Below are 72,089 nucleotides of genomic sequence, written 5' to 3' on the forward strand. Positions count from 1 at the left end.
GGGAGGAAATACTGAGGAACTAGAATAGTAGTTCTCAACCTTCCTAATGCCGCGACACATTAATACAGTTACTCATGTTGTGGTGAGCCCCCGACCATAAAATTATTTTCGTTGCTTTTTCATAACTGTAAATTTGGTACTGTTATGAATCGGGTGACCCTGTGAAAGGGTCGTTCGACCCCCAAAGGAGTCGCGAACCACATATTGAGAATTGCTGAACTAGATGATAGTTATGTGTTTCATCAGTGCTATACTACACCTTGTATAGCATAATATTTTCTTTCTTTTTTAAAACTAATTTTATTGGGGGGCTGTATAACACTTATCACAATCCATAAATATACCCACTGTCTCAAGCACATTTGTTCATATGTTGTCATCATTGTTTTCAATGCATTTTCTTCCTACTTGAGCCCTTGGTATCAGCTCCTCATTTTCCCCCTCACTCCTTCTCCCTCCCTCATGAACACTTCATCATTTTCAAATTATTATTATTTTTTCATGTTGTGCACTGTCTGATGTCTCCCCCCACTCTCTTGTCTGTTGTCCATCCCCTGGGAGGGGGTTATATGTAGGTCATTGTGATCAGTTCCCTCTTTATCCCCCTACCCTCCCCTTCCCCTCCTGGTATGGCTACTCTCAATATAGGTCCTTAGGAGTTTATCTGTCCTGGATCCCCTGTGTTTCCAGCTCTTATCTGTACCCAAGTACATGCTCTGGTTTAGCCAGACTTGGAAGGTAGAATTAGGGTCATGATAGTGGGGGGAGGAGGCATTAAAGACCCAGAGGAAAGTTGTATGTTCATTGGTGCTGCACTGCACCCTGACCGTCCATCTCAATTTTGACAACTTCCAATTTTCCCAGATTCATATTTTGTTCATTTGAATTTCTGATTATTGGTAGATTTTTGCAACTGTTTATTCTCATTTTGAATTCTGTACCCACAGTCAATGAAGTTACTAAAAACTATATCTCTGTATCCACATGATTATGGATCACTGTAATTTGAGAAGGTAGCTCTTCCTGTCATATTTTGATTGCCTTATGACCTGAAGATATCAATTTCTATCACTATTTCTGACAATATCCTGCTTCATTTCATTAGGCCTTCAGTATCTGCCAGTGTTTTCATGCTATTTATAAGGTTTTCAGTGGCTAATTTCTCTAAAGTAGACAACCAATTCCTCTTGGTAGCATGTTATTAGTCTGGAAGCTCTGCTGAAACTTGTTCACTTTTGGGTTACTTGCTGGCATGTGAAATACCAGTGACACAACTTCCAGCATCACAGCAACACAGGAGCCACCGCAGTACACACACTGACAGACTAGTAGCAATCTACAGAAGCTGCAGGAAAGAAATAGACTTCATTTTATAGGCAAGTGTTCTGCAGAATACCTCATTAATGTTTTATAACAGGAATTTGTCATTTCTGTGCTTTGCTGCTTCTGACACAAACCATGGTCTGTTCAGTTGTTAATATGCAGGTGAAAGTTGTTCAGCGACAAAGTAAGATAAAAGAATAAATAATTTGTTAAGCCATGTTGTTACTGAATATATTAAACGCGGACTGTCAAAAACTGAGTTCATCACGGTTAGAAGAAATATAGCAAAATTCTCTTTAGAGCAAGAGGCTTTGATCTTTGCTCAGTGTAGGCTTCAGAATTTTTTGGTAAGTAACTCTCTTACCGCCATCTAGACAATTCTGCCTCATAGCAGCCTCATAGGAAAGGCTAGACCTGCCTATGTGGGTCTCTGAAGCTGTGGCTCTTTTGGGAGTAGAAAATCTCATCTTGCTGGGCTTTAGAAAAATGAAGCTTTAGGCAGGCAATGGAAGGTGGGAGGTTTTGAACCACTGACCTTGTAGTTAGCAGTTCAATGTTGTGCTATCCTTGTCTGGAAATGAACCCTCAATGTCTCTGAAAAATACCTCTGTCATATGTGTTGTAATATTAATTTTTCTTTTTTGCATCCCAGATAATAGTAGTTGTTTTTCCTGTAGGATAAGTCTTCTATATTTTCTATCCTTTCAGGTTTTTGTTTTACCACTTGGTTTGCAAAGATTTTTTTCTTCATTCTTTTAAATATTAAAAAAATTTTTTTCATTTTTTATAAGCAGGGAAAATGTTTAAGAAGTAACAATGCTACAATATTGAAAAAGAACTTGAGAGTTTGGCTATCTGAAGGGTATTTTACTCTGATATTGTAGGACCTTCTACTTGAGAATGTAGAATTGTGTAGAGAAAATAAACATTTTTTAAATTCAGTGCTTAATTACAGAAAACGACATAGATTTCTACTTTGTTAAAATTGTGTGTATTACAGGGTAGTCCATTTAATATTTGCTACAAAACAGTCAAACTTATTGGCAGGACTGAAAGATGAGAAGTTGATCAGTGAAGGCGCCCAGATGGCTGGGGAGGAGTGGTTACGGATTGAGTTGCGAGCTGCAGAGTAACCACGTTGAAACCACCCACCACTCCAGGAGAGAAAGTTTGCAGAAGGCCATGGATGACAGGAGATGCGCAAAATCCGTTTTCAGGGTTTCAGTGGATTCAGTCTGGGTGAGCGCCCTCTGGGGGTTACCGTAGCTGAGACAGGCGAACAGCTTGGCTCTCTGTTTTCTTGTCTATTGAGGGCCTTTCTCTGTTTTATTTGGTCATCTCTGTTGGGTTTTTTAAAAAATTGTCTTTGTTATGAATATTTTTCTCTATAGGGAATTCAGGATAGGTGAATCTACAAAGACAGCAACTAGATTAACAAATTCCTTGGGGAACTGAAGGATAGGTTTTGGGTAAAGAGTCAACAGTGAGTACAAGTAAGAAGAAAATGTTCTAACCTTAATTTTGGTGGTTTGCACATGTCTTCCTTTTTAAAAATTAAAATATCACTTTACTGGAGGATCTTACAGTTCTTATAACAATCCATACATCAATTCTATCAAGCATATTTGTACATATGTTGCCATCATTCTTTTCTAGACATTTACTTTCTGTTGAGCCCTTGGTTTCAGCTACTCTTTTTTCCCTCCCTATCCCTGCCAATCTCATGACCCCTTGATAAATTACAAATTATTATTATTTTCATATCTTACACCGAGGTAGTGGACAGACTTCAGGCCTCTGCTCATTCCCTCCCTCAATACAAGCACACTTTATTCTAACAATCTAGCATTCTCTGATGCTCACCCTCCTGGCACAATTGCTGAAGACAAAATGTGTGAAGAAAACGGATGGTGCCTGGCTATCAAAAGATATAGCATCTGGGGTTTTAAAGTCTTTTTAATATAGCTGAATTATTTAATTGTATGATGTGTCAATTATAACTCAAAAACTGTTTTTTAATAGAATGTTGCTTAAATAAATATTTTTGAAACTAGGAGACATCAACAATATTTTTGAAACTAGGAGACGTCAACAGCTGTGGCTTTGAGATCTTCTGGAACACGATGATTTAATATGCTCAGTTTACTGACAACTATGCCTAGTAACTAATGCTCTCAGGGGAAATATAAATAATAATTAGATGTACTTTCACTTTAGCACCTTTTATAAATTACCTTTAAGGTTTTTTTAATGTTTTTAAAATATGAGGCTTTGAAATTATAAGACACAGCGTATATTTGGATAGTATGGACAAAAACATTTCATTATGCAATTTACTTCCTTTAATATAGTGGGCTCCTAAGCTTAGTAACAATTTACCTATGTTGAATGCATATAACTTCCAACAAAGGAAACAGCAAAAGGTATTATTTTACTGATTTCCATTTGCAAAAACATAAAACTCAGCCAGAAGGTATATGAAATACGCAGATTTTATAAAGCAGACTGCATCTATATCTGAAATGTTGTTACAGAGACGTTCTAACACTCAGTGGCATATTATAGTACATTAAACACAAAGATTAAAAATGTTTCCTACATCTGCATATTATGTTACTATAGCTCACTTGGGGACATTTTGAAATTTACAGTGAGATAGTATTGTTTTATCCTGAAGATAGAAAGCAAAGTGAAAACTCTTAGTGGTTAATGGTTGGGTTGCCTAGCGGGCTACCTGATGAGCTGTTAACCACAAGGTGAGTGCTTGCAACCTGCTAGCCTCTCCCTGGAGGAATGATGAGCCTGTCTATCCCTACAAGGATTTAAAGTCCCAGAAACTCCAATGGGGGCAATTCTCCTGTCTTACTGTGTCACTGTGCATTTGAATGAACTGGATAGCAGTTTACATGCACCTGCCTGTTTACAAGGTTTTTGCTTATTTTGGTTTTTTTTTTTTTTGAGTAATGATTAAATTTTTTTATTTATGTATTTTATAAATAATTTTATTGGGGGCTTATACAATTCTTATCACAATCCATACATACATCCATTGTGTCAAGCACATTTGGACATGTGTTACCATCATTATTCTCAAAACATTTGTTTTCTACTTAAGCCCTTGGTTTCAGCTCCTCAATTCTCCCCTCCCTCCTTGCTCCCCTCACTCAAGAACCCTGGATAATTTATAAGTTATTATTGTTTTGTCATGTCTTACACTGCCTGGCATCTACCTTCACCCACTTTTCTGTGGTCTGTCCCCAAGGGAGGGGGTTATATGTAGATCACTGTGATCAGTTCCCCCTTTCTACCCCACCTTACCCTTACCCTCCTGGTAGCTCTACTCTCATTATTGGTCCTGAGGGGTTTATCTGTCCTGGATTCCCTGCATTTCCAACTTTGATCTGCACCAGTGTACATCCTCTGTTCTAGCCGGATTTGCAAAGTAGAATTAGGATCATGATAGTGGAGGGTAGGAAGCACAAAGAACTAAAAGGAAGTTGTATGTTTCATCATTGCTACACTGCACCCTGACTGGCTCATCTCCTCCTGGCGATCCTTCTGTAAGAGGCTGTCCAGTTGCCTACAGATGGGCTTTGTGTCTCTACTCCACACTCCACATCATTCACAATATGATTTTTTTTATGCCTTATACATGATCCCATTGACACCTTGTGATTACACAGGCTGGTGTGCTTCTTCCATGTGGGCTTTGTTGCTCATCAGCTACATGGCTGCTTTTTGTACATGTTTTTATAGAATATGATGGTTGGACTGTTTGGTGAAGAAATTATAAGGCATTGAAGTACATGCAACAGATGACCCATCTGATAAAGATACGTTTCAACTCCCTAACTTTCACTTAAATAATTTTCTTAATTGTCACTGGATAGGAATGATCAAACTATATGTTTTAAATGGTCACCTACTTCCAGTTCACTGTCCCCCTATTTCAGAGGGTGAATATGAGGGTAAGAATGCTGTCTCTATTTCCGTAAGTGACTCTTATTTCCACAAACATTGAGTATTTGGGGGTAAACGCATTACTCTATTTTAGAAAAGATACATGCAACAACAGAACAAAATACTGCCCAGTGCTGTACTCTGCTCAAAATGTTCTTCGTTTGAGGCCATTGTTCAGCAATGATAACGATTCATCTCATTGAGAGTCTTCCTGGTTTTCATGATACCACTTCAGTGGAAGCATGATGTCCTTCTCATATCGAAAGTATTGAAGACGAGCTCTCACCATCCTTGTTTCTTAGGAGCACTCGGGTCAGTCGTATTTCTTCCACATTTCTTTGTCTTTGGGGCCATATGTGGTACTTTCAATATCTTTTTCCAGCATCATAATTCAAATGCATCAATTTGGCTTTGGTCTTCCTTATTCAATGTCCAACTGTCAACTTCTGGGCTTGTTTGTACTAAGTTATAATCCCCACTAAGGCTGCAATCATTGCACTTCATCAACAAGTGCTTCAAGTCCTCCTCGCTTACAGCAAGGCTGTGTCATATGCATACTGAAGGTTGTTAATAAACCTTCTTCCTGTCCCGATGCCGCACTTTTGCTCATATAAGCCAGCTTCTCTGATGATTTGCTCAGCATACAGATTGTACAAATTTGATGCTTGAATACAACCCCGACACACACGTTTCTTGAATTAAAGCCATGTGGCATTCCCTTGTTCTTTTCACACAATTACCTCTTGATCCATGTTCAAGTTCCTCATGAGCACAGTGACGTCTTCTGGAATTCCCATTCTTATCAAGGTTGTCCACAGTTTGCTATAGTCCACAGAGTTGAATGTCATCGCATAGTCAATGAAACAAGTGAACTTCATTCTGATATTCTTTGCTTTGAGCCAAGATTCATCTGACGTTACCAATGATATCCATTGTTCCATGTCCTCTTCTGAATCTGGCTTGCACTTCTGGCTGCTCCCTGTCAATGTGCTGACAACCATTGTTGATTGATCTTACGTAAAATGTTAGATGTGTGATATCAACGATAATGTTCTATAGTTTGAGCATTCTGTTAGGTCACCTTTCTTTGGAATGGGCACAAATATGGATCTCTTGGCCAGGCAGCTGTCTTCCAAATTTCCTGACACAGATGAGTGAATGCTTCTAATGATTCTCGAGTTCTCTGAAACATTTCAGTGGAGATTCCTTCAATTCCAGGAGACATGTTTTTGGCTAATGCATTCAGTTCAGGTGGAACTTCTTCAGTACCATGGGTTCTTGCTCATATAATACTACCTGAAGTGGTGAGATGTTGACTAGTTATTTTGGGTACAATGAGTCTGAATTCTGTCCATCTTCTTTTGATGCTGCCTGCATCATTCCATATTTTGCCTATAGAACCTTTCAAAATTGCTATGTGAGGCATGAATATTTTCTTGAATTCTTTCCATTTCATGTATGCTGAGCAAGTTCTTCCCTCTTGGTTTTCTGATTCTAGGCCCTTGCATATTTAGTTATATTATCTGATTTTGTCTTTTCGAGCTGTGCTTTGAGGTTTTCTATTCAGCTGTTTGACTTCATCATGTCTTCCATTTGCTTTAACTAATCTACAATTAATATCAAGTTTCTGAGTCTTTTCTAACATCCACTTTGATCTTTTCTTTCTCTCCTGTCTTATTAATGTACTTTCGCTTTCTTCACTAGTGATGGTCCTGATGTCTTCCATCAGTTCATCAGATCTTCTGTCATTGGTGTTCAATGTGTCAAATCTATTTTTGACATGATCTGAAAATTCAGGTGGGATAGACTCAAGTTCCTATTTTGGCTCCCATGGACTTCTCGTCATCTTCTTTGGCTTTATCCTGAACTTTCATAGGAGCAAATGCTGGTGTATTCCACAGTCTGCTCCTGGCCTGGTTTTGGCTACTGATATTGGGCTTCTCCATCATGTCTTCCTGCAATTGCAGTCAATTTGATTTCTGTGTATCCCATCTGGGGAAGTCCATGCACAGTTACCTCGTATGCTGTTGAAAGAAAAGGTATTTGCTTTGAACAGGTCATTGGTCTTGCAGAACTCTCATACAATCACCAGCTTCATAATTTCCAACTACTGTTCCTTCCTCTCTCTGCTTTCCAATCACCAACAGCTAAGCATCTTGATTGCCTGTCTGATCAATTTCCCACTGAAGTCATTGGTAGAATTTTTCTATTTTTCATCATTACCTTTTGTTACTAGTGCATAAAGTTGAATAATATTTATATTGACTGGACTTCTTGAAATCAGATAAATATAATCTTTTCACAGAAGGCATTGTACTCCCAATTGATTAAGCAAGTTCTTTTCTGAAAGTAAGAGGAGCCCTGGAGGGGTAGTTATTACTCATTGGGCTGTGATTTTCGGGGTTGGCAGTTTGAAACCACTAGCAGCAACATGAGAGAAACACTGAGTTTTCTACTTCTGTAAACAGTTACAGTCTCAGAAACCAACAGGGGGGTCACTACTTGTCAGCATTGACTCAATGGCAGATAGTTTGGGTTTGGGGTTTCTGACCTTTACTATTATGCCACTACTCTTGATTGTGTTATTCCTGGCATAGTAAATCTTATGATTTTCTGATTTAAAATTGCCAATTCCAGTTAATTTCTGTTCACCAATGCCTAGGATACCAATCACCATGCATTCCATTTTGCTTTTGATCATTTTCAATTTTCCCAAATTCATACTTCACACATTCCAAATTCCAGACATTAGAAGATTCCGCAGGTATTTCCCCATACCTTGAGTCCTGCTTCATCAACAAATGAAGACCCCGAAGAATCTACTCCCACGGGCTTTCCAGGACTCATGTCCAGGTGGCTCCCCTCCAAGAAATCATCTTTTCTTCATTCATGTGTATCGTGCCCTTGGACTTGGGCAGCCCATATGCCAGCAGTATTTCTGTCAATGTTTGTTTCCTTTGTCTGTCAGCTGGTCCTACTGTGGTGGCTTGTATGTTGCTGTGATGCTGGAAGCTATGTCACTGGTATTTCAAATGCCTGCAGGCCACCCAGGTTTCAGCTGAGCTTCCAGACTAAGAACAGACAAGGAGGGATGACTTGGCTCCCCACTTCAGAGGAAGAAACCGTTGAAATAGGATGCATAGCTTTGAAGCCTTGATGTAGCCAACAAAATATGGAAACATCTTCTTGGTATCCTCAGCCTTCAGCCAAGATCCACTAAACATTAGCAATGATACCCCTTACTCCGCCTTCTCTTCGGAATCCAGACTGAACCTCTGAGAGCTCCCTAACTCTAGCTCTTGTACATTTCACTATAATATTTGTGTTAAAAGGGATCCTAACCCGTGTCTCTTAGTGACACTATAGGACAGGGTAACTGTTAGGGCCTGAGGTGTCTCGGTGATATCCCTCAGCAGCAAGACAAGGAATGTTCGGGTCAGAAAATTCTGGAGAGCAGCATCAGAGTTTTTACAATGACAAGGCTTTAAATATATCCCGAGTACAATATATTACCAGTTTATGCATTAGCATGTGATTATTTAAAGAGATTTCATTTTCATTAATTAATAGTATTTAACACAGTATTGAATCATAGCGACCACTCAATCTATGTTACTCAAATTGTTATTCAGTTTGGCATGTTCTCACGGTTTGGAGGGAATTTTTCGCCACAATTATTGTCATCTCCTACAGACAAGAGATCCGAAGGCAAACGCATTGCCATGGAGTTCATGCTGACTGATAACAGCAACATCAGCAGATCTAAACCACCAGCTGCTCCACCAGGTGGAAGGTGGGATTTTCGACACCCTTACAGAGGAGCAGACTCAGAAACTCACGAGAGCAATTGTACACTGTAGTCTAGAGCTGCTATGTGATCAAAGCTAGGGTTCCTTTTATCACAAGAATGATAAATGTGTTTGACCTTCACACCTAAACTATGCTTCCAAGTTCCAGAGACTTTGTGAGGACAATTACACTCGGAGTAATGCAGGAAAGGTATTATATCACAAAAACTATGGGACTTTTTCCCAAACATAATACTTAAAAATTGTCATTTATCCTAATGTATACCACTTATTTTTTTATCTTAGTGCATCATATCTTTAGTGCACTAATTAGTCTTATTTTTTCTCCTTATACATTCTCAATTGTAAAATTGACTAGACTGAAAACTCCATGCAGTCAGGAAATTGAGTTTGCTCTTTTATTCATTGAAGTATTTCAGAGAATAACAACAAACACATTTTTATAACTACAAAATAAGTTAAATAACTATTAACTTCAAGGGAAGATTAATTACTCAAATTTAAGCTGCAAAAAAAACCCTAAAATTGCATGTCATTCTACATATTAAACTATCTTTGCGTTTTAAGGGAATCATTTTTACATAATTCTTGAAACAAAAATTGTCCTTATATATCAATTTGTAGCCTATTTTATTCTGAAATAAATTTTCATTCTATAAAATGGAATGAATGCCCTACATAACCTGGAACAAATAGAAAATCAGTGAAGGAAAGATTAAAATATAATGAGTTAGTAATTTACTTGTATAGTATTGTCCTTGTCCATTATATATGTTTCAGAAATTAGATTATACGCTGCTTTATGGTGTGATAAAGTGAAATGACTTACTATGGTTCTTGTATCTGTGTATTCGTAATTGCCACTAACTTACTGGGTCAGACCCTGGAAATCAATTGTGTGAAGCACGGAGAGAGGGGATTGGTATTGAGGTGAGCCTTATGGGAAGCAAGAAAAGTGAGGACTCCCTGACCATTAAGGACGAAGGACCACTAGAAGAGCAGTGTGAGATCCCTGCCAGCGGTGACAGAGGCAGCAGAGGCACCTGAGCTGACAACAGAGTCCGTGAGACAGCACAGGGACACAGTGCAAAGACCGTGAGAGAGCCAAGGAACCTCACCAAGACCCTAAAAGTTGAGCAGGCAGAGGCCAACGGGTCAAGTGACTGAGAGATTAAAGCTAGAGAGAGGCATATTACTTCTGGCGTAGCTGAGAAGAGGCTGCTATAGATGAAGGACTCTCCTAGATGCTACCAGACCCTCCCTTGTAGTAACCTGTTAATGTTCAAAATAAACCTAACAATTGTTCCTATTGCCTGCTAGATCTGTGTCGTCATTGAAGACCCAGGTAGAGTTTCACAGGAGGAAAAGATGGGGTCAGGATTGGATCGGGAAAAGAAGATTGGGAGGTGGAGGCATGTCTGGATGAGCTCAAACACGGCTACCAGGGCACTTTCCTCATATTGGAAGAAGTATCTTTTCACTTTTTTAATGAATTATTGTGCCTTTTGATAGTCAGATAATTAATATAACATCTTATGAAGAAATATTTAGGTTTAGTGCAGTCAAGCTAGTTCGCTAGTTAATTGCTGTGTGGATTATTTGAAAATAGAATGATAAAAATGCTACAGCTGTCTTTAGTGAAAATCAGGAGAATGCTGTAGTAAAGAACCAGAACTCTAAAAACACAGAATTTAGTCTGCATTCCCAGTTATGCAACTTACTGTAGGAATCGGCTTTCAGGGAGTTTATTTCCACAGTCTAGATTCAGTTTCCTCGAGACGAAGTGATATTAAGAGTGCATACTTAGTGGATTTGTTGCAAAAAGTACCTGACACTTAAAAAATATATAAAGCATCATTTTGTATATTTCAGAGACTTAACACATATGTTCAGATATCCACATGCAGTTTAGGTTTTCATAATTTACAAATAAAGGGTTCTAAGGATGAGGTTTAATAACATTTTTAAAATCGGTCGCAGAGAGGAAGCATTCAACACATGGAAATTTTAAAATCTTGTAGAAAATGCTAAAACGTGAAACAATGACCGAACGAATGAAGAATAAGCAAGAGCAGAAGGTAGAAATGTGGAGAAGAATGACATCAATGTAGAGGAGAAGGAAAGAACAGATGAGAAGAGGGGAGCAGAGGGGACAGGTTTAGGATCACACTTCAAAGAGCTGGAAAAATGGCGATCTAGTATTGAAATTTTCATGTGGTTGACTTTACATTTCTTTCACCTTCATCACCCTTGGCACATCTGTTGCTCAGTACTTCAGTGAAGGGCATTCTTCTGCCATTGTGACCCTTAAGGAAGCGCATGGTGACAAAAGGGCCCGGCATCATGAGAGATCATGAAATTATCATCACAAGGCAGAATTAAAATGTAGAGCCACATGCTAAATATGAATGTTTTAAAATTCTAATTATGCAGGGAATAACTTATTCATTAAAATCAATAAGCATACTCGATGAAGACAGGCTTGCATTTGACTAAGACAAAATACATTTAGCTTAAAAAGTTACTTTAGCATCTTAAAAGTACTTCATCAAGTTGAAAAAAATAGTGGATAAGCTCTTTAATTCAAGCTTTATTTTGAGGAATGAGGTTCTATTAGCTCATTGAATAACAATATTAGCTATTGAATAACAAATTATTAGCTCTTGAGTGTTCATTGAGTAGCACATAATAGGTAGAATGCAACAATTCAAGTAATTGTCTTGGAAACCTTGTCATCAGAACTGAACAAAAGATCCTTGGATCATTTAGCTATAGTCCTGTAATTATGATATTGTTTACATATGCAAAATTAAATACCTAAATTGTAGGGGCCCATTATTGGTTTAAGATTTAGATGACTTGTTTCTTTCAAGTTGGTTTTCCTCTAATTACTTCATATCCTTGGGCTCAAAAAACAAAATAAATAAAAACAAATGCACTGCCATCAAGTTGATACCAACTCATTCCTAACCTATAAAACAGGGTAGAACTGCCTCTGTGTATTTCTGAGACTATAACTCTGTATGGAAGTAAAAAGTATTTACTGGTTTTGAACTGCTGGCCTTGTGGCTAGCAGGCCAACACAAAACCATTATTCCACCAGGGCATTCTTGGCCTAAAAACTTGAATTTTTCAGAGTCAGATTATCCCAAGAGTAAGCTGATAATTTGCTTCAATTTCATCATTTTCCAGACCATCTTCTCTGTGGTGCCACCTGGGGAGGGCTCTATGGATATCAAGTCCAGAGGATCCCTTCTTTTGTGCCTCATTCCCTCAAAGCCTTCTAGGTAACAATCTCTCATCTAGTTCTTTTCTGCCTTTGAATCCAGGATTCCTGTGGATGCATAGGTCTTGTTAGTCTCGCCCACAGCCCCGTTCATATTGCAATGTAGAGGTACGAGAAACTCAATGGGGTGTTATGAAGTAGTCACATTCAGAGTGACCCTATCTATGGGACAGGATTAGATCTGCTCCTCTGGTAGGAGAAAGCCTCATCTTTCTCCCACAGCACTGCTGGCAATTCCGAACTGCTGAGCTTGGGGTTAGCAGCCCAACACTTAACCCACTCAGGCACAAGGGCTGGAAAGGAAACAGGGCATATTCTGGGCATTTAAAGCATCCCACTATATTGCAGTCATTCTTCTGGATGCTATGAATATAAAGAATATGGCAAAACTATAAGCAGGCATGTAAGCAAAGAAGGCTAAGATAAATGTTATTTGGAACTATACAGATATACGTGAGACTTAGCACTGAGGATTTTAAAGTTATCAGGGGGACCAAACCACTAACGGACATATCCCTGGTTTATAACAACAAGAACATTTTACCCAAGATAGTCATTTTTAGCAAACCACAAAAATATGATTTACACAAAATTGTGTCTTTCCACAACCAAAATTTCAGATGCATTTTTTCCGAAAGGATAACAAATCAATCAATAAATTCACTTATTCACAGACTAACAGTGGTCACTGTCTGTCAAGACTGCCATAGCTCCAAGGTGAACCGGGGAGGGCCCTTTCTAATTGGGGCTTTTCCTTCTCAAAACCTGCCTCCGTGTGCATCATTGTTCTGGATCTGCTCTGTATTTAACTAGCTCAGCTGTTTATCTACAAGTTTTCCTTTATTTATTGAATTTTTTAAATTAACCAATTTATTGGGTGGCTCTTAAGAATCTTACAACAATCCATAATTCAATAGCATTAAGCATACTTATTTTGTATTTTTAAAATCATTTTTGGGAGCTCAGACAACTCTTATCACAATTCATACATACATCTATTATATCAAGAAGATTTGTACAGAGATTATGCATTGGGCTGCTAACCCTAAGGTCATTAGTTTGAAATCACCAGCTGCACTGGGTGGGAGAAGACAAGGCTTTCTATTCTCATTAAGAGTTACAGTCTTGGAAACCCACTGGGGCAGTTCTACCCTGTCCTGTAGGGTTACTCTGAGTCAGCATCGACTCAACACTGTATCAGCAGCTGACCAGGGAGCAAACTCTTCAAGGCCACGGCTCCCCAGCTTCCTCCAGGAGGTCCTATGTGTGGAGGAGGGAGAACACCTGGAGCCAGTAGGGCAGGGGGTGGGCAGTGCATGGGTGGGGAAGAATATTTGTACATATGTTACCATCAGTGTTTTCAAAGCATTTTCTTTCTACTTGAGCCCTTGATATCAGCTCCTCATTTTTCTCCCTCCCTCCCTCATGAACCCTTGATAATTTATAAATTTTTTTTCATGTCTTGCACTGTCCAATGTTTCCCTTTACCCCTTGTCTGTTGTCCATCCCCCTGGGATGGGGTTATAGATAGGTCATTGTAATTGGTTCCCCCTTTCTCCCCCTCACCTTCCCCTTACCTTCCTGGTATGGATACTCTCAATTTTAGTCCCGAGGAATTTATCTGTTCTGTATTTCCTGTGTTTCCAGCTCTTATCTATACCCATGTAGATGCTCTGGTCTAGCCAGATTTGTAAGATAGTATTAGGGTCATGAAAGTTGGGGGGAATGAAGCATTAAAGAACCAGAGGAAAGCTGTATGTTTCATCTGTGCTACACTGCACCTTGACTGCCCGGCTTCTCCCCATGACCCTTCTATAAGGGGATGTCCAATTGCTTACAGATTGGCTTTGGGCCTCCCCTCCGACCTCCCTACACCCTCATCCGCAATCTGATATTTTTCTCTGGGTCGTTGATGCCTGATACCTGATCCATCAACACCTTGTGATCACACAGGCTGGGGTGCTTCTTCCAAACACATTTGCATGTATGTTGCCATCAACATCAAAATTTCCAAAACAAGTTCTTTCTATTTGAACATTTGGTATCATCTCCTCTTCCCCACCCCTCCCTCCGCCACCCTCCCACTCTTGTGAATCCTTGATCAATTATATATTTTTATTGTTATTGCATGTCTTACACTGTCAATTGTCTCCATTGACCCGCCTTTCTGTTATTCATCCCCCTGGGGAAGGGGAGGTCATATACTCCAACCTAGTGATGGGTTCCCCCTTTCTCTCCCTCCTGTGATGGGTTCCCCCTTTCTCTCCCTCCTGTGCCCATCCTTCCCTAACCCTCATGATAATCTATACCCATTACTGTTCCTGAGAGTTTTGTCTGTCCTGAATTCCATGTGTTGAGAGCTCTTATCTGTACCAATGTGTACACTCCAGTCTAGCCGGATTTATAAGGTAGAACTGAGTTATGGTAGTGGGGGTAGGGGGTGGGGGAGGAAGCATTCAGCAACTAGAGGAATGATGTGTGTTTCATCAGTGCAAGAGTGAGCCCTGGTTGAATTGTCCCTTCCTTGTAACCCCTCCATGAAGGGGATGTCCCCCAAAAATGGTTTTTAAATTAGGGTAATGAGGGAACAGGACAATGTTACTTTAAAACTACTTTTACATCAAAAGGAAACAAGTTAGTTTAAAAAGAAACAAGTTTAACTTTGAAAAAGTTTCTAAGTCTATTTAATATGTATGTTCATGCCGGGCATGAGGCTTGAACACATGGTTGTTTATATATTTTATATTTGACATTCCTATCATGTAAGACCACATTAGAACTCTTTCTGATGATCTGGTTTGCCGGAACAGCTGAGGAGCATACCAACAAATCTACTACACAAGACTTGTTGAGCATAGGGTTTAAAGGCAAAGATGTAATTCTGATGACTAAAGTTTGCCTGACACAAGTCGGGGGGTGGGCTTTCAATAGCCTCATGTGCACAGATAATGAAAAAGGAAGAGCAAAGAAGAAGCAATGCCTTTGAATTATGTATGGCATTAGAAAGAATATTAACTATTCCTTGGTTTCATTAGAATAAGTACAGCCAGAATGTTCCTTCAGAGAAAGGCCGAAGATACCTCATCTTAAGAACTCTGGATAGTTTGCCATGAGGGACCGGTTCTTGGAGAAGTGCATAAGGCTTAATAAAGTAGAGTCAGTGCAAAAGAGAAGACTCTTAATGAGATTAATTGAAAAAGTATCTGTGACAGTGGGATAGATCATAATTATTTTGATGATAGTACAGGTCTGTCTCATTTTGTAGTATAAGGAAAAATTTTCAAATTTGTTCTAAAAATCATAGAAATCACATTTTTAAAAAGTATAAAAATATGAAGCTTTAGAAAGCAAATGTTTTGAGAATGATGATGGCAACAGATGTACAAATGTGCTTGACACAATGGATGTATCTATGGATTGTGATTAAGAATTGTATGAGCCCCAATAAAATTATTATTAAAAATATGAAGCTATTGTTTCTTAATACATCTTCCTTATAAATCTTGATATTTCTGAAAACAGGTTCTCCATCTCCTTAACCCTTCCTGGAAGAATTCTGTAGTTATGAATTTATATCACTTCAAAACAGAAATTTAGGCATCCTCAAATCGTATTTGTTTTATTGACCTTTGCATGTAGAGGACAAAAGGAAATCTAAAATGTAGGGCCAGTAAAATAAGAGAGATGGAAAAAGATTTCCCAATTCAATTATCACAGGACAATCCTGACTACCCTAGAAGAACAGGCAGGTGCATTGTTGTGATTCGGTGTGACTGGGAATTTTAAAAGTGATTGCAACGGAAACTTCCAAAAATATTGTGTTAGCTTGGGTTGATTAGAGAAACAAATCCAGAGACACTCACATGTGTATAAGAAAGAGCTTTATATAAAAGAGCAAATAAATATTGAGAAAATATCCAAGATCCAGTCCAAAAATCTGATATTAGCCCATATGTCTGATACTAGTCCATAAATTCTTCTTTAGACTCATGCAGTCATGCAATGATACCGAATGCAGGAAGATCACAAGGCAGTAGGTGGAAAGACTTGTAGCTCCTATGGCAGTGAAAGCATCTCAGTGATGGTGTGGGTGCCTCCACGTGGCATTCCCAGCTCCAGGGCTCCAGCTCCATCAGTGTGTCTCCATATGGCTTGTCAGCCAGAATGTCGAAGCAGAGAGAGTGCATGACTCACCTCCAAGGAGGAAGACAGGAGTTCCCTGACTCCTCAGGAGAAGGCCAGGCCCACATAGAGGTTTCATTGGCAATGACCTGATGGACAGGCTAGACTCCACCCCTTCACAAGTTGACAGGAGATTATGTACCTGCCACATTATTTTGGCTTTTTTCTCATTAGTGTAATTTTCTATAACTTAAACTTCTCAATAAGCCCCTGTGGTCTTTCTGCATTATTTGAACAAATTCTATCCTATCAAATAACTTTTGGGGGGGATACCAAAGAATAGTATCATAACCTTCTGATCTGGCCTGTCTGCCTCGAGCATAACTGGCCCATAGATCCCCTTGAAGACCACAGGTCTGTTTTTTCCCCTTGAAGGTATTCTGGTAAGCCTAAGACAAGTATTTTACTTAGAGAACTTGTTTGCAACTGCCCACTGATCTGAGAGCAATGTTTACACATGCTTTGTTCGGAATCAGCCAATGTATATATAAACCAGTGTTTGTATAAACTGGAATTGTAGTAGAAATACTGTCCAGTGTGTCTTAGTACATGGGGACATTATGAGCTCACATGGACTCAAGGCCAACTGAACAGAGTATTTTCGAAGTGCCTTAAAAAGTTTGTGGAAAATAAAATGAAACAATTATAGAATTTTTCTATAAACTTTTTGTAGCCCTTCTATGTATTCACATATACATAATACTGGACTTTGAAAGTTCCTGGGGACAATGGAATAAAAAGACACTAGAAATTTTCTTTTTTTAAACGTTTTAAGGGCTCATACAACTCCTATCACAGTCCATACATATACATACATCAATTGTATAAAGCACATCTGTACATTCTTTGCCCTAATCATTTTCTTTTTTTTCTTTCTTTTTTTTTCCCTTTTCTTCTTTTACATTTTATTAGGGACTCATACAACTCTTATCACAATCCATACATATACATACATCAATTGTATAAAGCACATCCATACATTCCCCGCCCCAATCATTCTCAAAGCATTTGCTCTCCACTTAAACCCTTTGCATCAGGTCCTCTTTTTTTCCCCCTCCCTCCCCACTCCCCCCTCCCTCCTGTGCCCTTTGTAATTTATACATCGTTATTTTGTCATATCTTGCTCTATCCGGAGTCTCCCTTCCCCCCCTTCTCTGCCGTCCCTCTCCCAGGGAGGAGGTCACATGTGGATTCCTGTAATCAGTTCCCCCTTTCCAACCCACTCACCCTACACTCTCCCAGCATCACCCCTCACACCCTTGGTCCTGAAGGTATCATCCACCCTGGATTCCCTGTGCCTCCAGCCCTCATATGTACCAGTGTACAACCTCTGCCCTATCCAGCCCTGCAAGGTAGAATTCGGATCATGGTAGTTGGGGGGAGGAAGCATCCAGGATCTGGGGGAAAGCTGTGCTCTTCGTTGGTACTACCTTGCACCCTGACTGACCCATCTCCTCTCCTAAACCCCTCTATGAGGGGATCTCCAGTGGCCAACACTTGGGTCTTGGGTCTCCACTCTGCACTTCCCCCTTCATTCAATGTGGTATATATATATATGTATATGTATATGCATATGTATGTACACACACATATTCTTTTTTTTTTTTTGCATGATGCCTTATACCTGGTCCCTTTGGCACCTCGTGATCGCACTGGCTGGTGTGCTTCTTCCATGTGGGCTTTTTTGCTTCTGAGCTAGATGGCCGCTTGTTCAACTTCAAGCCTTTAAGACCCCAGACACTATCTCTTTTGGTAGCCGGGCACCATCAGCTTTCTTCGCCACATTTGCTTATGTACCCATTTGTCTTCAGCGATCCTATCATGGAGGTGTGCAGCCAATGATATGATGATATTTTGTTCTTTGATGCCTGATAACTGATCCCTTTGGGATCACTCGCTCACTCAGGCTGGTGTGTTCTTCCATGTGGGCTTTGTTGCTTCTGAGCTAGATGGCCGCTTGTTTATCTTCAAGCCTTTAAGACCCCAGTCACTATCTCTTTTGATAGCCGGGCACCATCAGCTTTCTTCACCACATTTACTTGTTCACCCACTTTGGCTTCAGCAGTTGTGTCGGGAGAGTGAGCATCATAGAGTACCAATTTAATAAACGAAAGTATTCATGCATTGAGGGAGTGCTTGAGTAGAGGCCCAAGGTCCTTCCGCCACCTTAATATTAAACCTATAAATGTAGACAATTAGATCTATTTCCCCATCCTCATATATATGTTTGCATGTACACGTCTTTGTCTAGACCTCCATAAATACCCCTTGACTCCCAGCTCCTTTCTCCCTCTCCCTTGACTTTCCTCCTGCCCCACCACCATGCTCCGACCCCACCTGGGCTACAGCTATACCTCTTCTCTACGCAACCTTACCCTTGATCGTTCCCCATCAGGCCTGTCTCTCCCCCCTCACTACCATTTTGGGTCCCATGTTGTTCCCTTGTCCCTGTGTTTATTAACACCACTCCCTTACCCTCCTCCCCCTCCCCCACCCAGATCTGTCTGTCCCCCCGGAACTGTCTGTCCTATTGTTTTTCCTCCAGATAGTTCATCCAGCCTGTCCTATTCAGACAGACCTGTGGGGACACTAACATGCACGAAAACAAGACAGAGGAAAACAAAGCAACAGTATAGAACCAGACAATAAAACAACAAAAACAAACCACTTACAAAGAACAAAACAAAACACTTCACAAAACAAAGGCTTGTAGTTCGTTCAAGGATCGTTTGCTGGCCCTTAGGAGCGTTTTCCAGTCCAGTCTGTTGGGGCACCACGCCCTGGCCCCAAAGTCCACTTTCAGCATTCCCTGGGGACCTTGCCACTCCATTCCCTTGCTGTTCCTCTGCACTCCCCCAGTGCTTTGCCTCCGTGTGGTGGGATCAGGTCAGGTGTAATTCCCACACTGTGTCTCCAGTGCTGTCCCCTGTATCGCCCTTAGTCACTGAGGGGCATCATGTCTCATAGTAGGGCCAGCCATGTTGTTCTCTCTGTGGACTGGCTGCTCTACTCAGGAACATCATCCTCACAGCCTTTTGGGCCAGGCTGTGTTCTACTGTCTCCTCCTGCCCCTACATCTGCTCGCGTGTGCTCTGATCAGATATGTCCATGTCATCCTTTGAATCAATGTCATCCTTTGAAACAAATTCTTTTCAGGGGAGGGGCAGGAATCCACTTAATTTTTGGTGCTGGGCCCTACTCCACGCCGGGATATTGCATTCACACCTTGTGGCACTGGGTTGAAGTCTGGTTCCACTTTCCCTGTGGAGATATAAACAATACCCTCCCCTTGGGTGGATTGACACTAGAAATTTTCATGAGCTATTTAATTTCCCTCACCTAATTATCCCTAATGTTGTTGTTGTTGTCAAGTTGGTGCAAGTTCATTTGTTCACTGAAATAAGCAAAACCCAGGCCGGTGCCATCCTCACAGTGGTATGTCTCAGGCCGTAGTTGAAGCCACTGTGTCTGTCCATCTCGATGATGACCTTCCACTTCTCACTGCCCTTCTGTTTTCGCGAGCACAATGCCCACCCCAGACACCAGTTACTCCAGATAACAAGTTCAAAGTAGTTGAGACGAAGTCTCACAATCCAGATTTTAATGAGCGTTTTGGACTGTACTCGTGCCTTCAGTTTGTTGTACTGTGGTAACTTGCATGTTTTGGGTTTTTTAATTTTTTGTTGAACAATATGTCATTTGAATTTCAAATATTAGCAGCGTCACCCAAGGTGCATGTGTTTCAAAAGAGATTCAAGAGGAAAATCAGACTACCAAGAAGATCTAGGCTAGGCAGTCCACTTCTGAGAAATTGGCTACTGAAGACCTGAATAGCAGCAGAACATATATATATATAATAACTTGACCAAAATACACATAAACTGGTGATTAACTTAACTTCGCAAAATATGAAACACCCAGAAGACACGTTAGTATTGTTAAGCACCAGGGGGCTGTCTCTGACTCATCATTACCCTCGGTACAACAGGATGAAACAGAGCATGTGCTTACACTAGCTTCATGATTATTCTTATATCTGAGACTATTTTTGCAGCCACCGTGTCAATCCATCTTATATAAGGCCTTCCTATCTTCACTGTCCTCCATGTAACAAACCATATGTTCTTCTCCAGGGAGTGGCCTCTTCTGATAAAAGAGGAGGACAACGCATGTGAGATGAAATCTCACTATTTCTGCCATTTAGGATCATTCTGGCTGTATTTCTTGCAAGACTGACTTGATTGTTCCTGGTGACAGTATAGGTTACTTTCAACATCCTTCACAAAAACATGTATCAAATGCAGTGATTCCTCTTCAGTCTTGCTATTCAACTTTCAACTTCTTTTTTATTATCATTTTAGTGGGGGCTCTTCTAGCTCTTATAACAATCCATACATCCATTGTGTCAGGCACATTTGTACATATGTTGCCATCATCTTTTTCAAAACATTTTTTTCTGCTCCAACCCTTGGTATCAGCTCCTCATTTTTCTCCTCCCTCCCTCAACTTCCCTCCTTCATAAATTATTTTCATATCTTACACCAACCACTTCCTCCCTTCATCCACCTTTCTGTTGTTCATCCCCCTGTGGTAGAGGCGTGGGGGTGAGGGGGATGTTATACATTGATCATTGTGTTCAGTTCCCCCTTCCTCCCTCACCACCTCCCCATACCCTCATTGTATCACTACTCCCATTATTGTTCCGGGGGTGGGGGGGGGGAGGTGCTATCTGTCCTGGCTTCCATGCATTGAGAGCTCTAATCTGTACCAGAGTACATGCTCTGGTCTAGCCGGATTTGTAAGATAGAATTGAGGTCATGATAGTGGGGGTGGGGGTGGGGAAGCATTAAAAAACTAGAAGAATGTTGTATATTTCATCGATGCTATACTTCACTCTGGATGGCTTATTCCTTCCTTGTGACCTTTCTGTGAGGGAATGTCCAATTGTCTACAGATGGGCTTTGGGTCTCCACTTCACACCCCCACACCCTCGTTAGTATCAATAAGATTGTTTGTTCTGGGTCTTCTGATGTGTGAGACCTGATCCCATCGACACCTTATGATCACACAGGTTGGTGTGCTTCTTCTACATGGTCTTGGTTGCTTCAGGATGGCTATTTGTTTATCTTTAAGCCTTTAAGACTGCAGATGCTATATGTTTTGATAGCCAGGCACCATCAGCTTTCTTCAGTGTATTACCTTATGGACCCATTTTGCCTTCAGCAATCCTGTCAGGAAGGGGAGCATTACAGGATGCCAGGTTATTAGAAAAAAGTATTCTTACATTGAAGGAGTACTTGAGTAGAGACTCAATGTCTATAGTTAACATATGATATATGTACATAGATCTATGTCAATATTATATAAAATATATTTACATATGTACATGTGTGTATTTATACTTCTATAAATGTCCTTTGCCTCATAGTTCATTGCAATGTAGTCAGGAATAATTACTAGATTGAATACCTAGAAATCAAATTCACTACATTTATAGAAAGAGATGATGGAGAAGTCCAATATCCACTTAAAACCAAGCCAGAGATGGACCATAAAACAATCAATTGCTTATGTTTAAGTTAAGGTTGAAGTTGAAGAAAATGAAAATAAATTCATGAGAGCCAGGCTACAACCTTGAGATCATCTCAAGAACTCATTTGCCACATTGAACTCCAATAGAAGAAATGACAGAAAATCAAAATATCTATGGGATAACATCATGAATTTCATACAGGAGGAAATAAAAATTTCCTTTAAAATGAAAAAAAATCAATGTGCATATCAAAAGACTGAAAGTTCCTTTTAATTGGATAGTAACTAAGGCAAATGGAAGAAACCATGAAGTCATATAGCTAAACAGAAATTTTAAATGGTAGCTCAAGAAGACAAAATTAAATATTACAATGAAATGTGCAAAGAACTAGAATGAGAAAACCTAAGTAATATATGGCAACAGCAAACGAAAATGGATGCGTCTGGAAATATGGCTGCCAGGTGACCATGCATATGAAGATTTCCTCAGCAAATACTGGAGAAATCTCACCAGGGGAAAATCCCACTTCTCTGGAAGCTAAAGACAGTATGAAAGTAAGTAAAGAAATTTTCCCTTCTTTTTATCGATGTTCAGCTTTGAAGGATGGATTTTTCTGATCTTGTTTTCTTTTCACCGTTGATCAGCAGCCTGAGCTGCTTCACTTTTCCACCCACTGAATGAGCTGGCTCCATCCAAGACTCAATTTCAATTCACCTACACAAGCCCCTGACCTGGCTGACGCTTGGGAGTCCTGCATGGATTGCAGAAAGTGTTGGAATTTTGGTGCAGACATCTTCACTACCCAAGAAATGTACCATCCACAGTAAACCCTACAACTTAAGAAAACAAACTCAAACATCTGAACATCACCCAAATCCAATAGAGACATCTGAAAAAGATGACCCGAGATTTTCAAAAGTGTAGTTCAGAAGAATAGTGTTCATAGCCCTTCAAGAAATGTAAGGGACACCCATGAGAATAATGGACATACTTGAAAAGCTAAAAACCTTGCACTAAATGGAATTCCAGAAGATAAACACAGAGATAACAGAATTATGCAATATGGTAAATGACTAGAGGAATAGAATAGAAGGTAAAGACAGTTCAATCAATGAGCTTGAAAACATACCTGACTACAACTGGTCTTAGAAACAATCAACAACAAAAAAGGAAAGAAATCTGAAGGAAGATTGGGAATGATGTGGGACACTCTTGATAGAATGAACTTCATCAATATCCCAGAGCAAGAACAAACAAACAAATAAACTATAAATAAAATAGTCTGAGAATTAATTGAATACAATTTCCCCAACATCACAAAGGAGGGAAATGTAACTATTCAAGAAACTGAGAGTGGGCCAAGTAGAATAGATTCTATAATCCAACACATAAACAAGACAAAGCATAAGAACCATTTACTAAACCTAATCAAGGAAACAAAATATCTATACAAATAAAACTACAAAATATTATTACAAGAGACCAAAATAGACCTGGACAAATAGGATAGCTTGTGTCCATGGATAGGAAGACTTTAATGTTGTGAAATTTCCAATACAACCTAAAACAGTCCATAAATACGATGCAATTCTGATTGAAATCCATTTTTAAAGAAATAGAAAAACTAATCACCTACTTCATATAGGGAGGGAAGGGACCCAGAATAAGCAAAGAACTCCTTAAAAAGGAAAATAAAGTATGAGGCCTCACATTACCTGTAATATATCAAATATATTACAAAGTCTCAGTAGTCAAAACAGCCTGCTACTGGTGCAGTGATAAACACGTAGACCAATGTAACAGAATACAAATAAATGTACCCACCCACAGGCAACTGATTTCAACAAAAGACCAAAATTATTAAATGAATACACTCTACAACAGATGGTGTTGGAACACCATTCTATAGCTCTTCTGTAGATCTCCATCTATAGAAGAATAAAACAGGACCCACACCTCAGCCTGTGCATAAAAGCAAACTCAAATTGGATTTGACACCAAAATTTCAACCCCAGATTTATAGGAATCATCAGTGAGAGAATTGGCACAAACTTTAGTGCCCTATTGCAGGGCATACGTAGACCAAAAAATATAGTAAACAAAGCACACACAGTCGAAGACAAAAGAGATGACTGAAAACTACTAAAATAAAACACAAAAGAACTTAAAACAGTAAAATGAAAGCCCCTCCATACTGGGAAAAATTCTTTACAATGACACAACATACAAGGAGTTAATTAATAAAATCTATATAAATCTACAACATCCCAGTAAGAAAAATAAATAATCCAATCCAAAAAGTTGGGATAGCCCTCTTGAATTTTTTATATGTTTTTTTTCTGTTTCTCACTATATGAAACCCAGAATTGATGAACCTATAGTGATAGCAAGTAGAATAAGTGTTCCTGGGGGGAAGAAGTGGGCAAGAGGTTAAAGGGAACTTTATATCAAGTTCAAGAAGGAAGAGAATGTTTTGAAACTGACTGTGGTAGCAATTGCAGAATACTGCTTAATGTGATTGAACTTTGGAATGATATATTGTCTGTAGTAGCTCCCAATAAAATGGTTTTGAAAAAAAAGAGTGGGCTAAAGACATGAACAGATGACCAAAAATGACAATATGGTAGTAAATATGTGAAAAAAAAATGCTCACAGTCACTAGTCATCCAGGAGATGCAAATCAAAGCAATGATCAGATATCACCTTATTCTCATGATGATAAACCAATAAAAACAAAGACGGAGAATGAGAAGCCATCTAAGTGAAGTGTCAACTAAGCTCACACATGGATTAAGCCTTTAGAGCATTGGTTCTCAACCCATGGGTCATGACCCATTTGGGGACCAAGTGATCCTTTCACAGGGCTCACCCGATTCATAACAGTAGCAAAAGTACAGTGATGAAGTAGCAACGAAAATAATTTTATGGTTGGTGGTCACCACAACATGAGAAACTGTATTAAAGGGTCGCAGCATTGGGGAGGTTGAGAACCACTGCTTAGTGAATCCTCTGACCATAGATCAGGGATGTGAATAGGTTTGCTATCGTGCAGAAAACACTGGAAAGTGGATTATTGCAGATGCAGTTAGGTTACAATTTAACACTTTATTGTTTGGTCTCCTTTTTGACCCACTCTAAAATTGTTTTTAATATTATTTTATTTCTATCGATGCTCTTCTGTGTTTTACTTTTTTGTTGACTTTTTCTTTTTTTGGTATGTTTTCCTGTATGTGAAATCCAGGACAGTTAAGTCTGTAGCTATGGTAACTGGAATAATGGTTTCTTGGGGGATATGATAGGCGTGCTTAGAGAAAATGAGAAGTTAATAACAATGAGTAGAATTTGTAAAAATAAGTTGGGTTAAAAATACAATTATCATTGAGGTCTTCAAAGTGGATTATGCTTTCCTATTTTATTAATAGCATATAATTCTTATACCACCAATTCAATAGTTGAACCATACTATGAAGCGTTTTACAATCATCATCATAATCAATTTGAAACTCTTTTTCTTTCTCTTGTATTTATGTTGGTTAGCTCCCCCCATCTCCCCTACCATGTTGCCTTGTAGTTATTAGTCCAGTTACTGACTACATATTTACTTATCAGGGATTTCATCTATAAATAAAACATACAACACAAAATAAAGAAATTAACAAATAAGCTTATTTTTTACAAATTTAGCATTTCTCTAGGTGAATAATTGTCTATCACATTTAGCTATTTCAGCTTGTTTTCTTTCCTTTTTGTACTTCAAACTCATCACCTCCGTACTCCCATAAAATGCTGTTTATTTTAGATGGTCCTTTTCTCCTTATTGTTGAAGCCAAAGTCATGTTCTAGTTTGTCACTTGCATTCCAGGAAAAATCCATAACAATCTTAAATCTGTTTTAGAATTTAAGTAAATTATGTGTACATTTCCTCGTAGTTCATCGGAGACCTAATAATGACTAGATTACTTATAGATAAGTAATGAGAAAGCGTGTCTGCACTCCTACGCTTAGACCACAGTAGATCGGAATGTCCTCTTTTCCTTCACACCACACTCACTCACTTTTAATCTACTCTCCCTTTAAAGTGCTATTGAGGGAAAATTCTGCCAGGCTGTCACTGGTCCCTAAAGAAAGACATGAAAATTTGCAGATTGATTATGATGACTCATAGACTATTACAGAGTTGTCAATATTACTGCGGGAGGCATTATTAGTCCTGGTACATTGCCACAAACTGACTCTGATTTTGCTATTAATAATCCCCAATCTGAGAATGATGATCACATGTCTCTTCCTTAATGGAGGATGCTAAAAGCAATAAAAATAATTCTTGAGGACCAGAAGGATGGGAGATAAGCCTTCACAGTTCTGTCTTACTGGAACTAGCTAGGTGTATGCTAGGGTTTCTCCTTCCCCAAACAGCACTTTCTCTCCATTGAACCTTTCTTCCCCCTATTGCTGCCCCCACCCCATATGAAGCAGGGGCTGGAAGCAGGGGCTCTCTTTCGAACTGGCCTTCACAAAGTTATTGTCTGCGCTTTCTGAACCTCTGCAATAAAATAAACTTTGCTTTTTGCAAATGACATAATCTAGCATATTTTGGTAATTTGTTTTAAATACTGATTTGAGATATTTACCATTTATAAAGAAATTATAGGGTCCAGCAATCAATGTAAGAATTGTTTTCAGTATGAAATGAATTTTATCAAGTAATATTAAAATGAAACTAGCAGGAGATATATTAATTAATCATGTTTATTAGAAAGCATGCTTCTCTTGTCCTGAAAAGAGATCAGGACATGTTCCCTGAATGATAAGTAAGGAGCCATGGTGGTGTGGTGGTTACGAGTTAGGCTGTGATCCAAATGGTCAGCAGTTCAAAACCACCAGCAACTGAGCAGGCGCAAGATTGGGCTTTCTACTCATGTAAAGAGTTACAGTCTCTGAAACCCACAGGTTGCTCACTGTGACTGGCTCAGTGGCAGTGAGGGCCTGAGCGAATCCAGTACCTTTCAGAAGAAGGATCACAGTGTAACTGTTCTCTCAGGCTTGTTTTGTAACTCTTTGCTCATGATATTTTAAATGTTTTCCCTTGCTCTAATATGAGTCTATGCCAATGCCATGATTTTACTAGGAATTAAAGTTACATTCAGAGGAGTAAAATTTCCAGGGATACATTTCTTAGTACCTCTGAAGTTCTTTATTCTTTCAGCCTTATGTCATGGGATTTTTAGAATATATTGGGTGTAATTATATGACAAGACTCACAGATGCAAACCCTTTCCAGGAAGACTTTGTGTTGGTATTTACTATTCTGTAAGTCAAGGTGACTTAAGCAGTTCCAGGGTCCTATTGATTCAAATGAAATATAGTGTGAACACTAAAAACAGAAACGACTACAAATACTTGTGTAGTGCAAAATAGCAGTTGAAAATCAACATGATACAATCATTTAAAAATTATTTAAGACCATATATATATATATTTCTACTTATCTATATATATATATTCAAACTAATGGTATAATTAAAGACTCTGATCACCTTATTATATTAATATCAAGTTTAACTACTGAATGATTTTTGACATAAAACTTGATGCAAAACCAGTGAATTTGAAAACATGGGAAATAGGATCCTTATAAACCTTGTGTGTGTGTGTGTGTGTGTGTGTGTGTGTATTCCATTTGAGGTATCTTGTGATTAGGGAGTGCCGTTGTACATTTTATTGAGTGTTACATAGTAAGAGGTTTTGCCTGTCAGAGTAACTTTTTAAAAACATAAGTATTGTATAATATAAGGAATGAAGCACACTTATGTTGTTGTTACTTGAGAGATGCTGTCAAGTTTGTCTGACTCAAAATAACCTTATGTACAACAAATAAAAACAAAGCCCATTACTGCTCCATCCCCACAATTGCTATCGTCAATCCAACTCATTGCGATATGGATAAAACGAAGCATCTCAGAATCAGGTGCAGGGTCTCACTATTATCAAAAGAGAGTGAGAAGTCAAGTTTCCCCTATGGATGTTAAGATCCCTAGATGTTGGACCTCCTTAACCCAGGAACCTCCTTAAGCCACATCAATGCAGCAACACCAAGAGCCAGATCACAAAACAGAGAGGTGAACTGTCCAGACCTTGGCATAAGTATGAGTGCCCTCTGGAGCTTCACTTGGGCAATGGGTTACCTCGGGCAATTAATTAGGAAAGTAGATTACTTGGCATTGGACCTGAAAACCTCTGGGCGGAAGTTTACTGCAGAACGGAGTACCCTTTGGGCATCTATTGTAAGCACTGAAAGAACTCTGAAAATTTGTCCAAGCAGATGAAAGACCATGAGACCAGGTGGCTGAGAGGCTAAAGACCAGACAAAGCCTGACTAGGAAGAAGAATCCCTGGTTTAAGAGCTGTGTCCTGAGAATTTCTGACCCAGAACTGTAAATGTCCCCAATAAATCCCATAATCATGAGTAGTGTCTGTAAGTTCAGGTTGACCACTGCAATGCATTATGCATCTCAAAGTAGAGAGTACCTCGGGAGAAACTGGTAGTGGTAAAATTAGTTAATAAAGTTACCTCTTTACTTCATAGGATTTGGCCTGGAGCTGATTAGCTTGAATCTACTTTCCCCTTAAGGCCAGGCTTGGATATGGCCGCCAAACTATTTTTAATAGTGGGTTATAATCACAATTACAGATAATGCAAGTGTGAGGCAGATTTGGAGAACCAAGAACAGTTATTTATTTTTGGTGAGAACACTAAGCAGTATGTATCTGCCGTGAAAGGTAATTTGGTGGTTCTTAAAAGTGTTGTCCATCAAGCTGAGATACGATGAAGAGTAAGCCTAGAGATATGCACGCAAGAGAAATAAAATCATCTGTTCACAGACAAATCTGCATATGAATGCTTGTAGCAGTGTTATTTACAGAAATAAAAAGGGAAACACACTAAATATCCACTCATCTTGGGTGAATAAACAAAATGTGATATGCCCATAAAATATATTGTTTAGAATTGAAAATACAGATGAATTATATTGATGAAATCTTGGAAGTACTGATACATACAAAAAATTTTTAATCAATTTATTAGAAGCTCATACAACTCTTATCACAATCCATACATACATCAATTGTGTAAAGCACATCTGTACATTCATTGCCCTCATTATTCTCAAAACATTTGCTCTCCACTTAAGCCCCTGGCATCAGCTCCTCATTTTTGTCCCTGTCCTCCCCAATCTCCCCTCCTTCATGAATCCTTGATAATTTATAAATTATTATTTTGCCATATCTTGCCCTGTCTGATGTCTCCCTTCACCCACTTTTCTGTTCTCCGTCCCCCAGGGAGGAGGTCACATGTAGATCCTTTTAAAGTATCGCCACTCACACCACTGGTCCTAAGGGATCATCGTCCTGGATTCCCTGTGTTTCCAGTTTCTATCTGTGCCAGTGTGCATCCTGTGGTCTAGCCAGACTTGCAAGGGAGAACTCGGATCATGCTAGTGGGGGGACAGGAAGCATTTAGGAACTAGAGGAAAGCTGTATTTTTCATCGTAGCTACATTGCACCCTGACTGCCTTGTCTCCTCCCCGAGACCCTTCTGTAAGAGATTGTCCAGTGGCCTACAAATGAGCTTTGGGTCTCCACTGTGCACTCCCCCCTTCATTCACTATGGTAAGATATTTTTGTTCTGATGATGCCAGAAACCTGATCCCTCGACACATTATGATTTCACAGGCTATTGTGCTTCTTCCATGTGGGCTTTGTTGCTTCTGAGCTAGATGGCCGCTTGTTTACCTTCAAGCCTTTAAGAGACTAAATGCTATATCTTTTGATAGCCGGGCACCATCAGCTTTCTTCACCATATTTGCTTATGCACCAAATTTGTCATTAGCAGTTGTGTCAGGAAGGTGAGCATCACAGAATGCCAATTTAATAGAAGAAAGTATTCTTGCATTGAGGGAGTGCTTGAGTGGAGGCCCAATGTCCTTCTGTTACCTTAATACTAAACCTATACATATATGCACGTAGAGCTATTTCCCCATCCTCATGTTTAAGTATATTTGCATAGATATATGCAAAATTGTGAGTGAATGAATCTCAAAGAAAATGTATGCTAAGTAAAAGAAGCCAATCAAAATGACCACATATTGAATGATTTCTGTTCAATAAAATGTTAATATTAGGCAAATCTACATATAGAGGAAGTAGGTTAGTGGTTACATAGTGGGAGAAAGACAAGACAGGAGATGGAGAGTAACTGCTAATGGATATAAGGATTGTTTTGGGGATAATAAATGTTATAAAGTTGGATTACAAATATCCTTTTGGATTCTGAAAAATTATAGAAGTCTACACTTAAAACAGTAGAACTTTATTATATCAAATTTATAGTTCAGAAAAGCTAATAAAATATATCAAATGTTTTCAATTCAGAAGCATATATGGTTCATAAAATTTGAAGAAAGGACCATGGACCAATATTATGAGAAAGAAAATATTGCACATCCTTTATACTGTGTCTTCTGGTAATATGAAACAAAAAAATAAAAATAAGCAACAAGAAGGAAACTAGATGATGCACATTAGGCTACCTTGTAATCTCACAAATTTCCCCTGAATTAACCCCTCATAGTTATCATTAACCAAATTTTGTCCTCCAGAAATATGTATTCTAAATCCTAACCCAAATATCTGTGGCTATGATCCTATTTGGTAATGTGTCTTCTGTGCTGTGCTAATCAGGCAGAATCAGCATATGTTGCCTCTTAACCATGCTCTTTGAGATATAAAAGAGCAGATAAACAAGCAAGCATAATGGAGGGGAGTTACATCTACATTATCTCCATGAAACCTAAATATGACTCAGAAGAGACAAATCACTTCCCCCAAACGAGGTGACGAGACACAGCTTTCCTACAGGCTAGTCCTGAATGTCAACTGCTAGCCTCCTAAGCTGTGAGAAGCTACCTATCTGTTTATTAGCTCCCTCATGTTTTCCTGTTACAACAATACTATAACTAAAACAAAACATGTGCTTAACTGGACTTTAAACTATTTGGTCATATACTCCTGTATTCATAATCATAATTGTTTATTAAATTATATTGCTTTCATAGGATACCAAAACTCTACCCATCAAATATTAGACATTCAATACTAGATTGAGAGTCTATTTCTCTTCTTAAAGAACATTTACATTCATTTGTGTGTGACAATGAATGAGGGGTGGGTCAAAATTTGAAGTGATTCAAATAATTACTATTAATAACTATAATTCAAAAATAGCATATGCTATGCACCATGTAAATACATGAAGGAGCCCTGGGGGCATGAAGTTGAGACTCTACTGCTAAAGCAAGAGGCTGGTGGTTTGAGCCTGCCCAGTGGCTTTTCCCAGGGCAAAGTGGAGGCTTTCTGCTACTTGAAAGAGTTTCACTTTCAGAAACCCGAAGGGCAGTTCTGCCCCGTCCCAGGGGATCCATAGGAGTCAGAATTGACTCGCTAGCAGGGCACTTTGTGTCTGTCTCTCTGGCAGCTCTGCCAGACATACATATGGGATCCTGTCCCCAAAAGATCATGGGTGTTGGTAGGTGCATGGATTTGTTTCCTGTTCACAGCAAGCCTATGTGCAAGGAAACACAGCACTGGTTGCTCCACGTCAGGTTCACTGCCATTACTATCTTTGAGTTCCTTATTGCAGCCACTATCGCGGCCCCTCTTGTTGAATGCCTTTCTTTTCTTTACTGACCCCAGTCTTACTAAGCACGTGCCCTTCTCCAGAGTCTGGTCCCTCTTGATAATACATCTAAATTACACAAGAGGAATTCTGACAATCATTGATTCTAAGGAATATTTTAGCTGTACTTTTTCCAATGCAGATTTTATTAATATTCCTGGAAGGCCATGATATATTTAATATTCTTCACCCAAACCATAATTCAAAGGAATGCATTCTTCTTTTGTCTCCTTTATCTATCATGCAGCTTTTATCTGCATCTGAGGCAAACAAAACTGAGTTGATTTAGTCTCTGAAGTGATCTTTCTTCTTTAACACGTTAAGAAAGTCTTGCAGCAGATTTGCCTACTGTAATGTTGTTCAATTATTTACTGTTGCTTCTATGGGCATGGGTTGTGAACCTGAGAAATATGAAATTACTGACAACTTCGTTTTTCCCATTTATCATGATAGTACTTATTGCTTCAGGTGTGAGAATTCTTTTTCTTTATGTTGACATGTCATCCCTAGTGAAGAGTGACCTATTTTATCTCATAAGTAAGTTCTCTAAGTCCTCTTCCCTTCTAACAAGCAATGTCGTATCATGTATATATCTCAGGCTCTCAGTAAGCCATCCTCCCCTGACAGCATATTCTTCTACACAGAGTCCAGATTCCCAAATTATCTACTCAGCATACAAATAGAATAAGTACAGTGAAGAGTTACAGGCCCAATGCACACCTTTCTTGACTTTAAATCGTGATTATTCTCTTGTTCTGTTCTAGTTCAATGTCTAGACTCCATGTCAGCACAATGAAATGTCCTAAATTTCCAACTCTTCACAATACAATCCATAATTTTTATAACTGACACAGTCAAATTATAATTATAAAGATTGCATCCTAGAAAATTGTGTTGAATAATTTTTTTCTCTGGGTCAACATGAGTTGAAAATTGACTAGATGACACTGAAGAAAAACAGCATATAGATGGGTGTGAACCTATTATATATTTATCTTTAAATTATTATAATGGAGTTATTGATGCTAATTTTATGAAGATTCACCTTTCAGAGATAAGTAATTACCTTACCAAGTTAATTAACTAGTGAATTATAAAGTCAGTAGTCAAAACTAGATCCACCTGGCTGCATACCAGACCCACAGTGTTACATTGCTTCTTGTCCTTAGTTCTAGTATTGCAAACCTGATATATGCTTATAATTTTGTTACACAACATGGATAAGAATAAGGCTTCAAAATAAATGTATCTACTGCATTGAGATATTCATGGAATTATTGAAATAAGGAATAGAAATTGGGAGATGTAGAGAATTTTTGGCTTCCGATTGATAGCCCTTTTCCAAAAAATCAATATACTTCCTTTAAATGTTTGCTATGACCTATATTTGCTGAGGGAAGTTTGTGAACATTCGATACAATTGGTTCAATTCTTCATGCTGTGATATATTTCTCACGAAACAAATATATTGTGATTTTTAATCAATATGGGCATCAAAGATGGTATAGAGAAATAATTGAAGATGAAATAAGATCCTACAGGTGATTCACTGGGAGCGTTCAGATTGGCCAGGTCCCGAGCATTATTGGACTAGGGAGTCGAGAGTAAAGAAGCACGTGGCAATGTTTTATAACCACTCTCTGATGGAAATCAAAGCTTGACGCTTTTCATATGAATTACAATTTAAGGTAAAAATAAGAAAAATGTCCTGACAACTGGACTAATAGTTAATAATCAGGATAATTGGGGAAAAATGGTATTGTCCAGTATATTCATCTTGTCTGCACCCACAATCGATGCTGATGGAAACAACAGTCAAGGGATCAAAGGTCACACTGTGTCAGGTCCATCTGCCACAGAAGGCCTCTGAGAGTGTTGAAAAGACAGGAGGTTGCTCTGAGGACAAGGGTATATGTGATCCAAGCCAGCGTATTTTCAATTGCCTCATATGCCCATGAAATTTGGACATTGAATAAGGGACCCCAGAGGGAGAATTGGCGCGTCTGAATTATGGCATGGTGAGAGATATTGAAAGCACTGTGATTTGTCTCCGGAGCAAACACATCTCTCTGGAAAGAAGTACAGCTAGAATATTCCTTGGAGGCGAGGTGATGAGGCTTCGTCTCACGTTCTTCAGACATGTTTTCAGAAGAGACTAGTCCCTGAAAAGGGCCATCATGGTTGGTAAAGTCACGGATAATGAGAAATAGGAGGAGCCTCAACAAGGTAGAATGACACGATGGCTGCAACAATGGGCTCAAACATAACAGCAGCCATGACAATGGCATGGAAATCGTGCAGTGTTTCGGTCTGGTGTACAAAGAATGGACATGAGTCTGCATTAACTCAACAGCACTTAGCAGCAGCAGCAACTACCCAGAATTACAAGAACACAGAGCTGGGTTTTACATTACTAAATCATAGTCAAAACTTCCTGACTCAGGGAGTCATGAATATGACGACCATTTAATCTCCAAGGAAAGTTGTGAGGTAATCGTTCTTCCTGGTTCCATATTGATAAAATCGTGAAATCTCAAGAATTCAAATGCCTTTATATCCTGTATCCCTCGAAGAGGGGTCATGATAACAAGGGCTCTTTTCATTTCCTTATTTACTCTCATTCCATTTCCTGAATTTATGACCCAATCTTCATACAAACCAAACTCACAGCCGTGAAGTCAATTCTGACTCACAATGACCCCATAGGACAGAGTTGAACTACCCCTGTGGACTGCTAAAACTAACACTTTCAGGGAGTAATGTCTTTAATTCTTCAAATGTCATTCCCATTGTCCTTTGCCAAATGGATCCTACACAGGAGTTTGGAGGATTTTAAGGAAGAAAATAAATAACACTCACTTTGTATTTCTTTTCCAATGTCCCCATTTCCTAAGGCAGTTACTGCTATGGTTAATATTGTTACTGGCTGTACTTGATTCTGTTCACAAACGTGTTATTTTTGGTTTCTGGAAATTCAACTCTGATATCAGTGTCCTACTGATGTTAATTTCCAGTTTTTCCAATTATTTTTCTCTAACTCATTCACTCTACATGGAACTGATTCTGGTTTTTCTAAACACATAGTAAGGTAGTCTTGGTAACTGGAAGATTCCACATAAGAAACCAAACATGGGATTCAGGGATTTGACTTCTCTCTTCCTTTAGTTTAATCATAGCAAGGGACCCTTTCTTGAAAGAAGGCACAGTGACAGAAATCTGTGGCATAAAAACACATCAGGATTGATCATATTATCATCATCTTTCGTTGTTTTGAGGTCAAGAGACTGTCCAGGACAAAGGTTCGAGCAGTCATATGTCTGTTGGCTGTTGCTGACAGTTTTGAAGACCTTGAAGAAAGACAAAAGTAGGCCCAGGCTCTTGAACTTTTTTCTCAGGAAACTGTTAGACCGTTCAGAGACAAGAGACAGAGCGAGATTTTTAGTTAACAGATTTATTAAGGGAGATGAGGTTTATAAGGGAACAGGAAATCAAAGGAAAGGAATTGAAAGGAGTTTAGGATAACCAGATAAAGAAAGGTTAGAGTTGGTCCTTTGTCTAACTCCAGAGAACTAGCTAACTTAAAAAACATAGAGACCATGAGAGTCGCTATTACATAAAGGAAGAGAAATTAGGCTTAATACAGACCCACTAATAAACTACAACAATTTGGCAAAGAAGGAGTTAAATGGCTCTGGTGTTCTAGCAGATGCTTCTGCTGCTGGAACTGGCAGAGAAAGGGACAGTGGACAGAGTCCAACTGGGATTACGTCCCCCAGAGCCAGTGTTTCAGGTGGGGCGCAGGGGTGAGAGGCAAGAGAGAGAAGAAAGGATGGTTGGGGCGGTAAAGTCTTGGGGCCATCTATGAATTTTGCATCTTTCTGATTGATGTGAATCACTCCAGAGGGCTGGGGCCAGCTTCCGTGAGCTGATGTCACTTAATTGGGCTGGAAGATGGCAGAGTAAGCCTAGTAAACAGAAGAAATGTCTGCTGCTGCCCTTAGGAATGCTGCCACCAAGCCTAGAGCAACGATTGACCCAAAGAGGTTCTGGGACAGTCTTAACATTTAATTTTTAAAGCTAAACATGTGATCTCAAACCTACTTATGTTGACTTTAGAATTAAATGCAAAATCTGCCATATATTTTATGTTAAGTTTTAAACATTTTTTGGAAGTGAAATCCTATATTTGATATGAGAAAAATATCAGGAAGAAGAAGACTAAGATGAATTTGAAAACCTTAAAATCCCACGCATCCTTTTTCAATGATAGCCACACCCTTCTCCAGGGTCTGCGAGAGCGAGTATGGGCCTCCTCAAAGGCCCTACAGTTACTTTACTCAAGGCTTATGTTTATAAGAAAGTCAATCTTTTCCCCAAGACCCACTTTTACTACCATTCTTCAACCGCAGAATGATCAGTGTGTCCTTTATCAAAGTCCAGAAGACGCCCCCTCATTTAACCAGGAAAATTTTACTAATGAAGGTAACCACCACACCCTGGCAAGCTCTGTATGATTTGACTGCCCTGAGTGAAGCAAAGGTGCATAATGAACCCCTCTTCTGTTTTCAGTAGGAGTACTGATATTCAAGAGTAGCAAGGCCATGTAGCAGGCAGCACTGAACCATCGAACAATCACAGGCAAGGCAGGTGCAATCGAAAGGCATCAGCAATGGAGGGAAACTCAGAGTGAATTGACCTCGCATATTGGTGGGGGCAGCAGAATGCAATGCTGTCTACGGGAGTGAAAGATAACTGCTTGAGTATTCACTGACATTGGGTTCACTGGGCATAACCTTCCTCTAGTCCCCATGACAGAAAATCAATCTCAGTTGCTCGCCACTTTCCCATATCAACCAATTCACAATTCCAAAATTGTAAAGAAGGGCAAGATTCCTTAATAAAATATCCTGTACCATTGTCACAATTGTTAGGTTAAGATTTCCATCCAATCTCTCCCAGAGATCTTTAACAATTTTCCAGTTTATTTACATACTGGGAAAGGAAAACACGGACATTTGCAGAAGTATGAGACTCTTAATTAGCACTCATCTGAGGAAGCATAAAATGTGACTGTTGGAGCAATCTTCATAGTTGCTTATTAGTTAGGATATCAATAAATGTTATTTTGACCTTCGTCCAAACCATGGCCCATGCATCTTCAGACACGTTACAGCTAAAACACAGTTCCTGGTTGCGGTTCACGAGACATGCGCAGCAAATGAAATTACCTCCATATTGACTCCCTGACCCTGGGGCTATAAGAAGGATCAAAGAGAGTGCTCCCAAAGAGTTCTCCTTCCTGATAATATCATATGCAAAATGCAATAATATATTAATGGGGTAACTGATGAGATTCACAATAAGAGTTAAAAAAATGTCTTAGGCTGAGTAAAAGCCAACTCGATCTGAGAGAATGATTTTCATAAATGTTCTGATTTTATCTGTAGCTTCTCTTCCAGATGCATCTCTTCACAAGAAAAGACGGCTGGACCTTAAGTGTCTGGCATGTATCTATTGGTCTGTCAGGAGGCTTGTGCGTGGTTTGCTTGCATGTTTGTTTAGCATGGAAAATCAAGCGTTCCCTCCTAGCTGGCGGGGAAATCGCACACCTGTATGCCTCAAGGCTGCAGCAAATATCCTTATCATCTCCTCCTATAGTTCTCAAGTTTTAATTATTTTAACATGCCATGCCCCCCCCAAAAGATCATAAATTATTTTATACTTCTACAAACCAGTGCTTTTTATGTAACAGTACCCTAGACACCTTAAAAAGATGCGTGCTTAGCTAAGAATGATAAACATCATGAAGATTTAGTGGGGCAATTCCATGAATCTAGCAGTGTGTGGTGTACCGGATATTTTCCTATAGCTGAAGCAATCGGCTCTACTATTCTCTAATCTTCTTAAATAAGGAAGTACAGTGCTTCATGAACCTCTTTTGACTTGGGATAGCATATTTGGTGTATTCACCTAGTTGATCACTTTACCAAGTAACTCATTGTGTAGTTTTTACTAGTATTTTCTGCTTCATCTCTAAGTTCTAATATCCATTGCAAACTCTACACAGAATTCAGACAAAATTCACAATTTGAGGGTTTGTTTAGGAAGATAATAATTTGGAAAGCCAGTGAGAAATACTCAGGAGTGAATCGTTTACCAGGACATGTCACAAAGTTCTCTCAGGTCTGCTAGTAAATGCCCAAAGGGCATACCACTCCGCAGTAAGCCTCAACCCAAAGACATTCAGCTCAAGCCCACGTGTCAGCAAACCCAGCTCCCTGAATCCAGTGCCCAGAGGCACCCCAACCCATTTAGCTTCAAACTAAAGGCACTCAGACTCCCTCCAGTGGCTCAACAAACCCACTTTCCCCCAATAAGTGCCCAGTGTCACCGGATCCTGCCAGCCAGCCTCCTACACAAATGCACTCCGCTTTCCTTCTTCCATGGCCTGAGATGTCCATCACCCTGTTCCACGTTCCTGCTCCTGATGCTGCTGCCGCTCCTCTTATGTTCTAGCTAACTTCTGGATCCAAGGAAGTTCACTGTGCAGGGATCTCAGGGCCAGAGGAAGTACTCCATTCCAGGCTTTTGCTGGTAATGAGATTCCTTCCTCCTGCTGGGTGGCACTGGGGCCCTTTTTACACACAACAGGATGACATTCCTGGGAATCCTGTTCACAATTACTGCAAGGTGGGCATTTAAATTGAGTGCTCTTACTTGCTGGCCTACCTTCCTACCAGATGCCTGTATGGAAAGGCATTTTGTTTGGTGGGAGTTAGAGAAGTTGGCTAGAAGAGCCAAATTAAGTAATCCACGGCCCCTGCAGTCAAATTCAGAGGCTCTCTGAGTAAGAGAAGACAGTGAGTTATTCTGAGCTAATGCCTCTGGCTATTCATATGGATTCTGTTTTAGAGCCTGTAGCACAGTGTTTCCCAAAGTAGCTGACCCAGCTCCCTGCCGGGATTGCTGCTGGATGATTCCAAGGGGCTGGGACAGCATACGTCACCCTTTATTCTGGACTTGGGCTCCAGTACAAACGTTTCTAATTATCAGAGAGGTGCTGAGTTGTTGTTTTTTCCCTAACTAGGAGGCAATAGGCCAAATGTTTGAAATTTATGCTACAGCCGGATTCAAAAACGTATTGCCATATCAGACGTATTGCAACCCAATAGGACAGAGCGGAATTGCCCCTGTGGCTTTCCAAGAATGCAATTCTTTATGGAGGATAGAAAGTGTCATCTTTCTCCGTCGGATACGTTGGTGGTTTCTAACTGTTGACTTTGATTAGCACCCCAATTCATAAACCACTATGCCACCAGGCTTATTTCTAGCAAGATATATTATAGAATAACTGTAATTTCATAAGTTTGTGGAACTAAGTCTGTTCTTGTGATAGCAATTTTATTTTTATGAAATATCTTTTAGCTTGCAACTACTCCTTAGCTAAAAATTTAATCGTGGTTTCCTGGGCACCATTTGATATACAAACCACAAGGCTGAGCATGCCTACTAAAATCCATCTTGAAGGATAAATGATTTTTTTTCCAAGATAGAGTTTATCATGGCCCAGAAGGTACAATTTGAATTAGCATGTAGTACAGACTTGTGTGGTCCCTATTCCTATGAGAATGTCACTCTTCAATCCATGTATCTGGGCTAACTGGAAATTATCTATGACCAACTGTTAGCAAAGAAAGTAGTTCATTCTGACTTTCAGATAAATGTTTAAGATATTTTCAACGATGAAACATACAACTTTCCTCTCGTTTTTAATGCCTACTCCCATGCCTCCCCCTCCCCACCCTCCCCGCCCTGCACTTTCATGATCCCAATTCTACCTTACAAATCTGGCTAGACCAAAGGATGTACACTGATACAGATAGGGATTGGAAACACAGGGACTCCAGGACGGATGATCCCTTCAGGACCAGTGCTGAGATGGGTGGGAAGGTAGAGGGAAGGTGGGTAGAAAGGGGACCAGATTACAGGGATCTACATATGACTTCCTCCCTGGGGGATGGACAGCAGAAAAGTGGGTGAAGGGAGACACTGGACAGTGTAAGAAATGACAAAACAATAAGTTATAAATTATCAAGGGTTGATGAGGGAGAGAGGAGCAGGGATGGAGAGGGTAAAATGAGGAGCTGATGCCAGGGGCTTACATGGAGAGCAAATGTTTTGAGAATGATGAGGGCAATAAATATACATATGTGCTTTATACAATTGATGTATGTATGGATTATGATAAGAGTTATATGAACCCCCAATAAAGTGGATATTAGAAAAAGGGTATTTTGCCAACAACCAGAAAAATACTGTAACTTGTTACCATCGTGCCCAAGAATAATTCTGGAATGGCAATGAAAGGAAATATTCCTTCCGAGAAAAGATTTTAGTATGGCATCATGTTGTCTACTTTATGTGTAAATAGGATTTAGGATGAAGGGTACAAGGTGACTGAGCTAGCTTTATGTGTACATGTGCATGTGTGTTTAAGAAATGCTATCTCATTCTCACTGACACCGAGTCCATTCCAACTCATAGTGACCCGATAGGCCGGGAGAGAACTGCCCTGTGGTTTTCTGAGAAGATCACTGTCTAGAGGAATGGAAAGCTGCATCTCTCCCCCTTGAAGCAGCTGGTGTTTTCAAATAGATGACCTTGCAGTTAGCAGCCCAACCCCTTGTTGGCTCAGTATCATCTACTGGGGGCTCAGCCACTCCTGAGCCACCAGGGCTTCTATAAGCAAGACTGTGCAGCAGTAAAAATAAATACTGAGATGTATGCTCAAGTTGATTTTCTAAATCATAAAGCACTATGAGAATATAAAGTGTCATCGTTCTAATTCCGCTGGTGCATTTAGAGAGAATACACTTTTTTTTAAATAATGTGGTCTTAAATTTGAGAGTCAATCAGGAAAAGGAACCTGAATGATTTGGACTTTCACTTCCTTGAATATGCACAAAAACTAAATAAGACAGTGTTAAGGAGGGTCCGGAATGCAAGCTAAACCTAAGCTTGTTGTACTGTGAAATTGCTGTGCAGCTCCACTCACATCGCTCTGGCATGATGCGAGGCGAGTGAAAGGTGTAATGTAGACGAAGCAAGCACCAAGAGGCGTCATTTAGATTGCTAAGGTTCTCCATGAAGAACCAGAACAATGTAGCTTTCAGTCTGAAAAAAAGTAATCAGTGAAAGAGATAAACTGATCTAACAGGTAGCTTTTAACTCATGTGACTCTTAAGGACATGGCTAATTAATAATTGTAGTGAACATGTGTTTAACGCTAGTAATGTTGCTGAATCTTTGTGTCTTTGTCTTTATTAGTAAATTGAAATAAAGTGGATATTGTGTACACGAGAAACAGAAAGCGATATTACTGTTTGCACAAACAAGGAGCAGGGACAGCTTTTATGGCACAAACTTGGAGCACTTGGCTCTACAATCCCCTTATACATCTAAGATTCTGACTTCTTCCCGTCCCTCCCACTTTCTGTCCGTAAAAAGAAGTGCAAGTGCTGAGCCATGTTCTCCTGAATATTCTCTACATAGAAGATCCACTTGAAAAACAGGTTTGCAGAATGTTCACTTCCAGTGATTCTTGGATTTGAGGTTAGTTCAGGAACACGGCTGCATGGACTGTGTATGCTCGTGGACCGAGGACAAGCTGCAAGGTGCCTGGAGGCCATTCTTGGGAGAAAGGTCTTGGGATGGGATGTTGATGACACGGATTGACAAGACAGAACAGTTAAATGATAGAAGCATTCATCACAGAGTACTAAGCAGAGAGTCACAGAAAAGGGGCCTTTGTCTTAAATTTTTAGCAATGTGTCAAATTCAAGTTTGAGTCTATATTATACACTTTTTGCATTTTCAAAATAATTTTGTAAGGCTCTTTTGTTGTTGGTGGGACTATTATTATTATTGCTACCTTGTAGAAATGTAAACACAGGTAAGCTACTTAACTTCCATAATAAATATGTTAAAATATTGGCTGATCATCTGACTTCAATGATACGGATAATGGAATGACTTTCGAATGGTAATACATATGAGTATCTCCTTGAACACTTGTTACAATTCAGACATCTGACCTAACCAACGCCACTCCAATGAAGTATATTGTACATGCGTTTTAACACCACACAGGTACTGATACAAATGTACACTTTTAAGTGGAAAGCAAATGCTTTGAAAATGATTAGGGCAAATAATGTACAGATGTGCTTTATACAATTGATGTATGCATATGTATGGATTGTGAAAAGAGTTGTATGAGCCCCTAATAAAATGTTTTTTAAAATGTACACTTTTCAGACATTCCATCTTAATAGATACTTTCCGGATTCAAATTCTTAAAAATCCACATAATAGATGTTTGCTCATATGCATATTTTTAACACTTTAAATCGACATTTTCTAAATGGTGAAACACAAAATAATAGAAATGGTAATGTTATTAATTTTAGAAGATAAAGTAAATTGCCCCTTAAAACTGCTCATCACAGAGCAGTTAAAAAATTTTCTAAGTACTTTTAAACAATAGTAGTACTCTTATCACTATAGATTAAATATGATTATCTTGCTATGCAAAATTATTATGGATTTTAAACACATTTATGTAAAATGAATATTTTTATTTAAAACATATTTTAATATTTAATATTCCAGATAGAATTCATTATTTGATTCCATCATTTTTTTAATTATAAATTGAATAATTTTCTTATCTTGTTTGTTTGATTGTCTGGTATTATCTCAGCCTTTTTCTCTGTGTAAAACTTTTCAATCACCATAATAGCTGGCTAGATACCATTTGTGGAGCACTTGTTGTGTAAGGGAGTACTCTGCCCGCCCCCCCCCCAAAGGAATTTGTTTTCAAAGTTATTTCTTTAAGTTTTGATTTTTTGTTGTTTTTTAGGGTTTGTTTGTTTGTTTTACAAAAAAAGCCTTATATCACTGTCAAAGTATTCTCTATTACACTTAATATATTTGTCAAATCTGTGATTCCATTCTTGGAAACATTTTTTAAACTCATCTGTTTGGACAGCTGACACACCTCCCTCATTTTTTTCTTCACCTCTTCTGTGTTGCCAAATCGCTGTCCTTTCATGTCCCTCTTCATTCACAAAAACAAAAAGAAGTCTCAGGGAGCAAGGTCATGTGAGGATGTGGCATAGGGGAACAGAGGCATGCACTGGGATGGCTGTGTAAGCTGGTGCATTATCTTGGTGGCACAACCAACCAGTCCTCTATGTGCCACAAATCAGCGATTTTATCACATGCTGTTATGTATTCTTTTCAGAACCTCTATACAGAAAGCTTGATTAACCCTCTGACCCGGTGAAATGAACTCCAAATGCACTGTGAGCTGACATTTTTGTCCATTTGGAAAGTTGACAGACCTCCAGATCCATCGACATTTCTCCTGTTTGAAACAAGAAAACCACTTGTACACTTGAGTTTTTCCCCATAGCACTGTCCTTGTAAGCTCTGTTTAACATCACACCAGTTTCTGTGCCTTTTTTCAGAACATGCTGTGTTCTTAAATCAGCCATCACAAAAAATGAGGTTTGAGTGAAACTGCTTTTATGAAAAAATTCACTGTGACCAGAGAGAACCTTCCCAGGGTACGCCACTAGGTGTACTAACTCAGATTGAGTTGCTCAATGTTCACCTAGCCAGAAAAATGTGTACAATTAAATATTCACCCTGTGGAGCTTTTCTCCAGGTTCTTGGGGGGTACTCCTTGTATGCCTGTTAAGACAGTAGTAAGTCTCTGTTTTTTCCCCTTAAAGTAAATATTGCTATTTGAGTTTAATAGGAAGACTCAAACACTGAGTTTAAAGTGGAAATGGTAACTTCAGGACACAGATGTGTAATCAAGTTCTGCCCACAAATCTCAATTTCAATTCCCTACTGTACCTCTGTGATTTCCTTAGCACTTTCTCTCCAACTCCATGGGACATCCATTCACCTAGTGACATTGCTAAACCACGTCTACATGTTGTTGTTGTCGCTGTTGTTAGGTGCTGGCAGGTCTGCTCTCATTCAAGACAACCTGAAAAACCAAACTCTCTTGCATCGAGTCGATGCCAACTCATCATGTACATGATAAAGATGATGCTTGTCAATCCACTTTCTACAAGTCCTGCTGGGAGTATGCTGGTCCTTTGTACATTGAGCTGTAATCCAGACGAAAGACTCCAGCCTTGGCTTGCCATCAACAGGTGCATCAAGTCTTTGTACTTTCAGCCAGCAAGGTTTTGTATCTTCTAGCTCAGGTTAGCAATGAGCATTCCCTCCAAACTTGATGCCACATTTTATTCAGAAAGTCCATCTTCTTGGATTATTTTTCTTGTATACAGATTGAATAAATATGTTACAGGGATATAACACTAACACTACTCCTGACATAACCATAGCATCTCCTTACTCGATTTGAAAAACTGGCTCTTGTTCTATGTATAGTATCCATTATGTACAATTAAGTGTTCTGGAACTCCTAGTCTTTTCAATGTTATTCATAGGTTTCTTTGATCTATACAGTTGAGTGCCTTTGCTTATACTTATCAATTTTAAGGACAGGTTTTTTAAATATATAAATCTAATAAGACATTGATATTCCATATGAATTTTTTAGATCTCATACTATCATGTATGTTATATGTATTTATTTCTAAAAGTACCAAAACCAGCACGTTAACAGAGAATCTAATGATTTGAGCCCAGATATATCCTGTATTAATGTTCACATTGTCCTCCATGCTCATTCATTCAACTATGTATCCAGTAATTGCATATGCAGTGCTTCTTCATTACCAGGTTTTATAAATAGTTTGAAATATGTGCACATACTAATTCACATATCACAAAATTCAAGCATACTAAAAATAGTCGGACAGTCACCTCTGCAATCAACCTTAGAACATTTTCTTCTTTCTTGTACTTACTGTTCTTAGCTCCTAAATTCCCCCAACCTTTCCTTCTAACCCCCGCAAGAAACCGTCAGTGCAGCCGCTGTCTGTGTGATGTTACCTACCTTAAATTGCACAATCTCGATCTGTGGACAGAGGGGATTCACTGGAGGCTTGAGCCATGTATGAACCATGGAAATGGATCTTGAGTTTCTTGAGGGTAGGAGCCTAAGGAATGTAGCAATAAAAGCAGTTGTGATATTTTGCAAACAGCTTTCTAAAGCTTATTTATTGGCAGAATGATCTGCTCTTTAATTAACTGAAATGATTATAACACACTATATATTAGGTCTAATTAGTAAATGTAATCCCTCCCCAAAGAGCTAACAAGTTAGCTATATTCCTAGGAGTCCTGATACATCCTTCTCCCGGATTCACCTGGTGTCAGTAAGAATCACTGCTTTAGTAGTCACATAAGAGCCTGTTCATACTTCTAAGAATATTTACCCAACTGCTTACAACTGATTGTTTTTATCATTTATTTGATTTTGAGGTCTTGGAACACGAGGTCCAATTTATTAAGTTTGTATCCAGAGAAAAATCTTTGTCAGCTAGCATAGAACATACAACTCTGGTTGAAAGAGGGGAGAGACATTCACCTAGAAATCACAGGTATGTGGCATTCTTGAAAGGATGAACTTTATAAAATAGTATATATAAAAACAGCTGACATTGAGCAAGTCACAAAATTAGCATAATAATTTGTCCTCAGACAATGGTAATCAAAGGTTCTAAGGTTAACTCTCAACTCGACACTTACTTACTCTAAAACATCTCTAAGGTTAAGCTACCATAATTGTAAAACTCATAGAATATTAGATAGCTTGTTATCATTTTGAGAATAATATGAGACCATAAATGTTTAATTACAGAGATAAGCCACCGAACATGACAGTAACAAAATAAAGAATAATTTTCTTGGATTATCAAATTAATCTTTATATTAAATAATAGTAATTTAGGAATCAAATAATCCAATCTGAGATCAAATACCCTAAGGAAATGTAATATTAGAAATGGTTCTTACTATATATTTTTTAAACCTTTTATTAGGGACTCATACAACCTTTATCATAATCCATACATGTACATACATCAATTGTATAAAGCACATCTGTACATTCTTTTCCCTAATCATTTTCAAAGCATTTACTCTCCACTTAAGCCCTTTGCATTAAGTCCTCTTTTTTCCCCTCCCTCCCAGCTCCCCCCTCCCTCATGAGCCCTTGATAATTTATAAATTGTTATTTTGTCATATCTTGCCCTATCCGGCATCTCCCTTCACCCCCTTTTCGGTTGTCCATTCCCCCAGGGAGGAGGTCACATGTAGATCCTTGTAATCGGTTCCCCCTTTCCAACCCACTCACCCTTTCCCCTTCCAGTATCACTCCTCACACCCCTGGTCCTGAAGGTATCATCCACCCTGGATTCCCTGTGCCTCCAGCTTCTATATGCACCAGTGTACAACCTCTGCCCTCTCCAGACTTGCAAGGTAGAATTCGGTTCATGGTAGTGGGGGTTGGGGGAAAGGAAGCATTTAGGAGCTGGAGGAAAGCTGTATTCTTCATCGGTGCTGCGTCATACCCTGACTGACTCATCTCCTCCTCTAGACCCCTCTGTGAGGGGATCTCCAGTAGCCGACAAATGGGCTTTGGGTTGCCACTCTGCACTTCCCCCTTCATTCACTATGGTAAGATGTTTTTTTTTTTTGGATGATGCCTTATACCTGATCCCTTTGACACCTCGTGATCGCACAGGCTGGTGTGCTTTTTCTGTGTGGGTTTTGTTGCTTCTGAGCTAGTTGGCTGCTTGTTCACCTTTAAGCCTTTAAGACCCCAGATACTATCTCTTTTGATAGCCGGACACCATCAGCTTTCTTCGCCACAGTTGCTTATGCACCCGTTTGTCCTCAGCGATCATATAATGGAGGTGTGCAGCCAATGATATGATTTTGTTTGTTCTTTGATGCTTGATAACTTATCCCTTTGGAACCACAGGGATCACACAGGCTGGTGTGTTCTTCCATGTGGGCTTTGTTGCTTCTGAGTTAGATGGCCACTTGTTTATCTTCAAGCCTTTAAGACCCCAGACACTATCTCTTTTGATAGCCAGGCACCATCAGCTTTCTTCACCATATTTGCTTGTTCACCCACTTTGGCTTCAGCGGTTGTGTCGGGAGGGTGAGCATCATAGAATGCCAATTTAATAGAAGAAAGTATTCATGCATTGAGCAAGTGCTTGAGTAGAGGCCCAAGGTCCTTCTTCCACCTTAATACTAAGCCTATAAACATAGGCACATAGATCTATTTCCCCATCCTCATATATATATATATTTGCATGTACATGTCTTTGTGTAGACCTCTATAAATGCCCCTTGTTTCCTAGCTCTTTCCTCTATTTCCCTTGACTTTCCTCCTGCTCCACTATCATGCTCCATCCCCACCTGGGTTACAGCTATACCTCTTTGTTACGTTACCTTACCCTCATCGTTTCCTCTCTGTAAAAATAAAATATTCTGAATTCTACATCTGCATGATATACTGAAGGACTCCCTTTAATACATGTCTGTTCTAAACAGTTAAGCACTAAGCAACTAGCCAAAAGACTAAAAAGTAATGTACTGAATATTCTATGTGGCAATTGTACATTCTATACATGGGTCATCATGATTCAAAACCAACTCAATGGCAACTAACAACAACAATTGTGTGATAACAAAAGATAGTTTTATGAGGAATGCATGTACAACTATTTGTATCTTTAGAATTGTGAGTCATAAATAAAATAATCAAATATCTATTTTTACAAAGCTGTACAATTCGACATTACTTAATTCATTCTAAATGAACATGAAGGTGATTTAGAAAACCTTCCCTGTACTTTCTCTGCTCCTTCTGGTTTAATCTGCCTGGATAGTAATTAGTGTTGGTTAAATGCTCTCGGTTATTTTTTGGTAATACAGTATATAAGCGCTTGGCTGTTAACTGATTTTGGCAATCTGAAACCACCAGCTGCTCTGTCAGGAAAAGATATGACAGGCTACTCTCATGAAGATTACAGGCTTAGAAAACATATGGAGGGATCCTACTCTGTATCATAGAGTTCTATGAGCCACAATGGACTCCACAGCAGCTGAGTGTCATACTGTGATTATTTGTGTGAACGTCAGGACAATAAAATGCTCCATCCTAATCTGCAATGATCTGTGATCATTTAATAGCTGCTGCTGCAGAGGAGCTGTATTTATTTTATGGCTCCGTGTAAATATAAGTCTCTTAAAATATAGATTCTAGCCTAATTGAGAAGTTAATTGACTGGTATTTCCTAAAATCATAAAATTAAAGGAGAAAGATGAGGAAATAAATATTGCTTTCTTATTCATTTATATTTAGCAAGTTTAGCAAGTAAAGTGTGATCAAAGCTTTGAATTCCTTTTCTCTTTTAAAATATTCCAGGCCATGCAAAATCTGCATTTGGTTTTTCTTACACATCTTGAATGTATTTTGTGTATTTTTTTAAAGCTTCTTATGATCTATTTTTTCACCAATCTCCCCATGCCTCATGGAAGATGTAAAAAAAGCTAACCCATATGCTTTTAGTGACATATTTTGAATGGAGAAAATTGGGCACAAAAATTGATTCCATAGGGAAAAATAAGCAGGAAAACAAATATTTTTTTCCTGTACAAAGAGGCAAATTATATAGAATTAGTAGTTTTTGTTTTGAATTTCCATATTCAAATTTTCAGGTACTTTAAAAATTCAGTAATAAATTTGAAGTTTTTACAACATGACTTTTGCTTGGGGTTTATAAATATAACCATGTGATATTAGAGGTGCACATTCCAAGGTAATAGATAATACAACTGTGACAAATTTGTAGGAATTATACAAAAGCCTGGAGTGAAAATTTTGTGAATTCATTCATTTGTATTTGTGTGCTTTAAATAACTTCCACACAGAGCTTAAAATGAAAGGAAAATGCCCAGTCAGTTTTAATAAACATATATTAATGAAGCCATTCGTTGAACCAAATACTTTCATAATGTAATTAAGATGAATTTGCATTAAGCTTAGGTACTAATTATTCTGGCTCAATATACAGAGAACAAAAGTTCTCTAAACTGGTCCATCATAATAAACTTAGAAAAGATTAAAATTGTCAAGGATTTCATTTCACTTGGATGCACATTCAACTGTCATGGAAACAGCAGTCAAGAAATCAAATAACTGAGAAAATCTTGAAAGGTTTGAAGAGTGAAGCTGTCATTTTGCAGACTACAGTTGCTCAAGGCATGATAACTGTAAATTGTTTACTACATACCTCAAAGCTGGATGATGAATAAGACCAGACAAAACTTGATGCATTTGATTGATGGTGTTGAAGAAGAAGGTTGAGAATACCTGGGTTCCCAGAACAGAATTCCACTGTGTGGGAAGCACAGCAAAAATGCTTCTTAGAAGCAAAGATGGCAAGACGCTTTTTTCCAGAGGCCAATCCCTAGAAAAAGTCACCATCCTTAGGAAAGTAGACGGTGACAAGAAAAATGAGACCTCTGGAGATAGAGTAACACACTGGCTACAATTAAGGGCTCAAACACAATAATTGTGAGGATGTCACAGGGTCCAGTGGTGTTTCTGTTGTACGTAGGTTTTCTATGTGTAAAAGAGGCAAAGAACTTAATCAAGGTTATAGAAGGGTAGGAGTCTATAGTTAGGATTTACATTCTGATCTCACTGCGATGCTGAACACTCTTAATACTTAATGATGACCTCTACTGTTCACCAGTCGCCAACTCATCTTAAGCATATGACACATATGTAGACAACAGAAAGTCTAATAGCAATAAATAAAATGTAATAATTAAGTGCACTATGTGGGGTTGTACTAGCTGGAATTGACTTGATACCTCAATTAGCAAGATACGTTTTAGTTTATTTATTTGTTAATTTTTGTTTTAAGTTGGAGCAGAATACCAATTCCATTTTTAAATATAACTAAAAGCTCTTCATCAATTTCAGGATTTTCACCTAAGAAATAGCCAGAGAATAAATGATGTATGTCTTGCTTATGTTCACATAATCCTTAATGTTTGTAGATGTCATCTTGAGATAAAAAAATCAATTAATATTTATCATTTCCCTGACTAAAACCATGTTAATTATATAATATTAGTGACCAAATTATGTTTATTGAGTATTTTTATCTTCATAGTTTACTTAAATTAATTTACATATTTTGAAATAATTAGTTATTAATAACAATACCAATTTTGAATCATTCATCATTGGTAATGATTGATATAACAATAATTTGGACAAGGATTTTGCCATTGCAACTGTTAATGTATTAAGTACATACAAAAGATGAATTTGTTGAGACCAAATAAAGAAATGGGGGGTGAGGATAACAAAGTCATCTCTGATGACTGCTCCATTTCTGAGAAGTTAACATGAAGCAATAGTGGTACTGGGACCGTGTAGTGGAAAACTGAGACTATGAAATGTGACCTACCACTCAGCACCTTGATGAAAGTCTGTACGTAGACTATGAAATGTGACCCACCGCTAAGTAGCTTGGTGAAAGTCTACACTTACAGGCAAGAATTGAACTATAAATACACATGCAGACATCTTCCCATAGGGAATGTGATGAATACAGAATGCATATGTGTAGGGAGACAATCAGTGAGGAAACAGGACACTTAGAGATCGCTCTTGAGGAATACCAGCATCTAATGATGAGATATCATCTGAGGATGGACTTATAAAGTCGACAATTTCAGATATATCAGAAATATAAAAGGAAAATCAATACAATTTCACCAGGAAATATTTGAAATCTTCATTTCACTGCAACTTATTTTACTTCCTCTCTGTGGTTTCTGTTTCTATTTCTCTTTTCATAAAGCACCTGAGCTTTGTTCATGGCTAAATGATGCCATTTTGATAGTAACTGATTGATTATTCTAAGGTGTGGACCCCCACCCTAGAGTTATTGTTCCCCTTATTTGTATCAACACAGAATATCTATTGTAGACAAACTGACTTCTGTTGAGTCAGTTCTGACTATTTGCAACACTGTAAGTCAGAGAAGGATTACTCTATAGAATCCCCAAGGCTGCAAATCTATTGGTAGGCATATGGCCTCCTCTTTCCTTCATAGAATGTCTAGAAAACTTAAATTGCAGAAATTTTGGTTGGCAATCCAATATTTACTCCACTGCACCACCAGTCAAAGCTCCAACAATCCTCAAGAAATCAAATAGTATTTGTTTTAGACAATTTTCCTGTTTCGGACTATTCATAAATACTATTGGAGGCTGTGAAAGTCCAAGGAGTAGTTATGTATTTCAAGAGAAAAGTGATTTTTTTGTGTGTTCTCTATTAATATATTTTCAATAGCTAGACACATAGCAGATAATATGGTCTCTGAGTGGTTAAGTGGAAAGAGGGAAGGAAAGAGAAGATTGATATAAATTTTGATTGAAACATAGAAAAAGTTTAGGAAGATATTAATGTATTAAGGGGAAATTATAAATTGTTTTTTGGGTTTTTTTAATATGAGGGGGATAGTGAATTTGGAGTTCATTCCACCAGGTCAGACTGTTTATCAAGTTTTCTATTTAGAGAAAAGAAAATAGTTAGAGGTTCTGAACAGATTGCATAACAGTGTAGTATACAGAAAAGGCCTGCTTTGTGGCAGAGAGGGCACTGATTTTGCCACCATGACAATGCCCCTGCTCATACAGCCCTCTCAGTGTGCCAGGTTTTCCGCAAAATAAACAGCTTGTCTATCTTGCCCACGCACAGAACTCACCTGACCTCACTCAGTGCAACTTCTTTTCGCTTCCACAAATTTAGAGAGACATGAAAGGATAGCAATTTGATTTGAAAGGTGAAGAAAAAAGACATGGGAAGTAGTGTCAGCCATCCCAACAGATGGGTTTGAAAAATGCTTCTGGAAATGGAACCGCAGATTTGGCAAATGTATTAATTGTCATAGAGGCTACTTTGATGGTGATAAGGTTGTTTCATAAAAACCTTTAGGTATATAGCTTTGCAAAAAAAAATCTGCTTTGGTTTTTGGGGGGGTACCCCTTGTATGATGGCAACCATAGATAGAATCCATTATAATTTATTTTCTAGTGGCTGAAGTTTCCAAATAGACCTCATGTGTCGTCAGTAATCCGTCATTGTTCTCGTGAAAGAAGGCTCCATCAATGCTCACTGAATTTTGGCTTCCATTTTCTAAATAATATGAGGTGCCCAATTCATCTTTCCAAAAGTGGACCAATATTAGAGAAATTTTATTCTGGGTGTTCTTTGTACACTGCCCTGGTTAGCTCCTTTCTTCTTCCTCCCATTTGCTTGCGCACATGGAAGGCTTGTAGCGCCTTATTTAAGAACAGGTTCTCTGACCAATGGTATCAAGACCTTTGCCTAAATCACCTTCTGTTCAGGCATTAGATGATCAGATCTAGATTCTCAGAATTAAGTGTATTCTGATCTCCCAATCTTCATGAATGTTCTTCCAGAGGGTAGATTTCATAAAGTTGATATTCTTCATAAAGAATTGGAATATGGCATTGTACCAGCACCCATTGACTCAGTTCAACTAAACTTAATTTGCAAGTTCCTGCTTGACAGTCATCATAATTTCATTGTTTCAGCAAAACGCCTATTATCATTAGAGACAATACATAAACACTACATTTGAGTTTCCTCCTCTTTCTGACTTCCAATGTTTATTCTTTCACTTAAAATTCCATTTATTCAAAATCGCAAGCTTTGTGTTGACACTGGGGAGACAACTGTGAGGTTGACTCTTACTCCTCTTCATAGAATTCTTCTGGTGGTGGGGATAAATTCATGTTTTAAATTAAATACTAAAACAATCTAAACTTCTAGTGGATGGTATAAAGGAAACAAACAGGAAGAAGAAGAAGAAGAAGAAGAAGAAGAAGAAGAAGAAGAAGAAGAAGAAGAAGAAGAAGAAGAAGAAGAAGAAGAAGAAAATAAATGAGACCACTAAAGAACTAGCTTACATATAACAGTCCCAATTATTTGCTTGAGATATAACATTTAATCTAAAAAGTAAAACATAAAGAAATTGGCTAGTACCAGAACAGAGAGGTGATTATTGTATTTAAGATGTTGTCATGGGGAAAAAATTTCTTCTCACTAAGACTTAGAATTACATAGGGATCTGCTGCTGGTGACAGAATAAATTGGGAAAAGACACATGAATGGTAGAACAACTTGAAAAATGTCATCAAATCCACTGAATTATCCATGTGAAAATTGGTGGATTTCTCTACAGTAGTGTGCATATTTCTACCACAATAAAAAAGTCACATCTGAAGACCCTTTTGATACTGAACCCCTTATGCAGAGAATCAGAATATTGTCAGATACTGAAACCTTAATGAAGGGAAGCTGAACACTGTTGGAGATCGCTGCAGAGGATGTCCCCCTTGAGTCAGTAGTTACTCAACATGTGACTAAGGAGGAGCTGCGTTCTCAAAATAGATGGACCATGATGATAAGAATGGATAAAAGCCGGTGGAAACAGACCTTGGGGTCTTTCTTTTTGCTGGTGAGACACAACTCAAAATGAAAAAAACCCAGTGAAAAAATCTACTAATACCTGGACCTTGGAATATTTGAAGTATGAATCTAGGAACATTGGAAACCATAAAAAATGAAATTGAACACAAAAGATCAATATCTTGATCTGCAATGGATTGGTATTGTTCATTTTGAATCAGAAAATCATATGGTTTACTATGCTAGGGATGATACAATCAAGAGGAATGACTTTGGATTCATTGTCCAAAGGCTATTTCAAGATCTATCTAGAAGTTGAAAGCTGTCTGTGATAGGATTATATCTATCTGCTTTAACGGAAATCCAACAATACAACTGTTATTCAGTGTTATGTACTATCAAAACTAGTTAATAAATAATTGAAAAACTCTACCAATATTTTCAGTCTGTATTTGATCAAGTATTCAATCAAACTTCACTGATAATTACTGCCAAATGGAATTCAACAGTTAGAAACAAAGAAGAAGGAACAGTAATTGAAAAATAGGGTCTTGATAATAGAAATGAAGCTGAGGATTGCATGACAGATTTTGGTGAGACCAGAACTTCTTCACCACAAATACCTTCTTTTCAGCCACACATTATGGCAACTCTCCATGTGTACTTGTTCAGATGAAATAGCAGAAATAAGATTGACTACTTATGTAGTCAATATGAGCAGCTAAAACCAGGCCAGTAACTGACCGTGAAACAGACCAAAAATTGCTCATATGTAAGTTCAAGATGAAGCTGAAGAAATGTAAAACAAGTCCACAAGGGCCAAAATTCTGCCTTGAATATATTAAACATAAATTTTAATATTATCTCAAGAACAGATTTGCTTCAATGTATATTAATGAGAGAAGATTTAATGATCCGTGGAATGACATCAAGAACATCATTTATTAAAAAAACAAAAATTCATTTAAAAAGACAAGAAAATAAAAAGATCAAAGTAGATGACAGAAGAGGCTCTGACACTTGATCTTAATTGTGGATTAGCTCAGGCAAATAGAAAAAAATGAGGAAGTTCAAGCCTGAATAAAAAATTTCAAAGGGCAACTCTAGAAAACAAAGTCAAATAGTATAATGAAATATACAAATATGGGTTAGAAACCCAAAGGGAAATAATAAGTTCAGCATACCTTAAACTGAAAGAACTCAAGAAAAAATTCAAGCCTTGAGTTTACATATTAAAAGATACCATGGGTAAAATACTGAATGATGCATGATGCAGAAAAAATACATAATGCTACTGTAATTAAAAGAACTAGTTGACACTCTAATTATTCAGGTGACAGCTAAGGAGCAAGAATGAGTGGTGCTAAAGGAAGAAGGTCAAGGTTAACTGAAAGCATTAGCCAAAAGAACAACTCCAGGAACTGATGTTTATTTGTGTGAATTTTTTATAAACTGTGCTAAGGCATTTGACTGTGTAGATTATAGCAAACTGAATAATCAGAGAAGAACGAGAATTCCGAAAACTTTACTGAGCTCGTCAGAAACTTGTCTATGGATCAAGAGACAGTTGTGGGAGCAGTATATATTTCAAAACCAAAATAGTGTGCATCAGGGTTGTATCCTCTCACCATGCTTATTCAATCTGTATGCTGAACAAATGGTCAGAGAAGCTGAGTTATATGAAGAATAATACAGCATTGGAATTGAAGGAAGGTTTATTAGTAACCTGTGATATGCAGTGGGCACAATCTTGCTTGCTGAAAGTGAGGAGGACTGGAAGCACTTGCTGATGAAGATCAAGGATTTCAGCCTTCACTATGAGTTATAACTCAATGTAAAGAAGACTGAAATCCTCACAGTTGGACTAATAGGTAACATCGTGGTCAATGGAGAAAAGATTGACACTGCCAAGGATATTGTCTTTCTTGTATTCATAATCAATGCTTATGGAAGTAGCAATCAAGAGATCAAAAAATACATTGCATTGAGTAAATCTGCTGGACAGAAGCCATTTAGAGTGCTGAAATATTACTTTGAGGACTAAGTTGGGCCTGGCACAATTTTAGTATATTGCCTCATATACATTTGACAGTTGGTCATTGAATACAGAAGACCAACGAAGAACTGATGTGTTTGACTTGTGGTGCTGGTGAATAATATTCAAAGTCCCATGAACTTACAAAGGAAAAAATAAATCTGTCTTTTTAGAAATAAGGCCAGAGTGCTTCTTAGAAACACAGATGGTGAGATTCTGTCTTGCATACTTTGGACCTGCTGTCTGGAGAGACTGGTCCCTAGAGAAGGACATCACGCTTTGTAAAGTAGAGGGGGGGCAAAAATGAGGCAGGCCCTCAAGGAAATGGATTGACCTAGTGACTGCAACAAGGGACGAAACATAGAAACAATTGTAAGGATGGTGCCTGAAGGAACAGTGTTTTATTATATTGTGCATAGGGTCACTATGGGTCAACGGAATTTAACAACAACAACAAATTTTCATCTTAATATGAACAGTCTCATTTTTATCTTGTAGAGAGCTTGTTAACTTGGAACTACTGATCTTGTGGTTAACAGTTCACACTTCCACTGAGCAGTTGAACGCTTCATTCCTGGAACCATCCAAAAGATACTGCATTTCAAATGGATCGATTTGGGGCTTTATAAAAGCTTTCAGGGGGAGCCGTGATGTTGATCATACCTTTTGAGCTGCTAACTGCCAGTCCAACTGTTGGGACCCACCAGGAGCTCAGAAGAAAAAAGAGAAGACTCTCTTCTCCCATGAGGATTTGCAGCCTTGGAGACTCACAAGGGCATATCCTATAGGGTTGCTATTTGTCAGAATCAACTAGATAGCAGAACACTATTAAAAGCATTCATAATGCCATTTTTTCTTGTAGAAAACCTGATTCCCCACTGTTTAGCTCTTCTATGAATGCTAGCTTCAGTAAAGGACACATTTTTTATCTTTCGATTCCCTGAGCACTGCTAAATTATCAAACATCAAACTAATACTCAAAGTAGTTTAACACATTGTCCCATAATCATTTAATTTGTCAAATACAACATGACTTTGAGTTCAATAAATAAATATAGGGATATTTTTAGGAATGTGTATACTCAGTAGCATTTTTGTTCAACAAAACATTTAAAACTGCTTTTTCAAACATTTGCAATATGACAAAACATAAAATGCCTTGGCCAAGCACGCTCACTCCCAATTTTCAAACCCAGGGCAGTTCAAAGGAAATTTAATTCAGCTGTCTCTGGTATATGCACACTTAGTTTATTTAAATGGTGTTTTGTGAGAGTTCTTCGAGATCCAAAGGTCAATATGCTATTTATAAAGTGTTTTAAATTTCCTTTCCATTAATTAGATGTGCAAATTTTATGTAAATATTAACATGAATAAAAACCTATTAATTTACCTCAAAATGTAGTATTCTGTTCTTGTTGTATCCAACTTTTGAAAAAGTTACGTTATTCCAAAATAGTTCTCGATTATCTGGCATTAGGTGCCACCCAAATGTCCCCTCTGTAGAGCTAGTTGGAACAGAGTTGAAAGGGGTTTTTGAGATCCATTAAGACTTGAAGCATCGGGTCTGTGACGTGATGATCGATGTCTCTCCACAAAGGACATTTCCTAAAAGTCAGGAAAAATGACTTCTACAAGCCATCTCTTGGGCATCTGATTTATTGGCCCTTGTGTTTGGTTGGATTCTCTCGAGTAGCAAAACCACTGACACGTGTATGTGTTTGTATATAGAAAGAGATTTCCATCCATTGTGGGGTCCAGCCCACAATCAAACAGTCCTGTGGAGCGATGAGCAATTAAAGAAGACAAAGAAGATGGAAAAGGGGGCACAACAAACTCAAATCCATTCTCTGGAGGAGAGAGAAAGGGGAGAGGAATCCTGAGTTTATACAATACTGGGTCTTTATACCTCTTAAGGTGCGTAAGCCTCCTGTTAATCATATACAACCAACAAATGGGCAACGTGCTGATAACCTTGGTATTCCAAGCATTCAAAGGGAGAACTTCAAAGGGAGTACAAAGTATACAAGAGACAGGAGGAGCAAGCAAGGGCTCTTTCAAGTAAATGACAAGAGGAGCAGATGTTCTTTGAGATAGTGTATTTTATCTTCGTAAGAGTCAAGCATCTGTAGGAAGCAACTTTATCTAAGCATTTATGAGTAACAGATGTGTTGTGGAGAAACAGCCTTCCTGGAATTTAGTGCTTGAGGTGCTTTCCTAGCTCTGGAACCGTAGAGGCGAGCCTCCACGGCAGGGGTGGTGTGCCAAACCCTGCAGTCACGAGGGCTGGGAGTCGACCAAGTACACCTTCTTTCAGGTCCTCAGTTTCCCACATCAAGGAATTCCCAATTCAAGCATGGATTCCTCTCCCCTAGACGATATAGTGCAACATTAGAGATTCAAATATTGTTATTTTATTACTAGTTTTATACTTTAAATTGTGCATCAAAGATTAAAAGTATTTAAACATATTTATTCTTCCCTAATAAAAATTACACTTGTTAATTGTGAGATTGATAGTTTATGAAAATAATTTACAGGAATTTGAATAATGAATCCATTCTTGTTACATGGTGAATTAGGGCTAGTAAACATAAACTAAATTCCATATTGATCATCCATGATACTTTATGAATACTTCCCTTATATTGAGTGTGAGATAGCTTTAGTTTATTAAATGCAAGTTCATGGCACTTTTTACACTGTTTTTTTTTTTAGCTTAACAGTATTTGGTTCAGACAACCCGTTCTGCCAAAAACTTTATAACAGACAAGGGAGCCTCGGAAAGGTTGCGGGAAAATTCAATTGTAATTTCATCTTTCCACAAAATTTTGAAACTTTCTCACTTATTTTCTTCAATGGCTTTCATAACTGTAGATTTATTTCTCAGTCCCATAATATGTCAGAGGCATGGGTGTTGTGACTCTGCTTTTAGGTCAATGTCAGATGCTATTGTTGTTGTTAGGTGCCATGTATTGGCTTTTAGCCACCTTCTGTACGGCAGCAAAAAGCACTGCTCATTCTTGCACTGTCTTCACAATCGTCACATGGGAGCACATTGTTGCAGCCACTATGTCGATCCATCATGTTGAGGTACTTCCTCTTCATCATTTGCTTTTTACTATGCTAAGCATGGTATCCTTCTCCAGAATTGGTCTCCTGACAATCTGCCCAAAGTACAGGAGATGAAGTCTCTCTGGTTGCCTCTAAGGAGCATTTTGATTGTTCTTCAAAGACGCTTGTTTGTTCCTTGAGCATTCTGCAGGACTTTCAGTCTTCTTTGCCAGAACTGTAATTCAAATGTATCCATTTTTCTTTGGTCTTTCTCAGTCATTGTCTAACTTTCGCATGCATACGCAGTGGTTGAAAATCCCATAGTTTGGGTCAGACCCACCTTAGTCCTCCAAGTGGCATCCTTATTTTCAACACTTTAGAGAGGTCTGTGCAGCAAGCCTGCCCAATACAATGTATCATTTAATTATTTGTTCAGCATACAGATTGAATAAATATGGTGTGAGTAAACTATGCTCATGAATACCTTTCAATAAATTTAAACTGTATTGTTTCTTTATTCTGTTTGAACGGTTTCCTCTTGGTCCACATGCATGAAGTGTCCGGAATTTGTATTCTCCTCAATGCGATCTATCATTTATTAAGATCCACACAATTGAATACTTTTGCACAGTCAATAAAACACATGTAAATATTTTTACGGCATAGTCTGCATTCAATTAAGATTCATGGGACATATAGTAATGATATCCCTTGTTCTACTTCCTGTCATCTTCTTCTGAATCTGGCTTGAATAATTGTTTGCATTTCACTGTGAATGTGTTGTTACAAATGCTGTTGATTGATATTCAGAAAAAAATTACTTGCATGCTGTATTAATGATATGGTTTGTAATTTCTACATTTTGTTGGGTTGCCTTTCTTTTGAGTGGGCACAGATGTGGATCTATTCCAGTTAGTTGGCCAGGTACCAGTTTTCCAAGTTTCTTGGCATAGGTGAATGAGTGTTCTCAGTGCTTTCTAAGCTTGCTGAAGTATTACAATTGGATTCTGTGAATTCATGGAGCCTTGCTGTTTGCTAATGCTTTCAGTGCAGCTTGGAATTCTTTCTTCATTTCCGTTGCTTTTTGATCATCTATTACCTCTTGAAATGGTTGAATGTCAATTAGTTCTTTTTGGTACAATGACTCTGTGTATTCTTTCCATCTTCAGTTGATGGTCCCATAATAATTTAATATTTTACCCACAGGATCTTTTAATATTGCAAGTCAAGGCATGAATTTTTCTTCAATTTTCAGGTTGATATGTTTAGTATGTTTTTCCATCTTGGTTTTCTAACTCTAAATCTTTGCATATTGTATAATAAAAAATGCTTATTTTTCTCAAGGTGCCCTTTGAAATTTTCTGTTCAGCTCTTTTGTTTCAACTTTTCCTCCATTTGCTCCATTTGCTTTTGTTAGTCCACGAAAAAGTTTGCTGGTCTCTTTCCTTTCTTTCTTGTCTTTTTAATGATCTTTGCATCCTTCCTATAAGATGCAATTGTTGGCATCGAGCAATTTCTCAGCTCTTCTTTTATAAGTTTCATAGAGTCAAATCTATTCTTAGGATGTTCTTTAACGTCAGACTGAATATACTCAAGATTTTATTTAGACTCTCATGGACTTGTGTAAATTTTCTTCAACTTCAACTTGAGCTTGCATAAAACCAATTGATGATCTCATCCACAGTTAGCCTCTCACCCAGATTTCTTTAGCGATATTGAGCTTCCCCATCATTTCCCCACAGAAGTAGCCAGTTTAAATTCTGTGCATTTAATCTAGAGATGTCTATGCGTATTTATGCTGTTACTAAAAGTATTTTATGAAGAAATCTGGTTATTCTTGTGAGGTACTATTGAGTTTTTTCTGACCCATAGGACCCTATGCAAAACAGAACAAAATATTGCACAGTCCTGTGTCGCCCTTACAATTATTCCTATGGTTATATGCCCATTGGCTTAGAAATGGTGTCAGAACATCTCCTTGAGGGCCTTCCTCTTCTTAGATGCACCACTTCTTTACCAAACATGAGGACCTTCCCCAGGGATGGGTCTCTCCTGACAATATGTCCAAAGTACGTAAGATGAAGCATTGCTATGCTTGCCAGTAAGGAGCAGTCTGGCCATACTTTTTGCAAGATAGATCTATCTATCCTTTTAGCTGCCCCTGTGACTTTCAGTATTCTTTGCCAGCACCGCAATTCAAATGCATCAGTTCTTCTTTGGTCTTCCTTATTAAATGACCAGCTCTCACAGTCATACAAGCCAATGGAAGTTATCATGGGTTGGATAAGGAGTACCTAGTCCTCAAAGCAACATCTGTGCTTGTCAATACTCTGAAGAGATCTTGTGCAGTAGGTTTCCTAATGCAAGGCAGTCTCTTGACTGCTGATTTCGCGAGCATTGATTGGAGATTCAAGTAAGACAAAATCCTTGACAACCTCAACATTTTCTCCATTTATTATGATTTTAACTATTGGTCCAGTTGTGAAGATTTTGGTCTTTTTTACATTGACTTGTAATCCATACTAAAGGCTACACTCTTTGATCTTTATCAGCAAGTACTTCCAGTATTCCTCACTTTCTGCAAATACAATTTTTACATTTGTATATTACAGATTGTTAATAAGCCTTCTTCACATCTTAATGATGTTCTTCATATAATCCAGCTTCACTGATTATTTGCTCAGCATACACATTGGTAAGTATGGTTAGATGACAAAACCTGTCACACACCTTTTCTAATGTTAAACCATGCAGTATTCCCCCATTTTGTTCACAAAAGTGCCCCTTTCTCAGTTCACATGCAAACTCTGCATAAAAACAATGAAGTGTTACGGGAATCTTAGCTTTGTGGAGTCCTACCCTGTGATTTCCAGCTGTATTTCTATCACCAGGGCCAGTTTCAAACAATTGTTCCTTCCCTTTTGTTTCCAACTTTTGGATTCCAATCACCAATAATTATCAACACATCTTGATTGCATGTTTGATCAATTTCAGACTGAAGAAGTTGGTATATTTCATCAATCTGTTCACCTCTAATTTATTGATTGTTACATAAATATGCTGTAGTTGTATTGACTGGATTTCCTTCTGTGCACATAGATAGAATCCTATCATAGATTGTATTGTACGTCAGGAAAGATCTTGGTATGTCCTTTTCATGATAAATGGGATGTCATTCCTGACATAATACACCGTATTATTTTCTGTACAAAAAATGGCCTATACCAGTCCATTTCAGCTTACCCTTTTCTAGGATATTGATCTTTATGTGTTCCATTTCATTTTTGTCAGAAGTGAAGTATGCTCAAATATGTCCTGACATACATAATTAGAATGATACAGTCTGCCATCTGGGATGTGCTATTTTCATGGGTAGGTATGAAAACACAAGAGAGGTATATAAACTTCCCATGACTTTTTGAGACTGTACTTTAAACTGGAACATTGTTATGTCTCCTCATATTCCACTAGTCAAGGTAAACCTCATGACAAAAGCCACATCATTGGATGGGGGAGGATATGATTCACATGAATTGAGGCAAGGGGAGAGTTAAGTTTTGCTCAACAATATTATTCACCACAAAGGCCCTCCCATATTGTTTTTATTTTTACATTGTGAAGCATTTCTTATAAAAATATAAACAATAGCCATAAAATGCATGTATTTTCCACCTGGTTTCAGCAAAGCTAAACATTTTGTTTTCATATTTGATACAGATGTTATTTCTTACAATAATAAATTACTCATTCCAAAAGCAGTTGAAACCCCATGCTTAAGTTTTCATCATTCATTCCTTTGATCTCGCTTTCTTCCCAGAGTAAATCATATCCTTATTTTTATTTTATTTCTTGTGCCTGTTTACATGTTTACTATATATGAGTATATATTAAAAGATAGCAAACGTGAAAAATTTCATGATGTAAATATTATTGTATAGAAAACATTATACAAATTGCTTTTTAAATTCTAATATTTAAAACTGTTTGTGCCTGTAGCTTTATTCAGATTAACTGTTAGTGTCATCTGAATTTTGAAAATGATGTCAACAAATGATGCAGTGAGAAATGAATATCCTTGTGAAAAGGAAATATATATCACTCTTAAGTCATACCATCTATGAAAATAAATACAAAATGGGTAGGATACATATAGTTAAGCGCTAAAACAGTAAATTCTTAAAAGAAAACAAAATTAAATGTTTCAGACTTTTTGAATTTGAGAATGGAATCTTACATATGACATCAAAATAACACAAATACTATAAGAAAAAATAGAGGACTTCAAAATAAATGTATAATTTTGTTCTTCCAGGACCATCTAAAAAATTGACAAACAGCCTGCAGAATGGGAGAAAAAACTTTCAAATCATACAACGGAAAAGTTCTTGGAAAAATTCCATTATCTTTGAATTCTATTGAATCTGTAACTTTTTAAATCCCCCTCTGGTAAAGGACTTGAACGTAGAAAATGTAAAGACTAATACAATTCAATCTTATAAAGGTAAATAAAGTTTAAAACACAGACCGCTATGTCAACAAGAAAATGCAAATGCTCAATAAGCACCAAAAAATGATCAATGTCACTGGGCATACTGTTATTCTTAGTAAGTGCTATTGAGCTCTCTGGGACTCATTGTGACCTATGTCCAAAGAACAAAACCACTGTCTGCTCCTGGACATACTATTAATTGTTGTTATTTTTTGAGCCCATTGTTGTTGTCACAGTATTGAGCCATCGTAACAAATCCATCTTTTTCACTTACATACTTTACCAGGCATATGGTAAAGATAGGAACTGGTCCCTCCGGTCCAAAATATGTGAGATGAAGTCTTGCCATTTTTGCTTCCAAGGAGCATTCTAGCTGTATTTCTTACAAGAAAGATTTGTTATTCTTCTAGAACAGTGGTTCTCGAACTTCCTAATGCCGCAACCCTTTAATACAGTTCCTCGTGTTCTGCTGACCTCACAACCACAAAATTATTTCATTGTTACTTCATAACTGTAATTTTGCTACTATTATGAATCAGGTGACCCCTGCAAAAAGGTTGTTCAACCCCCAAAGGGTTGAGAACCGCTGTTCTCGGAGGTCATGGTGAGTGATAAAAGCTAGAGAGCCTTCAGGCTTAGTGAGGGAAGGAGGCCAAGTGGGGGAAGTACTGGGAGTGGCCCAATATCTGGAAGAGTGACTTCAACAACATAGGTCAATTGAAATCTTAGACCTGCAGGCATCGAACTCCTAGGCTAATTCTAAACTGCAAAGTCATCAAACCCAAGATTCTTTTTGCTTACTTCCCTATCCATGCCAGGGCAATGACCAGTCTTGGGGAGAGCATGACCATATTTATGACTGGACTTGAGAAGCAGGACCAGACTCAAGATTGTTCCATTCATAAACTAAAGATACAGACAAGCCAAGTACTCCGTGCCTTGAAAAACCACTACACACAATTCATCCAGTGGCTACTTATTCAAAGCCCACCTGCTGTGTCAGGTGTTTTTCTTTCCTTTCCAAATAACCTGGTTTCTGGTTGCCATTTTGTGGTCTGTTAAGTGACTTTAAGGCAGTTCCAAGCCATGAGGACCCTATTCACGACAGAACAAACACTGCGTGGCCCTGTGCCATCCTAGGACTGAGGCTGGTGTTGCAGACCCTGTGCCACTTCATCTCCTGGAGGACCTTTCCTCTTTTGCAGTGTCCCTCCACTTTACCAATATGACACCATTCTCCAGGAACTAGTCTCTCCTGACAACACGCCCAAAGTATATAAGATGAATTCTTGCCATCCTTGTCTCTAAGGCGAACTCTGGCCTTCCTTCTTCTAAGAGCGATCAGGTTGTCCTTTTAGCAGTTCATGATACTTTATTTTTTATCAGCAACACAATTCAAATGTATGGATTCTTCTTTATTCAATGTCCAACTTTCACATGCCTATAAAGCAATTGATAAGACCATGGCTTGGGTCAAGTGAAGTTTAGTCTTCATAGACACATCCTTGCATTTCAATGCACTCAAGAGCCCTGTGAAGCGTTTTTCAAATGCGTCCGTTCGTCTCCATTATTCTTTACTCATTGTCCAGTTTGAAAGGCATATGAGCTGCATTCATATGAAATCATTGAAAATACCAGAGCTTGGATTAGAAGCACCTTAGTCCGAGATGTGACATCTTTGCTTTTTAATGCTTTTAGTGGACCTTGTGCAGATTTTCCCAAATATAATAGTTATTGGGTTTCTTGACTACTGTGTCCATAGCATTGATTTTGGATTCCAGTGGAATATCAGACAGTTTCAGTATTTCCACTGTTTATCATGATGCAATTAGTACTCTTTTTGTTTTCTGAACATTGATTTATAATACATAGTGAAGAGTATAGTGAATGATTTTCTTTAGTAAATACTCCAAATCCGTTGTGCTTTCAGCGAGGAAATTGGTGTCATCTGCATAGTACAGGTTGATAATGAGCTTCCAATTCTGATGCCACATTCTTCTTTATGTAGCACAGTTTCTCAGATAATTTTATCATCATATGGATTGCAAAAGTATGTTGAAAGAAGACAAACCTGATGTTCACCTTTCCTGCTTTTAAAATATCCACTGGTTCTACTACAATGACTGCCTCTCGGTCTGTGCCCAGGTTTCCCATGAATACAGTGAACATTTCTGGAGTCCCCAGTCTTCCCAACGCTCACTGGAGATTATTGTGATTCATGCAGCAGAATGTTTTCTGATAATTTTAGCTTTCAGCCATGTCCCACCTGCCATCAGCAATGATATTACTTATCCCTTTGGCCACATACTCTTCTGAATCTGGCTCAAGTTTATGAAAGCCCCTTATCGATGTACCACTCCATCCATTGTTGAATCATCATCAGAAAAATTTGTCTTGCAAGTCATGACAATAATATTATTCAATAATTTCCACATTCTGTGGGGTCACTTTTCTTTGGAGTGGTACAAATACGGTTGGTGGGTCCAGAAGAAAATTTCATCCAAATTTCTTTACATATACTAATGAGTGCTTCCAGGGCTGTATTAGTTTTCTGAAGCAATTTGACTATGATTCCATCAATGCCTGGGGCTTCATTTTTCACGAACGCCATCACTGGAGCATAGACTTTTTTCACTGCCGTTGCCTCCTGATTACATACCACCTCTTGAAATGATTGAATGCTGACCAATTACTCTTGGTATAGTGACCCTCTGGATTCCTCCTTCCATCTTCGTTTGATGCTTCCTGTATAATTTAATATATCGCTCCAAACACCAAAACTCACTGATGTTGGGTCAATTCCTACTCATAAGAACCAGATAGGACAGTGAAGAACTACCCTTTGGGTTTCCGAGACTATAGCTCTCCATCTAACTAGAAAATCTCACCTCTCTCCTCCAGAGCAGCTGGTTGCTCCAAACTGCTGATCTCATGGTTAGCCGCCCAATGGACAATCATCATGCTGCCAGGGCTTCTTAGCCATTTGAAAATGTAAATAAAAACCAAATGATATAATAGTTATATCACTATGAGTGCTGCAATAAAAACTGTTAATAGCAAATCTTATCAAGGATATAAGAAACTAAAGCCCTTTGTGTTAGTCTGGGTAGACTAGAGAAATAAATTCATATACACTCATCTGTGTATAAGAAAGAGTTTAATATACAAGAGCAATTGAATATTAAGGAAACATCCTAGGCCAGTTCAGATCAAGTTCATAGTCTGATACTAATCCATATGTCTGATAACAGTCTATAAATTCCTCTTCAGACGCATATAGCCATTTACAATGATGCCAATTGCAGGAAGATCACAGAGCAGTGGGTAAAAGGTCTCATAGATCTGATGGATGCATCTCCAGGGTTATGGCTGCCGTTAGCGTGGGCCCACGTGGCTTGTCAAAAGGAAAGTGTAGCAGAGAGTGTGGCCCATCTCCAGGGAGAAAGAAATGAAGTTCCCTGGAATCCTCATTAGAAGGCCATGTCCACAAGGAGACATCATCAGGCTGTGTCCCCCTTCACCTATTTATCAAGTTCACATGAGATCATATAACTACCACATATATCCACTAGAAGTTAAAAAAATAGAGTCACAAGTATAAACAACACAAAGGATCACCAACTGATGGATAAATAGGCAAAATGTGGGATAGTCATACAATGGAATATTATGCAGCCATAAAAGGATTAAAGTCTCCATTAATGCATCAACCCATGAACTTTAAATATATTATACTGAAGGGGGGAAAAGTCACACAATTTATCATATGATACAGTTTATATAAGGATAGTGAAATCTGTAAAAACAGAAAGTTGATGAGTGGTTACTTAATATTAGGAGAATTGAAGTATGTGATATAACAGGTTTTGTTATTTGGGGGGAGGTTTTTGGAGTGTTGAAGATATTTGACACTTAGTTTGGTAATAGTTGCACATATCCATGAGCTATGAATATAGTCAAAGGCATTAAACTATAGGTATTAAAAACTGGAAAGAAAAAAGAAATAATATGTTTTTTAATTAAAGTGGTGATTAGATGTAAGAAAAGGAGGAAAAAAGTTCAATGTTTGAGTACTATCCAAATACTCAACCATGGATGACAGGGTGGAAGTTTCCTCCAATTCATACTGTCCTGAGATTGTGATTCTGAAAAGTGCCAGTATGTTTTTATTAACATTGGGCTTCTTATTCCGAGTAACCCCTCCTACAAATACATCGACAAATGGTATTTAGAATACTACCCTACTAAATTATACCAAGATAAATTTCTATGAAGGATGAAGGCAAAATGACTACATTTTCAGGCAAAATGAAGTTTATCAGAGGTGGAAGTGCAATATAGTCTGAAAGATTACACTATGTAAAAAGAAAGAGATCCTAGAAGGAGTGAAACAAATAAAAGGTAAAAGAGAATAAAAAATGACAAACATGTGGGTAAATGTAAAAAAAAAGCTGATTTGAATAAATAATACCATGTTAAATGGGGGAATGTATAAAATTAAAATACAAAACAGAAATAGCAATGTCAAGAACAGGATAAATTGAACGATTCAAGGGGTCTTATATTTGGTGAGAGGAAAGCAGTGGTAAATCTAGAATTCAGTATTGAAAATGTTTAATTTTTTCATGACATACACTATAGCATTAAAAATTGGTAGATTTCACAAGTCAAAGCAGAATAAAAGCATCATGAGACAAAATTAATTCCTAAGGAGAAGGAAAAAAACCAGGATGAGAGAGTTGTCTTACAATTAAATTTCACAGTGTGGGTATACATTTTGTACATCATTTTCTAAGTGACTCTAAGTCACATTTTAAAAAAACTGCAAAATTAAGATGTAAAAATAATATAAAAATAATAAATTGTACCTAGTAAACTTATGATATCAGTAAACTTATAATAATGTCTACTTAACAGACTGCAAAATATCTAAATAGATTTTCCTGATGGAAAATGCATAATTTACCATTTGAAGATGAGGAAAAAAACATAAAATCTCTACTAAAAATTCATCAATGTTTAGTACTTGAATAGTTTAATTGTTATTGAGTCTTTTTTTTTAATTTTTTTATTTTAACAATTTATTGGGGCTGATACAATTCTTTTCACAGTTCATACATATACATACATCAATTGTATAAAGCACATCTGTACAGTCTTTGCCCTAATCATTTTTTTCTCTTTTCTTCTTTTACATTTTATTAGGGGCTCAAACAACTCTTACCACAATCCATACATATACATACATCAATTGTATAAAGCACATCCATACATTCCCTGCCCCAATCATTCTCAAGGCATTTGCTCTCCACTTAAGCCCCTTGCATCAGGTCCTCTTTTTTTCCCCCCCTCCCTCCCCATTCCCCCCTCCCTCATATGCCCTTAGTAATTTATACCTCGTTATTTTGTCATATCTTGCCCTATCCGGAGTCTCCCTTCCCCCCTTCTCTGCTGTCCCTCTCCCAGGGAAGAGGTCACATGCGGATCCTTATAATCAGTTCCCCCTTTCCAACCCACTCACCCTCCACTCTCCCAGCATCGCCCCTCACACCCTTGGTCCTGAAGGTATCATCCACCCTGTATTCCCTGTACCTCCAGCCCTCATATGTACCAGTGTACAGCCTCGGTCCTATCCAGCCCTGCAAGGTAGAATTCGGATCATGGTAGTTGGGGGGAGGAAGCATCCAGGATCTGGGGGAAAGCTGTGTTCTTCATCGGTACTACCTCGCACCCTAATTAACCCATCTCCTCTCCTAAACCCCTCTATGAGGGGATCTCCATTGGCCGACACTTGGGCCTTGGGTCTCCACTCTGCACTTCCCCCTTCATTTAATATGGTATATATATACATATATACATATACATATATACATATATACACATACACATATACACATACATACACACACTTATATATTCTTTTTTTTTTTGCATGATGCCTTATACCTGGTACCTTGGCACCTCGTGATCGCACTGGCCGGTGTGCTTCTTCCATGTGGGCTTTTTTGGCAGGACAGCTTCTTGACAACTTCAATCATTCTCCATTTATCATGATGCTACCTTTTGATCTAGTTGTGAGGATTTCATCTTCATTGCATTGAGTTGTAATCCATACTAAAGAACTGCAATCCTGGATCTTCATTATCAAATGTCTCAAGTCCTCCTCATTTTCAGCAAACAAGGTTGTATCATCTGCATATTATTAATAATTTTTTTCCAAACCTCATGCCACATTTTTCTTCATATAGGCCAGGGTCGCTGATGATTTGACCCATATACATATTGAACAAGTATGGTGAGAGGATAGAACGCTGTCACACACCTGTCATGATTTTAAGCCGTGCAACATTCCTTGTGTTCTGCCCATACTACTGCTTCTTGATCCTTGTACACGTTCCCCATGAGCACAAGGAAATGTGAGATTTCACATTCTTATTTAGGCTATCCATAGTTTGTTATGATCCGCACAGTTGAATGCCTTGGCATAGTCAATGAAACACAAGTAAACATCCTTCTTGTATTCTTTGCTTTCAGCCAAGATCTGTCTAATATAATATGATATCTCTTGTTCCATGCCCTCTTGTGAATCTGGCTTTCTGTCGATGTACTGCAGAAACCATGGTTGGATGAAATTAGTCTACTGTAATTAAAAACAGAAGCAGTAATTTTTAGCTTGCATTTTCTTTTTCACTTTTTTCAAATGCAAAATTATAAATTATTGGTAGTTTTTACTTTAGTGAAAATGTTACTTACCCATTTATGGACAAATTATTTTTTGCTGTTCCTAGACTTTCCCTTTTGTCACATTTACTTATACATACAGTTCACTCCTAGACCATCATGACATCATATTCTATTTTTTCTACATTTCCATGCATTTTAAAGAGCGAATGTGAAAATGTGGCATATAGGAATTGGCACATTCTCAAAATAAAATCAGTGTTCAAAAGATACATGATTCACATTCCTCAGTGAAGTGCTATTATAAATATGTAGATTATTACATTACATAAATGCTCCTTAAAGGAGAAAATGAGGCGACTTCATCTGATTTGCTTTGGATATGTTAACAGGAGGGACCAGAAAGTCATAGAAAAAGAAGATCTTTGTGAGTATTAGAGTTTCTGTCAAGGAGACATACGAGGGTGAAGGTGTGGGTGGAGCCTGAGCTTCCTATCAATGAGGACTCAGGCTAGTGACACCTCCTTTGAGGTGTGGCCTTTTGTATAGGAGACCCAGAGCAGAGCAGAATTTACTCTTGCCCTTTCACCTTCTGCTGCATCTGAATCCTGCATCTGCTGTGTTTAGTTCCTGCTGTGTTGTCTCCATCCAGGAGTCATCATAGGACTGCTGACCTGCAATTCATTTACTTCTGTATCCACCACCCTGTGGTCCTCCCGCAGCAGCATCCTGCTTCCTTTTAACAAGTTTCCACAGTTACACACGTCAGAGAAAGCTCCAGCTTATATCAGACAGAAATCCTTGAACTGGATGGAATTTATCAACTTCTACAACTGTGCAACTCATTTGTGATATAAACACCTCCACATATACATGTGTGTGTGGGTGTATTCACTGGGGTTGCTTCTCCAGAGAGCCCAACCTAACATAACTATCAATGAGTTTGTTTGACACTCGACGGCAACAATTGGATTAAAATAGCAATGATTGTCATTATGATCCAGGACTGAGAAATGTTTTACATTGATTCACAAGAGGCAAAACTGACTCAAGGGAATCTAACCATAATAATATATATTTGGTCAAAGCCTAGACTCAATAGCTGCTTACTATCCATGAGGTTGCAATGCAGCAATTTAAAAAGCACAGGATTAAGATACAAATCTATAGGGTGCTGACATAATTATAGTGGAAAATATCTGCTCAGAGGAAGCCTAAGCAGGTGTTGAAAACACTCTTACCTCCAAATCATTGAGAAATGCCTGGTAAGAAGGGGCACCAGAGCACTGAAGAGTTTTGAAGATCTATTGTACAATAGTGATGACAGTGGGAAAGTATTAAATATCTTGAGTACCCTCATTTCAAAAAGATCCTTGGTAATATAAACACTCATCGACTAGTGGATGCATGTGAAAACTAAGTCACAGGTAGAAAAGGGACTCAACTGACTTTCAAACTTTGCAACACATTATAATTGTCAAGAGCACAAACAATTCTGATATGCAGACCACAACTCATACAAAGTAAACTACAATGTCTGTGACGAGATCTAGTCATCATTAGAGCTTACATTTTCCCCAGGGGATTACAATGATAAACAGAATTTAGAAACGACCATAGTAATCAGGGTATGTTGAGCACAGGGACCTGTGGCAATGGCCAATTGATTACACTTTCCCTAGAAATTAAACAGGCAGGCATCTTAATGAGATAGAATTTGATATGGGATAAGAACCTGAGGAGACAAAACCCGGATCATGATAGTGGAAATTTACAAACTTAAATGTTAACAACATGTAACACTATGCAGGGAATAAAATAAATAACAAATATGAAGATAATACATAAAATTAATATAGGAATAGAGTTTGAAATTCTATGTTCAAAAGAATTGCATTCTCATATTTATTAAGGGGCTGATGACGATTTATACTGTATATATTTTAAGCAATACCAAATTGCCTTTCATTTCATCATATTTAGCTATAGGTTGATTTGATTTGTTTTGCTTTTTGGTTGTTTGTTTGTGTTGTACTTCTACGAAAACATTGAACTCACTGTCATCAAGCTGATTCCAACCAGTAGTGATCCTATAGGGTAGACTATGAGTGCATCTGTGGGGCTACAAGACTGTGCATCTTACAGCAGTGAAAGTGTCATCTGTCTCCGTGGAACGGCTGGTGACATTGAGGTGCGGTCTTTGTGTTAGCAGCCCATTATGGCTACACCATTATGGCTCCTTTTATTGTTACTTCAAGGACCTTATATTCAATTGGAAATACAATTAAGTATTCTTTTTGTATGACAACACAAAGTATTATGTAAGTGCCGCAGTACTCAATATCTAACCACTATATTGGAGTCCCACCCCTGAGTTGTCTAGTGTAATTGCTTGTGTGTTGCTATGATGTCTAACCCATGCCACCAGTATTTCAAATCCCATTACTGTCATTAATGGTGAATAATATTCAGCTCACT

Source organism: Tenrec ecaudatus, chromosome 6 (genome assembly GCF_050624435.1).
Source record: "Tenrec ecaudatus isolate mTenEca1 chromosome 6, mTenEca1.hap1, whole genome shotgun sequence".
NCBI lineage: Eukaryota > Metazoa > Chordata > Mammalia > Afrosoricida > Tenrecidae > Tenrec > Tenrec ecaudatus.